Genomic DNA, 72,089 nt, shown 5'->3' with positions numbered 1-72,089 from the left:
TAAGGAGTTGAAACGTCGTCGTCTAAGTCAATGAGCGGTCGATCCATTTACCGGAACTGAATCAGAATGCGAAGAAAGAAGAAAATTGGAAGGACTTGTTTGTTTGCAGGGGATCGAAGGAACGAAAGCAAGAAAGAAAGGCGATGAAATTGAGGAGGGTGTTTCTTTTTCTTTTCTATTTTTGATTGCGAGGAGGGTGCTGGATGTTTGTTTCTGTGTTTTGGGATTAGAAAGAAAAAAAAAAACAAAACAAAACAAACGTTGTCTGAAGTTCTGAAATATATTTATTAAAAAAAATATCACTATCAATCATATTAATATAATATAAATCATACTGTACATAAAATTTTTATTAATTATTTTATAAAAATACTTTCTATTTAAAATAAAATTGTATAAATATAGTAAAAATAATTATATATATCATTTTATATCGTTAATATATTATTTTTAAACTGAATATGTGTATATATATATATATGTAATATAATTTTAGTTGAGATCATTCCTGATTTTTTTATAATCTACATATTTACCAAAATTTAACAAGGACCATATATGCTAAGAGAAAATATATTTATAATTATGAATAGTATAATGATCGTATAATCATTTTAAAAAAATAATAAAATAAAAAATTTATATTAAAATATTAATTTTTAATAATAAATTTTATATTTTTTTAAATAATTACGTGATATTTATATATTTTACAATTATATATAAAATTATTCGTATACTAAAACCACGAAACCCAAGTACTATAGGTTTAACAACACATTGTTGATATTAAAAACGACAAAAAAAAAAAAAAAAGGAGTTATCGGGTGGCAGATCGTTGTCAAAAGATCACATTAGAATCTATATATCTCCTTCCATTATAAATGGCGCTATAATAGTGTCGAGAGTAATTTTCTTGTCTTTGTGTTTGATGAGCAGAAGAGAAATTACTTTTTCATTCTTGGGGTTTGTGTTTAATGGGTAAAATTGTCTCTTGAGGTTTTATAATGTGTTTGATGGGTAAAATTATCTATTTGTTCTTGCCGTTAGTGTTTGGTGGGCCACCTTTTTGTGAGATTCTAAAATATTTTTAGTTTGGTAGGCAAAATCTTCAAGGTTTTCATTTAGATTATTAGTGCCTCTTTTTTTTCATATTTTTCAAATTGTCTATTTTACCTTAATTAAATTGTATTACTTCTTAAATAAATTTAAAATTTTACCATTGGGATTTATTTCGAAGAATTTTAGGTAAATTTGGCCATCCTTTTGTGCTATAACATGCTTAAGACTAGGTTTAGGAACAGATATTTTTAAGAATAATACCATATGGTACGAGTTATTTAGAAATAAGACCATCTAATAAATTTTTTGTCCTAACATCTACAAATACTTGGTCCAATCACAAGGGTTAGCATACTAAAGAATGTCCAACTAACGTCCTATTTTTGTGTCTTTCTATTTTAAATTTTCATTACTTTGGTTCAAAACATTCAACTTTCTAGATCATCTTCATTTATACAAACAATGTAGACCTATGTATGAGTATTGCAATAAAAGAACACGATACATGAGTTAGAAATATCAATTCTATGAACAAAACAAATTTATCTCCATAAAACAAGTTAACTATCTTCACAATAGTCTGATCATGTGTGAAACAAATGCATACCCACAGCTAACAAACACTAAACTTTACAACAGTCGTATATGTGCCTCTTGACTTAACTTGTTCATAAACTATGTTTTGATTCACATATCTATATTTGGTTTGCTACATTTGCTACTATCGATTTAATAATTATTTTTTACAGTTGACAAAACTCTAAAACATTTTCGTATTATTTAGTTCATTATTATATTAATAATCATTATTTTTCCTCGATGAGTCTCATTCTTAAAGATTAATTCAAATTTATATGTATTTTAAAGATTATATTTTTCCATATAAAAAACACAACAACACTTTTACCTGGTCATACGTATCTTGCACAGTACGACTAACACATTACACAAGAGTTTAGCCCAAGATCACTGAGCAAGACCGACCTGATTAACCTATTGCTCAAAAATTTCGAGCATCGCAAGAAAATAAATCTGGATCGGGATTACCAAGAAAGTCCAGTCCGACAGATACATTGCTTGATAATTCTGAACATCGTTGGTTAGAATAACCAAGCAAGGCCATTTCAATCGACACATGAATTTGTAATCTTGAATATCACTAGAAAATAACTCTTGATCGGGATCAACCGAGCAAGTCTAGTTCGACAGATACACTAGTTGGTAATACCAAGTAGTGCAAGAATTCAACCCTTGTTCGGGATCACTGAGCAAGGCAAGTCTAACTGACACATTGCTTGAAAATTTCAAGCATTGTAAGAAAATAATCTTTGCTCAAAATCATTGAACAAATACAATTCAACACATTGCTCGAAAATTTCAAGCATCGCAAGAAAATAACCCTTGCTCGGGATCACCAAACAAGATCAGTCCAACTGATATATTGCTCAATTACACAATTTTCAACCAGGTATACATGCCTTGCACGTGGAATCTTTACTAGTATATATATATATATATATATATATATATATACACACGTGCATATATCTATATATAAACTAAAATTGAAGTATTTTGTCTATAATTATATGATATTTTATTTACAATAGAAAAATACAACTTTCGGAGTTTAAGACCTTAATCCGAAATCTTTAGCTAAAATGCGAGGTTGAAACTGGAATTGTTAATTAGGGTGTCATGAATCATTAGACTCTATTTTGCCAAAAACAAAACCCTATTTACTAGTCAATATAGATAACACATCTAACAAAATGTTTATTAGGGATGACGGGACACATCTAACAAAATGCTTATAGATAACCCTATTTGCAGCAATATGGATTGAAAATGAAGATGCAGATCAGTTGGGAGGACGGGACATGTGTGTCTTTAGTCATTTTGGTGGAAGTCATATAGTTCAATATTATTTTGGCTGCTATGATCCACTTCAGTATCCGTTGTTATTTCATTTTGGGGACACTGGTTGGCACCAAGGCATTAAAAGGATCAATAGAGGAAGTACATTAATATGTAATAAAATAACTCAATCAATAGATCCTCACCAATCAATATCAGCAGAAGAATTACTTACAAGAAAACAGCGAGGTTAGAGTGTAATATTAATCTTCTCATTTTGTACTTAATTTGTACACATCCAATTTTGTAATATTTCATTCCCCTTCAACTTTTGTAGCATTAAACAGAAAAATGAAGGATCCAATTGTTTCGTGCCGTGAATATTATTGCTATAAATTACAAATCAGAGAAAATGTCAGGATCAATTTTGTTGCTGACTGGTCGTCTATTGCAACAATACGTTGTTGATATGTATGTTAAGATCGAGACGTCAATATTAGATTATTTCCGTAGCAAACAACAACATATTCGATCTGAGTTGAAACTAACGCTTCTAATGTTGAAAAACGGATTATTCTGCCTTCGTCGTTTATTGGGAGTCCAATAGATATGCGAAAAAAATATATGGAAGTAATGGCTTTAGTTCAGCGTTATGGTAAATCAGACATTTTTTTAACAATGACATGCAATCCAAACTAGCAAGAAATTTCAAATGAATTACACATGCATGAGGAAAGTCAAAATCGGCCTGATTTGGTTGCTCGGATCTTTTGTGCAAAATTAGAAGAGTTAAAATATCGATTATTCAAACATCAGATATTTGGAAAAATCTCAGCATATGTTTATGTTATTGAGCACCAAATAAGAGGGCTTCCACATGCTCATTTTTTAATTATATTACAAAGAGATTGGAAACTCTATACTCCTGAATCTTTTGATGAGATTGTATCGGCAGAAATACCTGATAAAAATACGAATTTTCACTTACATAACACTGTTGTTAAGCATATGATGCATGAATCATGTGGAGTGTTGAATCCAACAAATGTTTGCATGAAAAAAAATGGTTATTGCAAAAGTCATTATCCAAAAAATTTTGCATCAAATACAACTGTTGGAAATGATTGCTTCTCAATATATAGGCGTTCTGACAATGGAATAACTGTCAAAGTGAGAGGTCATAATTTGGATAACCATTGGGTCGTTCCATATAATCCGTATTTGCTTGCAACATTTGACTATCACATTAACGTCGAGATTTGTTCTACTATAAAAGCAGTCAAATATCTTTATAAGTACATTTGTAAAGGGCATGATCATGTTGCTTTCAATTTGGTTTTTGAACAAAACAATCAACAAATTGATGAAATCCAACATTTCCAATCAGCCCGATGGATTGCTCCACCTGAAGCTATGTGGAGAATATATGGCTTCATTGTTAATGAAATGTACCCAGCGGTGTATAGCTTACATTTACATCTTGAGGATCAACACCAAGTAACTTTTCGAGCAAATGAAGACTTAATTAATATTTTAAACTCTGATCGGTCTGCAAAATCGATGTTAACATAATTTTTTGCATTAAATCGGATGGATGAGAATGCCAGGACATTGTTGTACAAAGAATTTCCAAAATCCTATGTTTGGAGCCAACAATACAAAGAGTAGACTTATCGAAAAAAGAAAACTGTTATAGGTCGAATTGTTACAGTAAATCCATTTGAATGTGAGAGGTATTATCTGCAGATATTGCTAAATCATGTAAGAGTACCTTTATCATTTGAAGATCTTAGGACAGTTGATGGTGTTGTGGCTCCAACTTTTCGTGAGGCAGCAACTATGCATGGTTTGCTATAGAGAGACAGTGGTTTAGAAGATTGTTTACATGAAGCATCTCTATATCAAATGCCGTCCAGTTTGAGATGACTATTTGCAACTATATTGGTTTATTGTAATCCAACCAATCCAATAGAGCTTTGGGAACGTTTTGAGCAAGATATGTAAGTTGATTTTAGGTAAATTGAAGATTCTATGTTGACTGTAAGAATGCAAGTTTTGCGTTCAATCTCTTTTACACTTGAATTAATGGGGAAAGACATTAATTCGTTTCATCTTCTTGATGACGACGTTTGTTTTGATGAAGACCAATTCGAATCTAGGAAAATCGATGATGAATTAACTGTTGAAATTCCATAAGAATATATTGCTACAGAAGTCCTTAATAGCGAACAACGACATGTCTATAATTCAGTTTTGAGAAATATTTTTTCAAACAGAACTGCTACATTCTTTGTTGATGGCCCTGGTGGGACAGGGAAGACATTCCTGTACAAGGCACTTCTCGCTGCAGTAAGATCAAGAAAATTAGTGGCACTTGCAACTAATTCATCTGGTGTTGCTGCATCTATCCTTCCTGGAGGTCGAACAGCATACTCGCGCTTTAAGATTCCACTAGATATTGATGAACATAACATATGTTGTGTCAGTAAACAAAGTGTCATTGCAACGCTACTACGTGTAGCAATGTTAATTATATGGGATGAGGCCCCTATGTCAAGAAAACAACACATCGAAGCATTAGATAAAATGTTACGAGACATTAATGATTCAGAGTTAACATTTGGTGGAAAAGATGTAGTTTTTTGTGGAGATTTTCGCCAGGTTTTACCTGTGGTTCGTAAAGGAACAAGACAATAACAGATTGATGCTAGTTTGGTTTCTTCCTATTTGTGGCCTACATTGATCAAACTTCGTTTAACTGAAAATACGAGAGCACGATTAGATCCAGTTTTTTCAGAATATGTGTTAGAATTAGGCAACGGAATGCCACCAATCACAGTTGACAAAACTATAAAAATTCCTAACGGCATACTTGTTCCTTATGAAGATGACTGTACTTCTTTGGATCATTTAATAGATGTTGTTTTCCAAGATATTCATGAATATTCAATAAATATTTCAGTTATGATGAATCGGGTCATATTAATACCGAAAAACAGTTGTGTTGATGAGATAAATACATTACTGATTCATAGGTTTCCTGGTGAGCTTAGGCGATATTATAGCTTTGATGAAGTAATAGATGCATCTAAACAATCATTTATGGATGATTTTTTAAATACTCTAACCCCAAATGGACTTCCTCGTCATGAATTGTTACTAAAGATAAATTGTCTCATCATGTTGTTTAGAAACATTAATCCTTCAGAAGGACTATGCAATGGAACACGTCTAATTTGTCGAGCTTTTGATCGAAATGTAATTGATGCAGAAATCACAGTTGGGCACCATAGCGGAAAAATAGTATTTATTCCAATGATCTCATTCTTGCCAAATCTTGATGAAAATAGTAGTTTCTCATTCAAACGAATCTAGTTCCCTATCAGATTAAGTTTTGCAATGACTATAAATAAGTCACAAGGGCAAACATTGGATTTTGTTGGAATATATTTACCTCAACCTATTTTCTCACATGGTCAATTGTATGTGGCTTTATCAAGGGCTAAGACTGCATCTATAGTAAGGGTTTTAATACGGCCAGTGTCGACTGAACGATCAGAAAATAATTGCACAAAAAATATTATGTATACGGAATTATTAAGATTAGCATGTTCAGATTAATGTTATATAGGTAATGATTCAATTGTATAATTTGAGTTTAACTACTTAAACAAAATTACGTATTTTATAGAATTCTCTTTTCTGTATGTTTAGTATTGTGTTCTTTGATTTATTGTGTTCTTTATTTCTCATTGTAATTTTTTTTAAATTTAGTATTGGGTTACTATACTTACACATTTAATATTTTTGTATGTGAACAACTTTAAAGATGCGGACAGTTTATACGTCGATAAAAGATATCATTCCAAGTACAAAGAATTGAAAAATCAAAATGATCGTGGCAGACAAGTCACCCAAACGAACAGGCCAACGCTCACCAGTGAAGTACCAAAGCCTAACATTGATTGATACAGAGGTATACTATTTATTTCTATCTATTGTCTTTTGTTTTTTTTTTGGTGTACTAACAACTGGTAAATGATTTTGTTATTTTTGCATCATATCTATTAAGTTTTGTATTTTTATTTTTTTACTACTGATTTGTAAAAAATCTTAAATATATTATTTTTTTAAATCCCAAAAAAAAATTAAAATAAACAAAATTATTATACTCAATTATTCATTACAATATTTTTTTTTGTAAATTATTCATTTCAATTTCTTATCCTATACAGGAAAATCAAGTGCAAGCAACAATGTTTAATAAAGATATAGACTCGCGAGATGATACTTTACATATTTTCCCGTCATATTATATCAGTAATGCATATGTAAGGCCACTGGATCCAAAGTATAGAATTGAAACACATGAATATCAATGGATCTTAAATTCCAAAATGATAATTGAGAAAGTTCCAAAGGATGAAGAACAATTGGAGCTACCAAAGTACCAACTCATTCCGTTCAATAAATTAGACGCTTACAAAGACTCAATTGCAGAAATAGGTAATTCACTCTTTATTTTAGAATATTTAATTATCAATATATTAAAAATTTAAATCTTATTTGTCATATGCCATAGCTGTTGCAATCCATATCAAGCCATGTAGAGAGATAACTTCAGTGCATGGACCAACAACTATTCAGGAAATATATGTCATTGATCAAAGGTAAAAATATTTTTTGGGTAGTTCACTCTTTTAAAATTATGTTTCTGTATTTATTTATTGCATATTCTGTTAATTCTTTTTTATTTCAATTTTTGTAACTTAAACCCCATATGTTTAACTATGCGGGGTCAATTTGTGCAAGATGAATGTAAAAAAATCTCAAAAATAATTGGGACAAAGCTAGTTATACTTAGAACAAGAATAAGAGTTGGTTCTTATAATGGTATTTTTAATAATTAACAATATTATATTTTCTTTTATATTGTATATGCTTGCATTAATCATGATCGCTATTTCCAATGAAAGATTGTCTCTTTCATCACGTCCGAAAAGTAAATTTATGATCAATCCCGTTCCTCCTGAGGCAACTTCATTGCAAGAGTGATAATCGTCAGAAATAAGTCATTATTTGTTTCATGCCACTTGAATATTAAAATTTTCATATTTTTATTTCTTATATTGCATTTGTTTTTATGAATTTTAAGGACGGTAATTAATGATTCATTACTTGAAAGTATTATTGCAATATGTTTGACATACCCGTCTACATCTCTATCTTCTGTAGGTATACGAGAAATAATAAAAAATTGTGATGTTGTTGAGTTGATCAAAATTTTACAATCCATAGCGGGAAAATCCTATTCTTTATAACAAATTCAAATATGTATACAATTAATTCATCTAAAAAATTATTTCTGATGTAATGTAAAAAGCAAAATTTTGGATAAAGGCGAAGATAATTGTGGTTGACTTGCGCCGAATATTTTTTTACATGTCATGTATTGGTTGTAATAAAAGAACTGGGTATGATTACAATGATAGCTTCCTTTGTTACCATTGCAAACACCAAAGTATTTCCCAACCACGGTATGTATCATTCAAATTTTTTGTTCTGTTTGATAATTTATGTGATAGATTTAATGTATAACTTTTATTGATTCTAACTTAAAATGATATTTCCATCAATTTTATAGTTGTCGAGCATATGTTCAACTCGATGATGGTACATGACGATTATCTGTTGTTATGTTTGGTGAAGTTGTAGAGGAAGCATTCGGTTGTTCAGCAGTTGAGCTTATGAATCATACTGGCGATGTATGTTTTCTTATTTTCTATTACATTTATTGTTGTGAGTAAAAAGTCCGTCTTATAATTTTTTACATATTTACTACATTATCCATAAGTACATTGAGGCTTATATTAAAAAAAACTATTAAAAGCAAATTATAACAAAAATTAATTAAATTGATTTTTATATACTTGTCTGTTATGCCAATTTTGTTTTTATTTATAACATGCATATCAATTTAATTAAGAACATTGCATTTAAAGATTTGTGTTAATTTACAAGACATCAGTTTCCAGCATATAGATTCTTTCAATTTTTATTAATCATGCAATGCTATTAAAAATTTCTTTTGCAGGAATATTTGCCATATATAGGAAATCTTGTAGCACAAGTTTCACATAAAGAGTGAATGATTGAACTTTTAGAAGATCCCAATCGACTCAACCAACAACAGCACAAGAATTTCAATGTCATTTCTATTGATGCAGTACAAGATGACACAAAATAATGGATAATAGTAAAAAATCAAATGACTCATATTTTGAACTGATGTTTTTGTCGGGTTTGTTGCTAAAACTATCGATGTTATAAATATGTGTTGGACTATGTTATATTTTGAACTAATGTTTTTGTTGGGTTTGTATTAAACTTATCGCAGACAACTTTGCTAAAACTATCAATGTTATAAATATGTGTTGGACTATGTTATATTTTAAAGTAATATTTTTATCTTCTAATCTATGCAAGTATGTAATTATTATACTCTACTTAACTATCATTGCCCTTAAATATTTGCTAGATTTCACATTTTTTTTATATGCCTTAATTTATTGATTGAAATAAACTTTTTTATGAAATATATACTATTTTTTAAAAATAATTATTTTACCAATGCACGTTATTCTGACCTAGTTTATTCTCTATTATATAAGTGGCTATCGAGCCGCTATAGTAATGAATAGTGAATTCTTATCCGTCCGTGTAAAACTTTTGTGTGACGTCCGTGTGTAGCACTTTACTACTTTTTATATTCTTTTGTGTCCGTTTAATTAATGTTCGTTTAGTCAAGTACATAGATGTATCAATATATTATTTTAATTATAAAAAAAATGGATAAATTGTGTCAGTATAAAATGTCAGTAATTTTAATGTTCCAACTACTTTGTGGTGTAAATTTGTTTATTTATCTTCTTTCAATCCAATAAGTGTCAGTATATCATTTAATTTATGAAGAAAATTGTTGGTCAGTACATATTTTAATTAAGAGCAAGAAATTCCTTTTATCAGAAATCTCTGCATACTTGTGTCAGTAAGAAAAAGAAATTATTGTGTCAATATCTTTCCACACTTGTGTCAACCGGTTGAATCAATGCATGCATATAGATATTGTAAAAAAAGTTGCCACAGAAGAAGGAAATATTAAAAAAATATTGTAAAAAATCAATCAAAATTTAAATAACAAATAAAAAATAAAAAAACCTTAAAATAATATTATAAATAAGTGGATATAAAAAATCTCCTGCCAGTTCATGGTTTTCTCTTATTCAGTCAAGTCTTCTGACAAGACAAATAATATTTGTCTGATACTCAAATTGCAATTCCCTACAAAATAAAATAAAATAAAATGTATGTCATAAATTTTTAATTTAAAAAAATACAACTGAGTGAATAAAAAAACTGAATAAAAAAACATGTGCCGAACCAAAAAATATATATACATGCTTGATTTCAAGACTTTTTCTCCCTATCTGGTTTGGAAGATTTCTCTTTTATCTATTGATTTGATGTCAGATTTGATTGATTTTACAATTTTTACTTAACTTGCCAGCAGTTTGATAGGTGATAGTACGCCTCCATAAGGGCCTGGGAAGAGAGGGAACATACTTTAAAAGATGGTGTTGTGTTCATCTTATGAGAGATTCTATTTTCATGTTGTGTTCTTTGTTTGGTTCTAGATATTGTTCCTCCCTACAGGTAATTTTCTGAAAAAATCCCTTCTGTGTTTTTTACTTCTCTAATCTTATACTCCATTTTTTTCTTTTACTGATTTTTAACATTTGCTGCTGATATTTACTGATATTTTATTTTTCAACTTCTTTACCATCTCTTCTCTTATTCTCTATTTTTTTTTCTTTTATTAATTTTTAATATTTACTGTTAATTTTTACTAATGATTTCTTTTCAACTTCTTTCCCAGTTCTTCTAAGCTGTTCTTACCTGCAGATTTTCGAAACTGAAATTTTCTGATGTTTCATCATTGTGAGTGCATGATTGTTTAGTGTAATATTTTCTGTTAGTTATTTAGGGTACTAGTTTTTTAATTCCATTTTTTTTGTTCATTGTTATTGCAGTGCATAGTATTTTCTTTGGGTTACTGGTTTGTTTTTAAGTCTTGTTGATTGAAAACTTTCAGGAGAAATTCTATTTGCAGTCCTCAAGTGGGGACTGCATGTGCAGACACATTGTTAAATGAGATAAAATATCATTTTAAGAGGAATAATTTTGTAATTTTAAAAAAATTTAAAGTTAAAATAGCATATGCTTGCATTGCAGTCCCCATTTGGAGACTGTACCTAGCATTGCTCAACTTTCAGAGCTGGACATTTCTGATTCTCATCTTTGTAAGTGTAAAGTGTTTTTTCATTTTGTATTAATTTTCCCCCTTTTTCATTTATTGTTTTTTTGTTTCTCGCTTTGTTGATATTTTGTTAGAGAAAACTATTGTATTCTAAACATACAAAAATAGAGAAAGAAAAGCCATAAAAAAATCATAACTTGTATTTTTTGTATTTCTTTGTTATGTTTTTCATTTATTATTTTTCTGTTTGATAGGCTTCGTTGGTCTTGTGTTTAAGGACACTATACCGTGTTCAAAAAACCAAACACAATATTAAGTATACATAACCTAAAAGAAACTGTGAATGCACTTAAAAAAAAAAAAATTGGCAGACAAGTAAAAATAAGAAAAATGCATCTAAAAGCCCTATCTACAAAAGAGGATATGTAATATCCTTATTTATAACAAATAACCTTATTTACAATAGATAGTGAGAAATTAAACAAAAATTACTGTAGAAATACAAAAAAAAAATACGTTAGAGCAAACTGGTTTAGTTCAAACCCAACACTTAACAGAAAAAAAAAAGAAGAAAAAACCCCATAGCTTCCAGAGGATCAGGAAAAGAAGAAAAAAATCCACAGTAACCAATCTACAGAAACCAACACTATAAACAGCTAGGCCTGAGAGAGGAAAAAAAACATCCATTCAGCATCTTACAAACATTTTATAAGCACGTTTACATGTACTCTTATTTATTCTCACTTCCACCTGCTTACAAATTAAAGTATAAATATTATTTATAGGCACCTTACAAACATTTTATAAGCACGTTTACACGTATGCTTATTTATTTATTTATTTATTTTTAAAAAAAGAACGTTCACAAATACTTAAAATAGAAAGAGGGGCTTAAGGAAGAGATTTGGTTTGACGAAGACATTTCGTTATTTTATAAAGAGTTTAACTATTCATCATCTATATATAGTTATATATCACACACCATACTTTTTTTTTTTTAATTATTATTCTTCTTTAACTTATTAAATTTTTCTACTCATCATCTATATACTACACATTTGATAAGAAGAAAAAAAAGTGCGGTGTGTATGATGTGTGAAGATGATGAATAAAATTTTTCATGAGGATATACACATATATCATGAGGATATACACACATATATATATGCGTATATTAGAGTACTCTCATTGGATTAGTCAAAGTTAAATGACATTTTTTATGAATGTAAGATAAATTTGACTTTTGACTATTTCATTCACATAAATCTCTATATTGGAATAACTATTTTTTCATTACATAATAATAAAATAATATAAGATAAATTTGGTTTTGGTTATTCACATCAAATCTCTATATTAGATTATATATTTATTCATTATATAGTAATGAATAACTAATAATTTCAAAAATATTTAATTTTTTTTAATTATTAATTTATTTTATTAATTAATAATCATATTCTTATTAAATTAATATATCACTAACTCAAATTAATATAACAATTGTGATAAAATATGTGATAGAAAGAAAGGTAGAGAGAAATAATTAATAAAATATATATTTGATATATATACAGTAACTTTTAAATTTGAAATTTTTTTTAAAAGTCACTGTAACTAAATTCTTAATATTTAAAATTTAGCTAATCCATTGTGAGCATATTTTACTTTCTAATAATTAAATATTTAATCGATTTAATTTTTAACTGATTCAATAAGAATACTCTTAAAAACGTTAAAATTAATTATCAGATAATATAAATTAATTCTATAAATTCTTGGAAACGGCGTGTTACAACATAGTTGGCTCTTCGTCGAATGGATTGACTTTTGAGTTTTGATGACGTGATTTGAAATTTGCAAATCGATCACGAGATCTTGTGGATCAATTATATATCTTTGTCGGTTTTTCATAAGAAAGCTGATTGGTGCAATTGCATCCATTATAAATTGTTACCATTTTAAATAATTATACCCATTATAAAGTGTGGATCAATTATGAGAATTACTTGATATTGTATTAAAAAAATATTTAACGATTAAAACAATGATAATTGACACATATTTAAAAAAAAAAAAAAGATTATCAAGTGGGTCTACAGAACATAATATTTAATAAAATTTTTATATAATATAATTTGATTTAAAAAATAAATTTTAAAATTTAAAATTTATAAATTAAATCTTATCATATATGTTAGATCACAATTTTTTAAATTTGAAAAAAAAATTGAGGCCCGACGGAAAATACAAATTACAACCGATTCGACGCTGGCAGTTTGGTAACTTTTGTCGTTTAGAAAACTCCGATGGACATCGGGGATTTTGAAGCAGATAGAGACACAGCCCATGGCTTAACGACAGCCCATATAGGTCATAGAGAGGGACCCACTTTAATTCACGGTCCTGATTGAAAACTCTGCACGTGAAGTTCGTTAAATTAATGAAAACACGAAGACATGAGTAATACGGAAAAAATTAAAAAGTAGCGCGCGCACCCCAGCCTCCACCGTGTCTCGGCCTGCTTTACTCATGCGCATATATGGATCATGGATGCTTATTCCAAGACAATTTAGTAATAGACATTACCGAGTTAATGGCAACAATGGAGAATTACCAAATTCTTCTTTCTTCCTCTTCAGCCAAACATATTGCTTTATTCGTTCAACTTTAGAGATTCGTCACCCGAGGCCACTCGGTCCACATTCTCCAACTTCCTTCACCTCCTGTTAGGTAGGTAAGCTAGCTACCTACTATTTCTCTACCACTGATCATATTGGCTTCCTTTGCAGTCTTTCGGTGGGTTTTTATAGGAGCTGGAGAGATTTGCGATGGGGAAGAAAGTGTTTGTGTTTTTGGTATTGGTGTCGATTTTAGTGCTTGCAATAGATGCGGTTAGTGTGGATAGGCTCAACATATGGCCAATGCCCATGTCGGTGAGCCATGGGGAACATCGGAGTCTCTACGTCAGTAAGGATTTTGAGCTGAAGACTGAGGGAAGCAAGTATAATGATGCTTCTGGGATTTTGAAGGACGGGTTCTCGAGGTTACTCGATGTGATCCAAGTTGCTCATGTTATCGATGCTAATTTTTCTGGTATAGATACTTCGGTTCTGCTTCAGGGTCTGCACGTGGTTGTTTTGACAGCGGATGATGAGGTGGTATTTCTTTTCATGATTTGGAGTTGGCTGTATGCTTGGGATTTCTGTAGATGTGGGTTTGTTTTTTTTTTTTTTTTCGGTAACTTGTGTCCATTGTTCTTGAACTGGCATTTGGTCCCGGATAATACTTTTTTTCCCCATATGTGAGCATGGGCATGATTTTTAAATTAAATTCCAGTAAGCAGCGTGATTAAGCACTAAGATAATTCTCTTTTTGTTATGATTAAGAGACCACGGCTAATTTGTTATGATGATTTGTGTGAAGAGTTTTCTTTTAGATCCAAGTTCTTCTCTATTTGCGCAACTTCATTTAATTTTGGTTTACCTGTCTCTATTGTTTAAAATGCTCCAAGCGTATTTGATATGGGGACATTTCCATCTAAGAGATGCTTTTTGTTCGTTTGTACAAACAAACCCAGAACTTTATTACTGAAAGATCTTCCTTGCTGTGCAGTTACAATATGGTATCGATGAGTCATATAAGTTATCAGTTCCGGATTCTGGGAAGCCTGTTTATGCGCATCTGGAAGTGAGTGTAACCTCTTCTTTTTCTGCTTGTTCGCATCAATTAAAGTTTCATTTTAGATGTACTTTTTTGTCGACAATAATAATTGAGAATTAGCTTGACGTTATGTATTAGGGATAGTGACTAGGGGGGTTTAAAAAATAAGTAACTCCGTCATCCTTTGTAAGTATTCCATTTATTATCCGATAACATACTTGTGGATAGATTTCAACCTGGCAGAAAAGTCAGAAGTATTTTACCCATATAACTTGTTTCCCATTGAGCTAATACGTTGATATGTTGGCACATTTACTTTAATTTTTTTTTTATAAGTAAGAAAATTTATTGATCCTCATAATTAGGCATAGCCCAAGTATATAGGTGGTATACAAGAAAGAAATACCTAATTGCAGGCTACAAACAAAAAAAGAAGCATAGAAGTCATTAAAATTAACCCCCTCTAATACAATAGCCTTAGCACAAAGTAATAAAAATTGGAAAAATAAGTCTCTAATCCCCCCCAATGAGCGTTCTCTATTTTCAAAACATCTTCCATTCCTCTCATTCCATATACACCACATAAGACATAGGCGCCATCTTCCAAACATTCGCTACTTGATGGTTTCCCCATATTCCGCACAAACAAGTCAAAAGATTTCATACCATATAGCCATCTGAAATCCCATATAGCCTTTGCCACATCACAATGAAGAAATAGATGGTCCTTTGATTCGCCATTCCTTTTGCACATGAAGCACCAATCCATTATAAAACAGTCATCCTTCCTCAGCTTGTCTATGGTTAGAAGTTTCCCGTGATGTTGACACATTTAATGAATTACAAAAGTTTGTCTTAAACAAATTTATCAGGTGGGTGGACAATAAACCATGAAAAAAGTATGTCTTAAACAAATTTATCAGGTGGGTGGACAACAAACCATGAAAAACTAACGAGAGTAAGTTTTTTTCAAAGAACTTCAAGCATAGTGCATATATTGGCCACCAATTTGCATTTTCGACAGTTTTTACACAAATTTTTTCCATTAAAAAAATTAGCCAATACATTCTGTAGAATCTGCTAGTCATGACTATAAGTTCCACATTCTATAGACTTGATTAAGATAACCCTGGCTACTTTATGGATCCTTGTGTGGTAGTCTATGAATTGGCCACTGATAGATACAACTAAGGGGCGAATTGCAGTGGGACAGCATAATAGGTGTTGCTGTCTAACATGGCAATATGTTGTTTGTGCTTGGTAGCCTTAAGTGATATGACCAAAAAACCATGATTTCATTGTCAATGCGTGCTATTCTGAAATGTCGTTGTGTACTTGATGTCATATGAATGCCAGTTTAGTATATTATAAATAAGCAGCATACCGTATGTCTGTACCTTTTGATCAGCTGATGATTTTCTGATTAGTTCAATTGTATTACAAAATGCTGCAGGCACAGACTATTTATGGAGCTTTACATGGGCTTCAGGTTATTTGTTATCATTTAATAAAAGATGTTGTTCTAAGAGTTTATTGACCACATGTAAAAATTTGATGTGTTTGCTTTGATATAAAAATGGCAGACGTTCAGCCAATTATGTCATTTTAACTTCACATTGGAGGTAATTCAAGTTCCTAGGGTCCCATGGACTGTTATTGATAAGCCAAGATTCTCTTATCGAGGGCTTTTGATAGGTAAGATGCCTTTCTTGTACTCCTTGAATTGTCAGTTTACTGCTGATTGTTGATGTGTTCTATTTTCTTTCTTTTTTCCTTGTTTGAGAACATAATCTTCTTATTTAAAAATCTTTAATCTTTTTTTTTTATTTTCTCCTTTTAGATTATAATGTACATATTTAACACTTTTTGACTTAAATTGTATCAGGTAAATTGTAAAGATTAAATGTTTAGTTCAACTAATTTCATATCAAGTGTTGTACAATTTCCATTTTTTCCCAATTCATCTATTTAGTTTTTAGTGTACAAACTACTAATTAGCTGATGGTTTTTCTTTTTCATAACTAATCAGAGTGGAGTGACAGGAGCAAATGTATGAGCCTGGAGTCACCTGTATACATGCACTTCATGCTATTTGTGCATATAGTATTAACAGAAGTATTGATAGGGAGGCTAAAAACATGGCAAGATAAATTCATCTAAGATACCATTATGAGATTCAACCCTAGATCTAACCATCAACCCCTTTTTCATGGCAGTTAGGGGATGCCTTTTGTTCCAAAAACCACTGGCATTAATTCATAAATATTCAGTTTCAAGTTAGCCTCACTTTGTTTGCTGTTGGTCTTTTGTCAACTTACTGGGCTCCATAACTGCTGTGAGTTACCATGGCAAAAGAAGATGATTATTCAGAGCATGATATAAGTGGATCCGATTCTTCCTTTTTGTTTATTGCTGCAGATACATCGCGACACTATTTGCCATTGCCAGTAATAAAGAAAGTTATTGACTCGATGGCCTATTCAAAACTGGTATGGACTCTATAACTTGTTGCCCAATGGTTTTCAGTTTATATTTCCTAACTGTGCTTATGAGCACAATTCTAACATCGAGATTTCATGTAGTTCCATATCACAGCATATTGCTGCAATTGTTATTTGGATCTTTGATTGGGTAGATAGCATAATTTAGAATTTGTTTGATATATTTCGTTTTAGAGCAGATAATGACTACTATAAGCTTCACCCGTCCAATGTGGAACCCAATTATTTGTGGTAGAAAGCTTGAGAACTGTTGGGTTAATGAATTTTCGTGTTTCTCATTTGGGTGGATGAGACCATTGACTACTTTACTGAGTGCTAGTAGTGTTAAAACTTGTAATAACCCGTAAAATGGATATCGAATATTGTCACCAGCCTTCTGGGCTGTTATCATTAAAAAGCTAGAAGAGAATAGGTAGGTGACTCTTATATACAGAATGCCACAGTGACATGGGGTAAGAGGGGTTTTCAAGGGATAAGACTATTCTGTGTTTCTTCAATTATGTGCTGATTTTGTGGTCTGCTTCAATCAATCTAGAGATATGTAGGAAAATATATGAATAAATCAGTCCTAAAAAAATAAAAAATAAAAAGTCTTCAATTAATGTAATTTGTCGTGGAGAGTTTGGTGGACCTAGAGTTAAGTTTTACTTCCCAGTTTGGTGGACCTAGAGTTAAGTTTTACTTCCCATACACTCTGCGCTTTGATTGGTACAAATAACTAATTACTTTAATGCAAACAACAGATTTGACAAACTTACCCATATGCTACCTGTCTTGCCCACTTTCATGCAGAATGTGTTGCACTGGCACATTGTAGATACACAGTCTTTCCCTTTGGAGATACCTTCATATCCAAAACTGTGGGATGGTGCATATTCAATTTCAGAACGATATACATTTGCCGATGCTGCAGAAATTGTGAGGCAAGAAACTTTCACCTTGACTACATCATCTGAATATTGATCTATCTTCTATATTTTATTTCGTCTAATACATGAATTGTTAATAACACAGTTATGCTCAAAGACGAGGGATTAATGTATTGGCTGAAATTGATGTCCCAGGACATGCTCTCTCATGGTAACTATGATCTCTTTCCTTTCTCGTTACTTTCTTCTTCAATGTAGAAAGAGAATAAAAAAAAACTCTTTTACCTAATTAATTGATCCCTGATAATTACTCAGTGCATTGACTTAAATCCACTATTACTTGCCATGCATGCAATGGGCCATCACTCTTTTCCTTTGATCAGCATTCTTTTGCAACTATCTCTTATGTTGTTGAATTTGAATTCTGTTGCTCTCTAACCATTATTGCTCGTTGTAGTTTCTTGTTTTTTAATTGTTTTTCCTTTACATTATTCTAGGAAGATTGAACATCTTGTGAACTTATCAAAAAAGCCACTAGACCTTATTTCACTTCAAACTTTGCACATACCTAAGTTTCATAGACCGTTACCATGGCCTAATGTAACTATTGGACATAGATCTGCTACCTGCAGCTAGAAAAGTTTGATTATTGTCTCTCTATCATACTTCTTAACAAGATTGTTTAGCCCTAATACTTGTCTTTTCTGTTTAACTTAGCCTAATAACTGCTTTATTTTGTTGAAGGCAACCCTATAAGTTAAGTTTTGAAGTTGATTTTATTCCCCGGTAAGTAAATATATAAACCATGACAAGTAATCTGAGAGCATAATTGCAAGAACTGGAAAAAAAATTCTAAGCTTACACTACTTCAAAGCATTTGGATAACTGGGAAAATAAAGACCCCATTTTAAAGGTGCTGGTGTTCTGACTCATAAAAAGAGACAGCAAATCTTTCCCTACTCAGAGGGATATCAGGACACTTAGAACTTTCCTTAAAAATGCAAGGATTTGTGATTTTCAGGTCAAAAGGAGTGCTAGCGTCTATGCTGCTCTCACTTTACTATCTAATTGGGTTACTTATTTGAGATATTCACAACTTTATACTATTCTTTCCTTCTGTTTTATGTTCTTGGTTATTTATACACATTGTGGTCCCTCAAAGTCTACAGATTAATGCTTTTGTAATGACGTTGCACAAAGTTGTCTTGGTGCTTATAGTTTAAATCTTTAGGGGGATTGGCTATCCTTCTCTGTGGCCGTCAAAGAATTGTCAGCAGCCACTTGATGTCAGCAATGAATTCACCTTTAAAGTAATAGGTGGAATTCTATCAGGTAATGTCACAGTTTTTTCTTGATAACATGGTACCATCCTCCTCATTAACAAAATGTTACCTTTGATGTCTGAAAGCATGTATACTATTGTCAAAATGAAAAGGGAAATAATTAGTGTTTTTTTTTTTTAAAATTATTTTATCTTGCAGATTTCAGTAAGGTTTTTAAGTTTAGATTTGTTCACTTGGGAGGCGATGAGGTTGATACAAGTAAGTATCAATAAACTGTTGACTTTCAATTTTGTTTCTATTATCCTCTAACCAAGTAAAATTATGTTGGTGATTGTTTTCTTAGAGAATCAATCTTCTCCATCATCTTTCATGATAGGATTATATTTTAATTCAAAGCCTTTAAGTGCCAAGAGTTGCTAGAATTTTATATCCTGTCAAATTCCCTCTTAAAACTATTCTTTGTGGAGCTAAAATGGTTTGAAGGGGCTCTCTTATTATAAGCTTGATTCATATAGCTCAATATATATGCATGTAATGTTTATATGTAGAGATTAGCTTTAAAAAAAATGCATGTGGGGCAATGTTTATATTCTCTCCCAATCTTATGATCCTAAGAATTCAGTATCCATTGGTTCAGCAATATGTGTTGACTCAGACGTTGCTTGCATTTGTTCAAATTAATCTTATGATACAGATCTTCTGTACCATATCTATACATGCTGGTCACCACTCATTATCTGATTTTAGATAGTCCTAAACTTGATAATTTGATGGTGATAATTTATTGACACATAATTACATACTTCATTTCAGGTTGCTGGATATTGACTCCTCATGTAAGGAAATGGTAACATCTTAATTTCTAACATCTATTCTCTCTCTCTCTCTCTCCCTCCCCCCTTCTCCAGAAAATGTCATATACTTTCTACTTAGAGTAAATTGATCACACAGGTGCAGAGAGTTCCCTGCATAGTTCCCACATGTTCTGCATTTACTGTAGAGTGTGATCCTACTTCATGGTGTAAGCCTTAAACGCCTAAGAAAGGGCTTTCCTTTCTGCTTCAAGTTAAATTTATAAGGCTTGGGAAATCCATAAATTTTCCACATTGATAACAAGTTTTAGCTGCCCATTGTTATGGGATATAGAGGGTTCTGGGACTCAGCTCTCTTCCAGTCTTTGTCCTCTGGCCTACAGTTTAGTTAATATATTGTGTCATATCGGCATCGTAAATGGTTGAATAGGAAGCATGGATGCTTCAAAATAGCCACTGCTATGGTATATAACCTTTATCCGGTACTGACATGGTGGAATTCATATCAAATTTGCATCCATCAAAGATATATTTTTTTTTCCCACGGATACAGTTCGGGACACGGTAGAATACAGCTGGGACATGACACATGCATTTGGTGGCAAAAGTAAAAATTCCTTATGAAAAGGACTCTCAAGTATATAGTGCAAGATCTAGTGTTTTAGAAAGTTCGACACCTTTAAAATCTTCTCTATATGAATATTAGATATAAATAATTTTATTACATTTATTTGCTATTCATAGCTTCTAATTAGTTTTCATCATTCATACATTTTATGATTCTTGATGATCGATATTTATCTCTTAACCTAAACAATAGCATAATATATGCTTAAAATATTTTAATATGTTAGTTAATTAGCATATCCCCACCACATTGTATCTTTGATTTTCAAGAACTCAGATATCATTTTTTTTTTTTTTGATAAGTAAGAACTCAGATATCATCATGTTTGTATTACATAAAGATAAATGATATTTGTAGTCATAAAGTGTGCAAGCACTCAACCCATGACTATATCTAGCATTACTCCATTTCGGCTTTTGCACTAAGCAGCGGAAGCTTTTTTCTGGAATAGTCCATTCATTGGGTTTAGTCAACCCCATACAATTAATTCTTCATTCCCAAAAATTATCATCTTGCTGCTACCATTGGGAGGAACTTTTAACATGTTAAAATTTTGATTAGCATATTCTCTGATTATGGTCTATTTTACTGCATTGTCTCAAGAAGGCCATGGAAACTATACCTGCTCAACATTTATTACCCAGAAACATTTTAGAGATAGCCTATGATGCTCGTGATAACTCTTACGTGCAGGTTAACTAAGCATAGTATGAACGAATCTCAAGCTTATCAGTATTTTGTGTTGCGTGCACAGACCATAGCTTTGTCCCATGGATATGAAATTATTAACTGGTACGATTTTATGCATGAGGTTATTCAGGTAGTTTTGTGACCTTTTAATCTTATTCACCCATGAAAAATACAGGGAAGAGACTTTTAACAATTTTGGCAATAAATTGAGCAGAAAGACTGTGGTGCACAACTGGTATGTCCTTAATTGCATTATCTAAAGTTGGAGGCACCTGCATCATTTACCTCTGCTCATGGATTTTTGGTCATAATGCCCATTTTCATCTGAAGAAATTCACAAGATTGCTGATCTTGAATTACTTTTTTTTTTTTCCTGGAAGATAATAATTAAATTCATGCATTGTGATCAGGAATCGTTCCTTTTTACTATTAATTTGCAACATGTTAAAATATAGAGATGCATATTGGGCAAAAAATTTCCTGTAATAATTATGAAATAAGGATGTTTAGAAAAAAAAAATTATGAAATAAGGATAACACATCTGCTAGCATGATTTCGTATTTTGGCTTCAAATTAGAATCCATAAATGTTGCCTTTTCTTTATATATTCTGACAGAGTGAGATTTCTGATGGGGCTGATTTCTCGCCTACAAATTTCATTTTTCCTGTTAGGCTTGGAGGTGGTGTTGCTCAGAAAGTGGTTGCATCTGGTTTAAGGTGCATTGTAAGCAACCAGGACAAGTGGTACTTGGATCACCTAGATGTCACATGGCAGCAGTTCTATATGAACGAGCCACTCACTAATATCACAAACCCCAAGCAGCAGGAACTAGTTATAGGTGGTGAGGTATGCATGTGGGGTGAACACATTGATGGGTCTGATATTGAACAAACCATATGGCCACGAGCTGCAGCAGCTGCAGGTAAGTATTATTTTTTCACTGTCAAATTAAATTCCTGGTATGTTATGTTTTTCCGCGCGCCAAACATATCCGGCCAGACCTGGTTCATTCGGGTAGGGTCGAACCTTTTTGAAAAAAAGAAAAAATTTAATTTTTTACGTGTATATATATATATATATATATATATATTTAACAACTATTAACAAGATTTGCGTGACCCAGTTCTTTTTCTTTCTTTTGCTTAAAAATGAAACCTTTTCTAAGGAAACAAGATTTTATCATGCACAATAACCTCCACCTGCCGTTACATTCCAATATTACACATTCACATAATTGAATATGACTACTGACTTAACATCTATTACTTTGATCTTTTGAACATAATTAGGTAAATATGTACAAAAACTATCTATTACTTCCACTTCTAAATTACATTACAAAAAATTGCATCAGCTGTTAATTGTCTCTTATAGCTAATATAAGACTAGATTGGGAACCAATGCAGCAAAGCAGTTAGATTTTCTCACACACCACCATATTCCAACGAGTACGGGAAGAACTGAATTTGGTTCACTGGTTTTACTTCAAGTGCTTGAACACAACTGTAAAGAAATGCAATATAGCAAAAACATAATCTTCAAGGCCCAAGTTACAAGGCATTCAGTTCATAATCTTCAAGATAGAAACAAGGGGCTCAAAACTCCCAGTTATTTTTATACAATTACATGTTAGTAACATGACTTGCCTTTGTCCTAACATTCAGAGTAGCAAGACCTGCTCTCACGGCTGGTGAAGATCCTCAAACAGCCAACTGATGAGAAAAATGAAACAACCAGATTTCTTTCAATTATTTAAAACAACATCAGTGAAGTACTTAAAACACAAGAAAATAGAGAGGGGGAAGCTTATACCCTTGACCAAGTCTATTTTCCTTCCATGGTGTTCAAATTCAATTATTTTATTCAATACAACAGTAATACAGCATCCCCACTCATTTTGTAAAATGTAAAAAAGTTTGCAGCAACAAAGTCATAAATAGAATAAAAATTACAAAATTGTATCTGTTCCCATCAACATTTCACACATGGCAATCACCCCACAAACCCACTATTTTTATGCTCCCCACTTGGGATTGCACACAGTAGAGGGTGGTGAAACCTTATCTTAAAATTTTGGTGGTAGTGAAAGCAATAAATTGCAGTTGGTATTTCTATAGGAGCATTAGCCTCCTTTCCATTATATAGTGCTTTTTGGGAAATCCTAGAAGCAGACTAGCTAAAATTGTCCTGCACATCAGTTGAAGTCTCCGGACTTTGCAATGTAGAACACAAAATGAGAGTCTCAGAATGTGAACTGGGTTGACACATCCAAAACCACGAACTGCCCAAAGCCAATACTGGTCCTAGGTGTTCTATTCAATGAAAAAAGCTTTCTATCCTTCAAACAATTATTGAAACCCATAGCCTAAGAACCTCACAGGAACAAACAATTATCTTGCTCCCAGCACTCCAAAATTTAAAAAGAATAGAAACCCACATTAGGAAATAAGTATTTTCCTGAATTTTTCTGCAATTGAAGGAAAAGGACGAACTTCGAATGACAATTATTGAAAGTTACATACATAACTCAAATATATGAATACCCGATAAAGTCAATTAAATGAAGAAGCGAGCGGATGCATGCATAAGAAAATCAAATAATAAGATTGGGGCAAAGATTAATATGTATGAGCTGAAAGAATTTGCAAAAGGTTCTGAATCATACAATGGGAAGGAAGCTATAAAGTGCTTAAGAAGAGTGAAACGTGAAGGAACTAATTGAGATCTGAGCAACATACCTCTTCCTCTCTTGGTCTGTCAGTCTGTGTGGTGGTGTATGTTCAATACAGTGCCGTGATGATAGAGTTGGTGTTGATTCATGGGAGGCTGTAATGAGGGATCTAAGAAAGTGGACTTCATTTTATATGTGGGAGAAGAGCCTCTTAATGTGGGTTTCTTCATTTTACTTCGTTTTCTCATGAGCCAAACAACTAAAACCACAACAGGTTCTAATTCTGAGAAATACTGTTGTGTTGAACCCATTTCATTTTCTTTAGGTCGTATCTGCAACGTGTATCTGTCCTCCACAACAGTAGCCCATTTCATTTTATTTACTCAATGCCAGACCTCATTTTTTCCTTTGTTTTCTCATGAGCCAAACAACTAAAACCACAATAGATTCTATTAAAATAGGGAGAAAAAAACCCAGAAATTTCAGAAACTTAAAGACTAATTGAACCAACAAATTAAAAATACCCATAGAACTCCAAATCTGTAGAAAAAAACCCACGAAAGCCATATCACTTGTCAGATCCATGTAGAAATTTCTTGGGAAAATCAAAACTCAGAGGAAAAAAAGAAGGGAAAGAAAAAGACCTGTGAGATTGCATAATAGAATTTCCAGGTCAAGTGTGTCGACATCGAAGCTAGCTTCCAAGTAGTAATTGAAGTGACCAAGAGAATCGACGTTCTGGAGAGTTGGCGAGCAAGCTATTCTTCATGCTCTGTCGGAGTAAGAGGAATGGGCCGAGAGCTAGGGTTGGAGATGGGAGGCGAGGGTTTCTCATCCGTTCATGAGACTTGGGCGGCTAGGGTTGAGAACTGAAGAGAGAAGTGAATTTTTATACTCGGACGGGATGACACCTAAAATACAAATCCGTTACTAATCGGATTGGAGACCTGAGCAAATAACAATCCGATAAAAGCCGGTTCAGATCGGGCCATTTGAATCTGGCCTAGCGGGTTGTCGGGTCATATGCACAGCCCTAACTCAAGATACTAGTAATCTTCTTAGCATTATGACTGTCTCTCAAGCGTATAAGCTTTCATAGATGCCAAGGACATTGAGAGTTTTTTTTTAATGTTAGCTTCTTCATTCACCGAGAAAATATTAGTCATTCTTTTGTTCTTAAGCATCATTGGAGGTGAAGTTGTCCCTTTCACATTACTAAGTAAAACCATCAGGAATCCATCTGAAGCCGGTATAGCCATATGCTATCATCATGATTTGTGTTGTAAGAATTTGAGCTGCTGCTAAAGTGGCATCTATATGGGTATTTGTTAGATTAACTAGTTTTACTTTTTTTTTCCACTGATATATATCTTCTTTCTTGTTTTGTCCCCTTTGAATGAAGAGCGACTTTGGACGCCTTATGACAAGCTAGCTAAGGATCCGAGAAAAGTTACTGGAAGGTTGGCACATTTCAGGTGTTTACTGAATCAAAGAGGAGTGGCAGCTGCTCCTGTGGCTGGACCAGGCAGAGTTGCTCCTGAAGAGCCAGGCTCCTGCTATCGTCAATAGTAATACAGGGCATATCTCTTATTCTTAGAATAACGAAAAGCTCCTGATCAGAAAATCTGGTAGCAATTTCATAATTTAAGCTAAAAAAATCCAAGATTCATTGTAAGTTGGTGGCAAAGCCCAAGAATGCACCTTGATTGATGAAAACAATAACTTGTTTTACCTTTGTAATTCATACCCATCCACATGTTTTCTTGAAATATTTATCAGTTAAAAAAAAAAACCTCTCGGAAAGAGAGCATAGCATGGCCATGGTCAAGTATGAAATACGATATGCAAATGAAAATGTCTAATAATATAAATAAAAATTGAAAATGTCTAAGGATGTTTGTATCTATAAATCTGCTGGAATCACATAAGAGATGTTTTTGTACACAGAGAGAGCTGAAAAACAAAAATTAAAGGGACAAAGAAACAAAAATCCACACCACAGTGGGATTATTGCATCTGCAGATCATGGCTTCCAAGGTGGTGGGGGTGGAGACTGAGAGGGTTCTAAACAAATATTAAAATGTATTTTTGCTCGGCTGCATAAGAGGGTCAAACTTGCCCAAATTTTACCCAATTCCTGCATATATATACCAAAGCCAAACGCTCATTCAGGACGAGAAGATCATGACATATGCTCGTTAATACCAAGATTGGAGCTTCATTAAAGAAATTCAAATTAGAACTCCTACATGCAAGGGATAGGATTTATGGATCATGAAGCCAATGGATCACACAAATTAAGCTGATGAATCAGGCCCCTGCTTTTCATAGATATGTAAAATGTACATGCACTCTTATAACAAAATAACCTTGAAGCCATGCATATAGAGAAAAAGAACTAATAACTTACATTGTTGGGCATTCAAGAAGAGGAGGGCTTTGGGGAGAGCAGCAGAGTAGCTGTCAGGAGGGGGAGGGTTGGACTCATGCTTGGGCAAGGACTTGGCGACTATTAACCGTAGAAATTGTAATTAGTGTAATTAGTTAACGATAGAGAAGTTGCCGCTGCCATTGTTATAGAAGACATTTCTAGCCCTTATTATCTCCACCATGGTGACAATCCTGGATTTATCCTTATTACACAGCCCCTAACAGATGATAATTATCACGCTTGGAGTCGCTAAATGATGATGGTGTTAACAACCAAGAATAAAGTTGGATTCGTTAATCGCACCATTTCACAACCTTCTGGTTCAGATGATGCTTTGTTCACTACTTGGAATCGCTGCAACAGTACGATTCTTTCCTGGATCTTGAACTCTATTTCCAAAAAAATTGCTTCTAACGTGATTTATGCTAGTTTTGCATATGAAACGAGGCATGATTTGAAAGAGCGTTTCAGTAAATGTAATGGACCACGAATTTTTCATCTGCAACAAGCCATTTCTTCTTTATCCCAAGACCAACCGTCTGTGAGTGTGTATTATACTCGTATGAAAGACCTTTTGGGATGAACTCCAAAACTACTATCCATTCCTGAACTGTACTTGTGGAGCTTTAAGCACCTTGATTTCCTACCAACAACAACAATGCGTTCTTTAATTTATGATGAAATTAAATGATAGTTTCTCTCATGTCCAAGTGGTCAAATCTTGTTGATGGATTCAATACCAATTATCAACAAGGTTTTCTCGCTTGTGATGCAAGAAAAGAGTTAAAGAGAAATAGGATCTTCTAATTTCTCTTCTACTGGACCTATTGCTCTCTTAGCAAAGGCCGATACATCTCGTTCTACCAAGTCTTACACAAAGAAGGACAAGCCTATTTGCTCTCATTGTGGAGTTCTTGGACACATTATTGACAAATGCTACCAATAGGGGTGACAAATCGTGTTTTTAGATCGTGTCAAGTCATGGACATTGGACTATATAGGTCAATCCAAACCCAACATGTTAAGTTAAACGTGTCAAACTTTCAAATCCTAACTCAACCCATTTAGATAACGGGTCGTGTCATGTCACCAGTTTTGACCTGTTTAATAATTAGAAATATGTTAACACGACGCGACTCATTTAAACTCGTTTGTTTCATGTAAATGGGTTGAACTAAAACGCATAACTCATTTGACCTGATTAACATAATTTTACATAAAAGTTAAAATCTATATTTAGTAATAACCACAATATCTTAAAAAATATATATAAATATTTTTCAAATTTTAACATATAATAAAACTAATATTGCAAATCATGCAATAACAAATATGAGCATAGGTCTAAAATTACAATCCCAACAATAAAAACAATAAAAACATAAGCATACTAAGAAATATCAATATTACAATTTTAACAATAATAAAATTATAATTTTGAAATAAATTCTACACGGGTCAAAACGGATTGATTTCGTGTTAAGCGGGTTAACCCGTTTATAAATCATGTCTTAACAGGTCAACCTATTTTGATCCGAATCTGTTAACATCAAACTCAAACCCGCTAATTTCATGTTGTGTTCATGTTGGGTTCACAGGTTATGTCACATATTGCCACCCCTAGCTACCAACTCCATATATAGATTTCCTCCTGGTTTTCGTACCAAGCAGAAAGTTGCAGTTGCCAATCAAGTGTTATCTTCAATTGCAAATCCATCACCATATGAAAAGTAGAAAATCATCTTGACCTCGAAAAATTCTTGGTTACTTGCATGACTATCATACCCTTTTGCTCATACCTTTTGCTTTCTAAAGGGTCAAGATGATTTTCTGATTGTAGGTATGAGGTTGAGATGACTATTCTACCCTTTTGCTCTCTGAAGGGTTGGGAGGTTAACCCCTACTTTCTCTTGCCTTTTTACTTTAGTTTTGTTTTTGTTTCCAGTTTTCACATCTATTCTCCACAATTTCAATCCCTCTGTTTCTTGTAATCCATTTTTCTTCTTAAATGGAGAACCCACCTATTAACCTTAAATTACCCGAGAACCAAATGTTCCTAAGAACCATGAAACATTGTCCAAGTCTTACGCGGTCATTGTGGGTGGATCTAATCTATTAGAGCTCACCTCAATCCCAATATCCGACATCGCTTTACTGTTGAAGCAAGCCCAAACGAAAAATGGCAACCCGCAATATTCTTCACACCGCTTGAGGTTCAACGATTAGAAGCTACACTTCAATACACATTGATAGAGAAATTATCTAAGGGTAGGCCTCTAAAGACCTAGCCAAAGCTTGGACTCGAGATACACACATCATGGAAGGAGCACTGTTCAGATTATTCAAACAGTCTCTGGATTTTTCAACAAATGAGGAATCACCTATTGCTTCAGTATGGGTAAGACTTCCCTATTGCCTTTGGATTTCTGTGTCAAATCCTATCTTAAGGCTATTGCTCATTCCCTTGGAAAATTTCTTGCTACTGATTTACCCACACTTACACACACTCGTCCTTCATTTGTTTGTATTTGCATAGAAATGGACTTATTAGCTCCTAAGGAAAATGTTATATGGATTGGTGTCAAAGATGAGAGATTTTGGCAATGTATTGAGTACGAGAGATGTCCTCATTATTGCAAGCAATGTAAAATCCAAGTACATGACGCTAGTGAATGTAGAAAACTATCGGTCAAGGTCAACAAGCCTCAATAGCTTGTGAATGACAATCCAGTTACTCACAAGAGGAAAAAAACTTATATTACCTCCCGTACTCTCCCCAATGGTTCTTCCCCCTCTAAGCATAAGATAATTCACTCAACTGCTATGGATTTCTTCAACAATCACTTAGCTGTTTCTCTGACTCACTCTTCCACCTTTTTGTTTGATTTAATTTAAACCTAACTTGATTTCTGATGATGATAATACTTTGATGCTCAAACTTCCTTCATTATAAGAAGTAAAGCAAGTTCTCTATAACATCTCTTTAGACTCAGCTCCTGGTCCGGATGGTTTCTCTTATTCTTTTTACATCTCTTGTTGGTCTATTATCCATTCAGATCTCTTTGAGACAATTACTGATATTTTCAGAGGTGAGCCTTTGCCTTATTCCTTGAAACACACTTTCATTTGTTTAATCCCTAAGAAAGACGATCCCTCAACTTTCTCTAATTTTAGACCATCAATCTTTGCCAAGTGTCTTGTAACATTTTTTTCTAAAATTCTGGCTTCTCATCTTACCACCTTCTTACTCAAGCGTATTTCGGCCCACCAATGTGCTTTTGTCGAAGGGAGAGTCATTATTGATAGTATTTCTTTAGCTCAAGAACTTACTCATATTCTTGCTAGAAACATCAAAGGCAATAATGTTATGCTCAAAGTTGACATTGCTAAATCCTTTGACAGGGTAACTGGATTTACCTCTCCCGTGTACTCCATTCCTTTGATTTTAATGAATGCGTTGTCTCTTTATTTCAGAAATATTTTTCTTACCCTACCTTCTCTATTTGCTTAAAAGGTACTCATTAGGATTATTTCACTTCTAGTAGAGGCCTTCGACAAGGGGACCCATTATCCCCCCTTTTTTTTTTATTCTAAGTGAAGAACCCCTAAGTAGAGGTCTTCACCATCTTATGATTGAAGGTCATGTCGCTCCTTATGCAGTCCCTAGGGGTTGCGCTCCCATTTATCATATCCTTTTTGCAGATGACATTTTAATTTTCACCATGGTTATAAAAACAGTCTTTCCACCCTCATGAAATTCCTTACTATTTACGAAGACTCATTTGGACAAAAGATCAACTATTCCAAAAGTGTCTTCCTAGTTTATAACAAAGTCACCACATCTAGAAGATACATTATTGTTTCTGCTACCAGTTTTAATGAAGGAAATTTCCCTACCATTGACCTTGGCGCTCCCATTTCCTATGGAAAAATTCCTTCATTCGCTTATGATTTTATCCTTCTTAAAATTCGTAAAAAGATAGCTGACTGAAATGGTCGCCTCCTTTCTAAATGCGGAAAACTTACCTTAATCAAATCCGTGCTCTCCTATATTCCTATTCATATCCTTTATGTCCTCGATCCTCCCAAAAAATTCATTGATTTCATTCACAAAGTCTTTGCTAATTTCTTCTGAGGTGACATTGATGGTAATAATAAGAACATTGGATTTCTTGGAATCACATTTGTCGTTCTTCATCGGAAGGTGGTCTTGGTATTAGAAATTCATATGACATTGTTGATGTTCTTCACTGTAAATTGGTTTGGAGATTCGTTAACTTGAACTCTCATTGGACTACCTTTCTTTACCAAAAATACATGAATGTTGGTCCCTCCTTGGATCTTATTTCAGCCAAAGCCTACCACTCTCGCTCCTGGAAAGCCATTTGCAAATCTCTTCCCATCATTCACAACGAGAGCCAATGGAATATTCATGATGACTCTTATTAATTTCTAGCATGAAAATTGGGAAAGCAATAGTTCTCTTATCCAAAAAGGTTTCATTATTTCTAGCCCCTCTTTACAAATCAAAGATGTTTGTTCTCAAAATAGTTGGAACCTTAATTTGATCCACAACCTCGGTGGCCACCCCCTTGTAAATGAGGTTAATCTCTTCCTGATCAAAATAGAAAAAGGCCCTGATATCCGTATTTAGAAGCACAACAAAGATGACATCTTTTCCTCCAAATTTGTCTGGAATTTTCTTAGACAACACTATCATACGTTTTCTTTAGCCCCTTCAATTGGAATAAAGCCATCCTTGTTAAGATTTCTATTTTTTTTTTTTTTTGAAGTTATGGTTCAATGGCATTCCTTTTGATGATAGGATCCAACATTGTGGGATATATATAGCTTCTAAATGCAATAATTGCACAGATGGGTATGGTGATACCTCTAGCCTTCTCCGATTTGTAAGCTTTCCAAAGAGGTTTGCCAACATTTCTCTACTATCTTTGGCTACACAAACACAATTTATCACAGTTGGAAACATAATGCCACTCAGTGGTGGTTCTCCTTTAGAGGTTCAGATCATCTCCATTTACTCGCTCACCTTCTTCCTTCCCTTTTGGAAACTTTGGCTTGTTAGAAATAAATCTCGTTTTGAGGACTCTTTTACCCCTGCTGCCACTAATATTCATAAAATCAATAAGTGGTTAAGAGACCTTAATTCTCTCATTAAGCCTCGTTCTCTTCTACCCTCTACTAATATTTTTGTCCTTCATCACCTACACATTCCCCCAACCACCATCCGGATAAAAAAACCTATCCTTGTTCGTTGGTTAGCCCCTCTTCGAGGATCTCTCAAGCTTAACATAGATGGTGCCTCTAAGGTAATCTAGGTTTGCTGGTTGTGGGGGGTTCTTTGGTTCCATGATTGCTCTTTTATTGCTAGTTTTTCTTACTATTTTGGTATGACACTTTTGTAGAGTTGTTTGCTTAAAAAACTGGGCTTACTTTGTGCTATCAATTGAGTGTTCATGACCTTCTTGTGGTGAATTGGTTTAATAAGACTTTGCATCCTCCTTGGAAATATGCTAATCTTTGGGATGATATCTTACATTTCAATTATTTTTTTCTTTTAGCATTGTTCATGTTTACAGAGAAGGGAATACTTTAGTAGATAGTCTGACTAATCATGGAGCTTTGGGCAACACTGTAAGTTTCTCTTCTATTTTTGAACTTTCCAAATATATGGTTGGACTTTTTGCTTTCAACCGTGCAGGTATTGCCAACTTCCGGCATTAATTTTGACATTCTTAGCTTCTTCTTATATTTTCATTTTTGTTTCGTTTATAGTAATGTTTTTCTTTTTTTCTTAAGAGCTTGGTTTTGAAATTTTAAATGTTGTAACCGACTTGCTCTTTTTGTATAAGGTATTCATCCACCATAAGTGAGGTTTTATCAATAAAATTAGGGTCCCGCCTTTTTCTTAAAAAAAAACTACTGTTACTACTACACATAATAAAATTCAACTATGTACTGTGTGTCCTATAGCCAAGCAAAAACGTTTACCATTTCCACATAAGTTCTCATACTTTTGAATCTCCTTTTCAAATGGTTCATTTAGACATTTGGGGATCATTTTCATGCCCCACTACTAAAGGATATCGATACTTTCTAATATTTGTTGATGATTACTCACGAGTTTGTTGGAAAATTCGAATGAAATCTAAACTCAACACTCGCTTCTTAGTTCATTCTTTCTTTAGCATGGTAGAAACTTAGTTTACTACAAAAAATAAAATTTTTCATATTGATAATGGTGTTGAGTTTACCATGATTGAATTCTAATTTCTATGCATCTAAGGGAGTTATTCACCAAACCAGTTGTGTAGAAACCCCTTAATAGAATTTTATTGTAAAACGCAAGCAAACACCAACACTTGCTTAACATTGTTCGTGCTCTTAGATTTCAGTCTAACTTACCTCTATCCTACTGGGGAGACTATGTATTAACAACTGCCTATCTTATTAACAAATTACCTATCCTCTATTAAATCATAAAACTCCTTATGAACTCCTCTTGAACCAAACACATTCTTTTAATCATTTACGTGTGTTTAGTTGCCTTTGTTTTGCATCAACATTGAATTCTTATTGTTCCAAGTTTGATCCTCAAGCAAGACGTTGTGCTTTTATTGGTTATCCTTTCGGTGTCAAAGGTTGCAACTTCTTGATTTAGATACTTTTGATACCTTTTATATCTTGTGATGTTCATTTCCATGAACACAGCTTCCCATTTCAATCTTTCTCAGATCATCAATCATCTTACTCTAATAAATCTCCCGGTGTTGTTTTACCTCATATTATTTCTAATCATGGTCTCCATGAATTATCTTTATCAAACACTGAACCCACTAATATTCAAACACAAATCCATTCTACTAATATTCCATCCTCCAAACCTTTGTAACTTCCACTGACCTCATACCTACAATCAGAAAATTGTCTCGACCTCGAAAAATTCCTGGTTATAACTTGCATGACTATCATTGTCACTTGGTCTCTTCTTCAATGCCCTATGCCTACTCAGTCTTCTCACAGAAATGGTCCAGGTAAGCCCTATGATATCTCTCATCACCTCTCTTAGTCTAAACTGTCTTCCACTCATAAAAATTTTGCTTCCGCTATTTCAACTCATTTTGAACCTAAATTATTCCACCAACCCATAAAACTCCCTCATTGGCGCGAGGTTATGGCTGCTGAAATATCAACATTTGAGAAAAATAACATTTGAGTATTAATTCATCTACCTACTGGTAAGACTGCCATATGATGTAAATGGATATACCGTATTAAGTATAAATCTGATGGGGTCATTGAAAGATACAAAGTCTGATTAGTTGCAAAAGGGTACACACAATAAGAGGGTTTAGATTATTAGAAAACATTTTCACTAGTTGCTAAAATGGTAACATTTAGATGCCAGTTCTTCTAGGGGCAACTGGGGTTGCGCCCTGGTAGCGGCCCCGCTCTGACGTCAGCTTTTTTAATTATTAAAAAAAAACACGCGAAGAAAGCGGGAAATGGAAATGAAATGGGTCTCCTCTCCATTTTCGTCTTCTCTCCCCATCCCGAGCTTCTCTTTTCCAGGTGGTCTGTGGTCGGGTCGTTCGTGTGAGAGCTTCCATTTCCGTCGGTTGTTGCGGTTGCCGTCGTGGGACAGTCCATTGGCTTTGAGTTGCTGTCGTCATCGTGGGTGAGAGAGCGAGTGGTCGCGTTCATCATTGTGGGGGAGAGAGTGACTGATCGATAGGTATATTATGCTCTGAAGTAGCTAGATTCAGTAGCTAGATTTGCTAAAATCTCAAAAATGACTCTACATTGAACTGAAATTTTCATTTGTCCCAGTGAGAGGAGAGTTTCTCTTCCAGTTCTCACGTTTGTTTGCTATCAGTTTGCATAGAGATTGTACATTGTTCACAAATTCAAGAAGCTTAGAAAAATTGTTGGCTTTGAAGGTAGCAATTTTATTTCAGATTTTCATTTATTTTTCTTTATTGTGGTTTGTTTGTGCACTTACGTTTGCAAATCTGGAACAAAAATTACTAAAGCCCCTAAAAGAAGAAATTATATTAAAAGAAATATATATATGTATCTATGCTGTAAGTAATTCACCTAATTATTGGAGCAAATATGTTAGTAATTGGGGAAATATTAGTAGCCACTTCAGCATCATATTCTAACAAATGATGTTACAGAGTTTGGACCACAAAAACAAGAAGCAACTGTTTTTGTAGGGAACCAACAATTTTGGATTGTAGGGAAGAAGTTTTACAAAGATTTTCTTCATCTTTATCATGAATGAGGTAATGGTACAATTAGGAATATTCTTTGTTAGACTTATCTTCCCACTCAAGGCATAATATATTCTGTTGGGGTTTGATGTTTGTCTTGGATAATAAACAAAAAAAAAAAAAAAACCAAAATAAAAGGTTTTTGTTTTAAATCTTACATCAAAGTCTTTAATATCTAATCAAATATGTATATGCTTATACGCTTCCAAACAAAAGTAACTACAAAATTTAATTTTTGAGAAATATATGTCCATTTTTCATAGAATAAGAGGTGATGGCTTCTATTGTCTTCATAGATAGTGGTAAATCTTACTCCATAACTCATTTTGTGCACATCAATTTTATTCCATGCACTTAAGTATTGTTCTTTCCTAATTTTCAGGATTTGCGTTTGGTTGCCTCTCAGCATGGGAAACGAGAAAGAACATCCATCTACGCTAACACCATGTAACTCAAATAGATAAGTGCCTGGGTGGTCACCAGGATTTCTATCAAATGCTGGTTACCCATTTCCACATAACATAGAACCTCCAATGTCGCCAATCAATACAAGCTCCACTACATGTATACTAGTTGGGTCAGATTCTAATAGACCTGGTGGTGGGGAAACTCAAGCGCCATGTACATCCTTTACAGTTGAAGAAATTAGTAAGGATTTTCCAAATCTGCAGCAATCCAATGACCCACGTGCCGCGACATCTCAGAATGTTGAAATTGATGGTGATGATATTATTGAGGAGCCAAAAAAGGGAATGGAGTTTAATTCTCTTGAATATTTAGTGAGTTATTATAAGGAGTATGGTAAGAAGTGCGGATTTGAGGTAATGACAAAAAGGACTGAGAGGGAAGAAGATGATACTGTTAGGTATGTCACCCTTGCTTGTGCTTGTGGTGGGAAGGTCAATAATAGAACTTTCAATGTTGTCAACCCACGTCCGACAGAAAATACGAAATGTAAGGCAGAGATTAATGCCTTAAAATCTGATGGAAAACTTCGATTGACTACGGTTCATGACATCTATAACCACGGCCTTAGTTCAAAGAAATCTATATTCTTTCAGTGTAATAGAGAAGTGAGTGATGCCGTAAAAAGAGTTCTAGATACAAATGATATGGCTGGTGTCCGAATGAACAAGAGCTTTGGATCTCCTGTTGTTAGTGTGGGTGGGTTTGAGAACCTTCCCTTTTTGAAAAAAGATTGTCGTAATTACATCGACAATGCAATGCATCTACGATTTGGTGCAGGTGGTGCTGGTGCACTACGATAGTATTTTTGTAGGATGCAGTACAAAAATTTTAGATTTTTTTTATTGATGAATTTAGATGATGACGGGAGGTTAAAGAATGTCTTCTGGGCGGACCCCCGTAGTAGAGCAACCTACTAATATTTCGGTGATGTGGTCACATTTGACACCACATATCTGATGAATAGATATGGAATGCCGTTTCCACCATTTGTTGGTGTAAACCATCATGGGCAGTCAATTCTCTTGGGAGCAAGCTTGATTTCTAATGAGGATACAAAGACCTTTGTGTGGTTATTCCAGACTTGGTTGTAGTGTATGGATGATATAGCTCCTAAAACTATTATCACTGACTAAGATAGAGCGATGAAAAATGCAATTGGTATTGTTTTTCCAAATACCCGACATAGGTTCTGTCTGTGGCATATACTGAAGAAAGTGCCGGAAAAACTTAGTTCCTATGGTTCTTACAAAACTGGGATGAAAAATGCATTGATGAAATGTATGTACGACAGCCAAAGTGTTGATGAGTTTCAGACAAGTTGGGTTGAGTTAATTACCACGTACAATTTACATGAAAATGCTTGGTTACAAAGTTTATATGCTGATCGTGAGTATTGGGTTCTAGCATTCTTGAAAGACTACTTTTGGGCTGGAATGAGTACAACGCAGCGGAGTGAGAACATGAATGCATTTTTTTATGGGTATGTTAATGCTAAGATGAACCTGAAAGAGTTTGTCGACCAGTTTGATAATGCATTGAAAAAAAAAATGAGAATGAAAATACCGCGGACTTCCATTCATTTAGTGTCACAAACTCCTGTATATCTAGATCTTCAATTGAGAAGAGGTTTCAAGATTTGCACACAAATCCAAAATTCAAGGAAGTACAATAACAAATTACCAGCATGATCGATATGAATCCAAAGTTACATCAGAGTGATGATGCAATGAAGACTTATCTTCTAAAGGATGAAGTTCATTTGGTAGAGTTCACTAAGCTGGTTACATATTTTATGGACTTTAGTGAAGAAGATTCAGTTGCAAAGTGTTCTTGTGGATTATTATAGATGAGGAAGATATTGTGGAGGCACATTTTGGCCATATTCAGATGTAACGAGATTAAATTTTTGCCAGATAGTTACGTTTTAGATCGATGGAGGAAGGATATCAAACAACGATATACGTTGATCCACAGTAGCTATGATGCGGGGAAGCAACGGGCAGATACTAATAAATATTCAGAGATGTTGAATATCTGCTGTCAGATGATTACTTTTGCGAACAAGCATACTCAAGATGCAAAAGTTAAGTTATATGCAATGATTGAGTTGTATCGTACCAACCAAGAACCCCCATCCTTCACCAAAACGGGTTCCAATGTTCCAATATCGACAGGGGCACAACTATTGTTGGTGGTTCTGGACAAGTACGTAGTCCAAATGTTGTACGTGGAAAAGGCAGACCCCCATCTCTGAGGAGAGAATCCAAGATGGAGAAAGATATGCAAAAAGTTAAAGCGAAAGCGAAAAAAGCATCCAGAAAGGGGAAACGCAAAGATGTGCATCTATTTAATATGACATTTTCTTTTATATTTTACAAAAGCAAATATGACAAATTTTCAATTTGTTATTTGTTATTTGTTATTTCATTATTAGGGAGACGGAGGTGATACACCTATATTGAGCACACAGAGATCTTTATTTGGTAATTCAGAGATTGAACTGGCCAATGCTGGATACGTGCAGGTATATTTATAAGTACATACGCATTATTAAAATATTGTACTTTAGTTGGGTTTTGACAAGTATTTTTGACCAGGCCATTCTAGAAAGCATAACTTTTGACATTAGTGGAACCCAGATCCAAGAAATAGTGATTCAAAGTCAAGAAAGTATTAGTGTATCCCAAACTTTCTACAAGAATTATCTTATACAAAAGTAAGATGTGTATAAAAATGCAAAAGTCCCAAGTGCTGTATGCATGCATGTATATCTATGTACACGTTTTATTGTTTAAAGCAAGTGATGCATGCATGTATATCTATGTGTATAAAAAATGCAAAAGTCCCAAGTGATGCATGCATGCATGGATGGGCGAGTGTATATCTATGTACATGTTTTTACAAGAATTAGCTTTCTGCATGCATGCATGTACATGTTTTTTGGTGTTAAACATCCAAATGAGAGTGTGTTAAACATGCAGTTTTCTGGTGCCATGCATCCTACATGCATGCAGTTTTTTATTTATTTTAATGTTCCTGGTTATAATGACTCTACATTAATATATACGTTTTATTGTTTACAAATGCATTTTGGGTTGGATGGATCACATCTAATGGATTTTGGGTTGGATGGATTACAACGGATGCAATGATATGATTAAATATATCTGTCTTAAAGAGCATTATGACACCATTTGTTGATATTAGGACATTTTTACATTCATTTGGTTATTGGGACATTCTGATAATGGATGAATTTTAAGGTTGTGTGGACAGTTTGTTTACATGTTGAGCTTATGGATGAATGGATGAATTTTATGGTTGCGTGGACAGTTTGTATTATATGGCAACATGTTATTGCCTATTTGACAAGTTCTATACGTGATTGTTTAGAGTATTATTGTTAAGCTGTAGCTGCAGCTTAAGAATCACTAATTGCCTAGAAGTGTGTAGTCTAAAAACTGCCTAATAGTTTCCTGAACTTAATATAGCATGAACGCATTTAGACTATGAAGTTTGTAGTGCACTTCAAATAATTAGATGTAAGCAACAATAATTTCTTGGGTGCTTGGCATACGATCTTCTGTTCACACAATAAGCTGACAACTTGATTACTGTGTTATTTCTTATCTTCATTGCTATTTACCCATGTAACAAGTTCCATTAAAGCTTTAGGCCATTTACAATATCACCCAAAACTCCCAAAATAATATTTTCAATACGCAAGCGTGCACTCCTTTAAAACAATTCACTAGTCAAGCATACAAATGCAAGCTGCAACGTTGCTCTTCATTAAATTGCTAAAAATGCAAGCTGTGAAATGCATTAGTCAAGAATTACAAATAAGCATTGATATCTATTGATTGTTCCCTATGGCTAAACATAAATATTTGTAAGAAGGAAACATATACAAATGCATTAGTCAAGCATTACATCCTCTATCTGAGAAATGTTGAACTTAATATATTTACATCAAGTACAAAGTCCAATGCTTAGATACTAACATTAGAGCAATTAATTAGAGCAATTACTTAGATACTATCAAGTAACATGCAACTACAAATAAAAAAGCTCAGGATACTTTCAGTAGTATGCGTCGATGCCTCATTTCAGTTTCTTGTTCCAGAAGCACCTTCTCTCTATTGGATACCACCAGCTCTCTATTCTCGATTTCATCCACTCTTTTATGGAACTCAGTTTTCGTCTTTTCCACCTCGTCCAGCATCTTCTCGAGCTCATTTTCCTTCCTTAACAATTCATTATTTCTTTCTTGAAGATGGAACTCAATCTCTTCATTACTATCTGCCTACTTGAAAAATTTACAGTATGATAATCCCTAATCATTTTATACATATAACAAAAATATTAGATGTACAACATATTCATCACTATAATTTATAAATGATAGATATACAAATAATGTAGTTACCTCTTTATTGTAATTTGGACACCCTAAGAAGGATCGTCCTGGATTTCTTGTAGTACTTGAATATCTCAATGTGGCATCGACCTTACAGAAGCAGTGTACTTGTCACAAAGTACGTTTTGCAAACGATGAAGAAGACATTGATGATGATGATGACGACATTCTAATATGATATTTTATAAATTGTTATATGCGAAATCAAAAAAACTACATGGATTAAATTGGGTTCATGACTAATTCTGATGAACTACATCAGGTTGAAACTTGTGGGTAGACACTCTGGCCATAGGTATGCAATATCTTGAAAAATATATAATAACTCAGAAGAGTCACATGCAATCTGCAAAGTACACACATTCTCATCTAAATATAATATACAATTTCTATATTTAAGTCTTATCACTCTTAATGGTTTGATCATGGTGCATATACAAAAAATAATAGAAACGCAGACATTTGTGCACGGACATAGATTGGTTGTGACATAGAAATGTATCAATGTTGTTTTTAATTTGCATGATAGTGACAATAACACCATCAATCTCTACTTATAAAATTAATTTAAAAACAACACCACCAATCTCCAACAGCCATTTACAGAATATCCATACTCACAAAACTCATAAACCAACACCATCAACCTAATTTCTGAGTTGAGCTAATATAGAAACTTGATATAATATATATCACAAATGATGAAACTATAAACAAACACAACAATAACACCATCAACCTTTAATTATAAAATTAAATTAAAAATAACACCACCAATCCCCAACAACCACTTCCAGAATATCCATACCCACAAAATTCAGAAACCATATAAGTTGTACTGCCGCTAAACAAAAACCTCAAATAAATTAGGAAATCACGAGTCACAAAATCTGAAAAAGTCACAATACAATACCAAATCCAAGAAACTCCCAAATAAAAAAAAGTAGAACTACAATATAATATTGCAAATATCAAAATTGGAAAAAGGAACCTTACCTGTGAGCCAAACACTGTGTTAGCTCCTCTGTTCACTCCCATGACTGTATCGCTGGTGGCAATTCGGGTATGGAGTGTGTTTAAAGTTTTGAACTTTGAAAGGGTTAGGGTTAGGATTTCGGGACTTTGTGGACAGGAGATTTCAGACCAATGGCTTCGTGGGTGTGGCTCTGTGGCTTCATGGAGAAAGATCGATGGATGTGATGGAGAGGAAAACCCCGAAACACTAACCCCATGGTTTGTTTCGGAGAAGAGAAGAGAAGTTTGTTTGCGGCTTGGAGAAGAAGAAATCTACTTTCTGGAGAAGAAGAAGAAGACAGAGCGATTCGGAGAAGATGAAAGGTAATCGTGGGGTGCGTTTCGGAGAAGAAAAGAGAGATCAGTTTGCGGCTTGGAAAAGAAGAAATATAGGGATTGAGAAGAAGAAGATAGCGATTCGGAGAAGATGAAAGGTAATCGTGGGGTGTGTTTTCGGGGTGAGAAGAGAAGAGAGGTCTATTTGCGGCTTGGAGAAGAAGACAGCGATTCAGAGAAGAAGAAGATAGCGATTTTGAGAAGATGGAAGCGTGGGGGAGAAGTGAAGTGTGTTTTGCGGGAAATGAAATGGGGATGGAGGCGATGACCCATTCGAAGACCCAAAACGAAGACAACGTCGTTTTGGTTTTCTACCACGTCGGATGCGAGGCTGCGGCCAGGACTCGAACGCGGTTGTCCACATCATTTTTGTTTATATGCTTACCTTCATTAGCTGCTATGCATGGTTGGTTTTTAATTTAGTTGGATGTTAATAATTCCTTTTTACATGGGGAGTTCACTAAGAAAGTGTACATGGCTTTGCCACTTGGATTTAGTCCTAAGAGGGAGTCTCGAGTATGCAAATTGTAAAAGTCACTATATGGCTTATAACAAGCATCTAGACAGTAGTTTTCTAAGTTTTCCTCTTGCCTCATCAAACATTGTTTTATTCAATCAAAATCCGATTATTCTCTCTTTACAAGATCACAATAAGACTCTTTCATTGCATTGTTAGTGTATGTTGATGATATATTGATCACTAGCAACAATGAAAATTCTGTTTTTGCATTCAAAACCTTACTGCATAGTGAGTTACAGCTTAAAGATCTTGGTCATTAGAAATTTTTCCTTGGGTTAGAAGTAGCTCGCTCAGCAAAGGGTATTTCCTTATGTTAAAGGAAATATGCATTGGACATTTTGGAGGACTCTGGATTTTTGGGTGTTAAACTTGTTTTTTTTTCCTATTGAACAACAGTTAAAACTTACTAAATTTGAAGGCTCTCTACTTCTTGACCCATGCATATGCAGAAGATTAATAGGTCGATTGCTATACTTGACACTCACACGTCCAGACATGTCTAGACATGTCTAGACATTCTTTGTACATGCACTTAATCAGTATTTGGAAGCTCCTCGTGAACTTCATCTGCATGCAACCCATCATGTTCTTCAGTATATCAAACCCACTCCTGGATGGGGCTTGTTCTTTCCTGCAAAATCTAGCCTTCATCTTCATCGAAGCAAAGTATCGTTGTGGTTGCTGCTGTCTATGAATTAACATAGATTCGACATTTGCTTCAAGATATTTGTACTCTACACTCAAAAGCTACATTGCTCTTATGTGACAAAAAAGATGCACTCCATATTGCAGCAAATCCCGTCTCTTCAATGAACGTACGAAGCATATTGAACTCGACTGTCATCTCGTTAGTCGTTTGTGACCAATTTCAAGCTGGGCTCATTCGCACTTTACATGTTCTATTTGCTCATCAACTTACAGGCTTACTTACTAAACCCTTAACATATAATTCTTTCTTTGTCTTATTGATAAATGGGTATCATCAACATTTACTCTCCATCTTGAGGGGGAATATTAACTATAATTAGTTAACAGTAAAGAAGTTAGTTAAATATTTGTAATTCCTTTTTCCCACCTCTGTTCTTTGTGTATATAAAACAGAGCCTTATGTAACATTCTTTGCAATGCAATACAAAGAAACTTTTTCACCTTCCTGAACCTTCCTCTTTTCAACGACGATGATGCACAAGCACTGCAATGATGCAGAAAGCCACCACAAAGGACCCCCAGTAGAATATGACAAATGTTGCAACTAGGTATTTAAAAGTTATTACTAACGAATAATTAAAGTCCACATAATATAATATGTTTTGCTAAGTAATCGGAGCCCATAATTGTCATATGCAAAGAGCTTTTGGCTCAACTTGTAGTTTTTATTGATGAGATGAAATAATTTGTGAATAATAATAAAATTATTAATTGAAATTAAATGAGATGTACAAGTCCTAATCTTTTTGAGATGAAATTGGGCTCGTATCTTATATTATGGACCTGGGCTTGGCTGCTTTCGTCGGCTCTGTTAAAAAGGCTCTATTAGGCCCAATTCTTCTGGGCAGCAGCGATTACGTTTTACATGTCCAACACCAGAGACTCCACCATCATTAGTCATTACCCTTCACTAACCCCCCTCCCCCCAGCTCCGGACTTCTAATTTCTCCAGAAATTATAATAACATTATTCAAATTTCCAAATATCCGATCAAATCACTCCCTCTAGATCTGAACTGAAATCGACCGATACAGAGCGAAAACTTGTATGAATGAATTGTTGGAATTGAAGATAGTCTCTCCAATTCCGTTACCATGCCCTCAGCCGAATCCGAAGCCGTATCGCTCTTCCGTTCCAAGCCCGTGTCAGAGATCCGAAATGTGGAGGCTTCGACCCGGGCACAGATCCAGCTCAAGCAGGAGGAGCTCCGGCAGCTCGTCGGCACCCGTTACCGGGACCTCATCGACTCCGCCGATTCCATCGTTCTCATGAAGAATTACTCTCAGTCTATCGCTTCCAATCTCTCCTCCATCAACAGTGCGATCCGTTCCCTCTCTTCCGAGACCCCCAAGTTCAACTCCAATCCTAATTTGACCCGAGCGCGGACCTACGGGATCGCCTGCCGGGTCAAGTACCTCGTCGACACGCCCGAGAACATCTGGGGCTGCCTCGATGAGTCCATGTTTCTGGAAGCCGCCGCACGGTACTCACGTGCCAAGCACGTGCATGACAGACTAATGAACAACGAGGATCGTGGAGAGCTATCGATCCTGTCGAGTTTCCCTCTGCTTCAGCACCAATGGCAGATCGTGGAGAGCTTCAAGGCTCAGATCTCGCAGCGGGGTCGAGACCGGTTGCTCGAACAACGCGGCCTTCCGATCTCGGCCTACGCCGATGCGTTGGCCGGCGTGGCAGTGATCGACGAGCTGGACCCTAAGCAGGTTTTGTCGCTCTTTCTGGACACCAGGAAGTCGTGGATTTCGCAGACACTAGGTACGTGTGCTCACAATCACAATGCTACTTGCGACGACGTAGTTTCCGTGTTTTGCGAGGTTTTGAGTATAATTCAGATCACTGTGGGCCAAGTGGGTGAGTTGTTCTTGCGAGTGTTGAATGATATGCCGTCGTTTTATAAAGTCATATCGGGTTCGCCTCCCGCATCTCAGTTATTCGGAGGGATTCCGAATCCGGATGAGGAGGTCCGGCTTTGGCAGTTGTTTAGGGATAAGTTGGAGTCGGTCATGGTCATGCTTGATAAGGAGTATATTGCGAGGGCCTGTTCTCTGTGGTTAAAGGAATGTGGGCGAGAACTTGTCAATAAGATCAATGGGAGGTATTTGATTGATTCCATTGGTTCTGGACAAGAGCTTGCTTTGGCCGAAAAGTCCATAAGGGTGACCGTGGAGAGTAAGACAGTGTTGGCAGGGAGTTTGGAGTGGTTGAAGAGCGTTTTTGGTTCGGAGATTGAGTTGCCTTGGACTAGGATAAGAGAGCTTGTTTTGGAGGATGAATCTGATCTGTGGGATCAGATCTTCGAGGATGCTTTTGTGAGGAGGATGAAAATGATTATGGACGTTGGGTTTGAGGATCTGACGAGGGTTGTGAATGTGGTGGAATCGACTCGTGCCATTGGGGAGAATTATTCTGGTGGACAAATTGATTTCCAGGGGTACTTGAACAGACCTTCTACGGGTGGTGGGGTTTGGTTTATTGAATCTAATGCTAAGAAGGTTGGTGTGCTTTCTGGTTTTAAAGCACCGTCAGAAGAGAACGATTTCCAGACTTGTCTGAATGCCTATTTTGGTCCCCAAGTTAGTCAAATCAGAGATGCAGTGGACAGCCGTTGTCAGAGCATTCTGGAGGACCTGCTCAGCTTCTTAGAATCTCCAAAGGCAGCTCTAAGGTTAAGGGATCTGGCACCATATCTACAAAACAAGTGTTATGAGAGCATGTCCACCATATTGGTTCAATTAAGGAGTGAGCTTGACAATTTATATGGGGCCATGGAAAATGCCAACAAGGAAGGTCAGCCTCTTCCGCCAGCTATAATAGTTGAGAGATCGCTTTTCATTGGGCGACTGCTGTTTGCATTCCAGAACCACTCGAAACACATCCCAGTGATACTTGGTTCTCTGAGGTTTTGGGTAAATGAAACTGTTGTGTCCGTGGTTTTCGACAAGTTACCTTCCTTGTTGAGACAACAATCTAGAGTGACTGCTGATTCTCCCGTATCTGATAGCCTGGGAAGACAAACACCCATTGGCACTAAAAGAAGAACTTCATTAGCCACTGCAGCATTGCTTGGAGCCGGTGAAACTGCAAGCCCAAAACTTGAAGAATTCAATAGGCTTACACGAGATCTTTGCATTCGAGCACACAATTTATGGATATTATGGCTATCAGATGAGCTTTCAACTATTGTTTCTCGGTATCTTGGACAAGACGATGCATTATCATCAACAACTCCTTTGAGGGTATGCAATATTTGTGGACAACTTTGTCTTCTTTGTCAATCTTTTTTTTTTTCCCTTCTTTCATCATATTTTATGCCCTTTTCTTCCCCATACTTTTGGCTTTTTCAGCATGCATTTGTGGTCTTAAATACACAAAAAAGAATGTATATAATTGTCATCATAGGTTTTTTTGTAAGTAAATGATTGTATTAATAAGAATAGGGATAACCTAAGTACACAATGGGGTATACAAGAAGTAACACGTATTTAGGAAGAAGAAATGGAAGCAAGAAAATAATGAAAATCGAGGCCATAGCTTTGGCCCATAGAAATAAAGTTCTAACAAAAAGTAATCTAATTCCTCCAAAGAACGCTCATTGTCTTCAAATGTCCAATCATTTCGTTCCTGTCATAGGGACCAAAGAATACAAATAGGAACCATCTTCCACACAACTGTGATTTGTGGAATACCGCCCAGGTTTGTCCAATTGGCCTAAAGCTTGACCACCATAGCAAGCATAACCCAGGCTAGCTCAACCTTCCCATAACGCTCTAGCAACCTCATAATGTAGCAGAAGATGATCCACAGTCTCACCATTTTTTTTGCACATACAACATCATAGAAATCTTGATTTTTATAAATGAGAGATTTGAGTGCTTAAAAAAAAAAAGGAAGGTTTAGTAGTTCATGTTATCATTACATTTGGGGTTGGGGTAGGTAAGGATAAAATGACTCATTCTAGTAAGCTTGTTCTTAGGATCTGATTATAATTGTTGAGCCTATTAAACTACTGTGAATTGTGCAATAAGATTTGAGGGAGTAAACTCCAATTTATTTTTTTGGGATCGATACAGGTAAAACATAAAATAGGAGTCAAATCAGCACTTGTAATGCCCCAACGGAAGGTCCAAGCCACATGGCTTATATTCCAAAAGGACTAGTCAATGATACAATTGGAGTCCCATTGGAACTTTATAAAGAGTAAGAACTTCTCCTTCCCAAGCAATGTGGGATCCTATACACCTCCTACCATTTTCCTTATCATATGGGATATCACAATCTCCCCACTTAAATTCCCAACGTCCTCGTCGGGCTAGTTCATCATAGGTGGCAGGGCTCAAGTCTCACATTTTTTGTTGAGATAGACTCTGATACCATTTGTAACGCCTCAATGGAAGGCTCAAGCACATGACCTATACTTCAAAAGGACTAGTCAATGATACAATTGGAGCCCTATTGGAACATTATAAAGAGTAAGAACTTCTCATTCCCAAGCAATGTAGGATCCCATACACCACCTACCATTTTCCTTATCACATGGGGTATCACAATACTCCATTTTGTCTTTGTTGAAAAAAATGAATAATGGAACATTGTTTTTGATAAGTAATAATGAAACATCTTTAGCTAGACCTGAAGCTTAAGATTATGCTATAAACTGGTTTGAGTCCAAACTGACTAGAATTTAATAATTATTCAAGAAAGGGAAACTTTTTAGACATTGAGAAAGAGTTGCTTCAGAATATAAAGCCAATTAAACCTAGTTTCAACCTCTAGTAAATATTGAAGGAGTGTGCTTGGAGTAATGAAGAGTAAAATATGGTGGCTTGCTTACCCTTTTTTTAATTACTCCTTTTCTTTTTTTACAAGTAAACGATTGTATTAATAGAATAGGCATAGCTCAAGTCCACAAGATGGTATACAAGAGGAAACATGGAGAAAAAGAAACAAGAAAATCATGAAGGTCTAAACCATTAAAATCTATAGCTATGGCCCATGGGAATAACGTTCTAACAAAAAAAGATCTAAGATCCTTAAATGATCGCTCCTTGTCTTCGAATATCCTGTCATTTCACTCCTACCACAAGCACCATAGAATACAAATAGGAACCATCTTCCATACGGCTTTGATTTGTGGAATACCTCCTAAATTTGTCCAACAAGCCAAGAGCGCCTCCACGCTAACTCTAATTACTCCCTTTGTCCTAATCGATTTATCTTGGTTTGGAATGACAGTATTATTAATAAAAAAAGGTACAGATTGGTGATATTCATAAAATGTCATTTACTTTACATTATAGGTGGCATGACTTTTAATAAGAATCTCGTTTGCCTTTTTATTCAGAGTAGAATATAACATTTAGGAAAATGTTGAAGTATTTCTACTTTTAGGCAGTGGGTATTTATTTTGAGACATCCCAAAAATGTTGAAGTATTTCAACTTCTAGGAAGTGGATGTGTATTTTGAGACATCCCAATAAGGAAAGCAATATATGTAAATTAGAAGGAGAAAGTAATAGACATGAGATGGGAATCAATGTGAATCAGATGTCGGATCAACTTGTCCATAAGTTATGGAGCAATTGGAATCAACACCAGTTAAATGCAATTGTTTTTGATTAAATGATATTGAAATGGCTTTGGATCAACTTGAAGCTCAGCTAATCATCATATGCTAGTTTTAGCCAAAAAAAGGAATACCTTTGATGATACTGCTTTTTTTAAAAAGGTGATGAAAAAAATTTATCTATAAACTTGTGCAAAAAAATACAATAAAAAGTGATTGTACACACATTCCCCACAGAAACAAAAAAGGGCTACCATGGGTCTATCAGTGCTTGTAATCTATATGCAAAACAAGTTAAGCGTTTCTATGCAATGTTGTTTGCGATGTACAATGTATATTTGGTAATTTGTAAACCAAGCTGAATCATCTTTTGATTTTTTTTGTCAGGGCTGGGAAGAAACGGTAGTCAAGCAAGAACAGGCTGATGAGGGCCAATCAGAGATGAAAATATCTCTTCCATCCATGCCTTCTCTTTATATTATGTCGTTTTTATTCCGAGCATGTGAAGAAGTTCATCGTATTGGAGGTCATGTACTTGACAAAATGATTCTGCAAAAATTTGCATTAAGATTATTGGAAAAGGTATGCAAATTGCTGGAGATTTTGCTTGATTTTTCTTTGCTGTTATTTTGGAATATCTTATATTTCGTTGTCACCATCTGTAAATGTTTGAGCTTTATCATTGTTGAAGAGAATTTTGGTTCATTTCACTTTTATTTACTGTTATTTTATTTTTATTAATGATGTAGCTAATGCACTAACGTGTACATAATAGCTATTGGTAAATATGTTCTTTTATTTATTGGTATATCTTCAGTCTGGTATAAGCGTTGGTAAATATGTTCCTTGATGTATGTGATGGGTACTAAAGGGATTTTCTTCCTCTAAACACGGTGTGATTGAAGCTCTGAAGTGTTATCTTCAAGAGATTATGTGTTGTTTTTAGAATTGGGCCCTTGACTATAGTGATTCAGTGGCTGAACTCTGCATTTGATTAACATACTTATTCAATTTTAATGAATTTACCTATTAAAAATGATGCATTTGAATGCATGCATGGTAACTCTCCACATATCTAAAAAATTAATTTTACTTTTTAGCTGTCTGTTAAAAAGATGCTAATTCCAATACCTTAAGTTTTCCATTGAGCACCATATGAGAAGCCACTGTGATTAGATGCACTATGTAACCACCTATTTCATCTGATTGGGACAATACAGGTGCACTAAGTTTTCCATTGAGCACCATCCGATTGCCAATTAAAAAGGATACAGGTTAAAGAAAATTGACAAAGGAACCGCTGTTATAGAAGGGTGATGACACTGAAGTTTTTAAGAGTTTCAGTTTCCTTTACAACACAATGTGAAGTTGAACATTGATGGGTGTAGTTTGGGGAATCCTGGTGAATGTGGAGGTGGAGGGGTAGTTCGGGATTATAGAGGGGGAATCTTGGCTGGTTTTATGGCTTATTATGGAAATGGTACCAACACAATGGCCTAGACTTGGGGTAGGCTTGGGGAATGAGATGAGATGAGAATTTTGTGAATAATAGTAAGATGGTTTGTGAATAGTAGTGAGATAGTTTGAGTAAAGTATTTTTTGGATTTTGAGAAAGGAGAGAGAAAGTTGAATAAAAAATATTATAAAGTTAAAATATTGTTAGAATATAATTTTTTAATATAATTTTTGTTTTGAGATTTGAAAAAGTTGAATTGTTTTTTGTTTGAAAGTTTCGGAAAGTTGTAATGATTAGTGAAAGTATTCGTGTTTGAGTGATGTTTGGGAAGGAAATGAGATGGGATGAGATTTGTTACCAAACATCCCCTAAGGCTTTGCTTGATGGTCTGCAAATATGTAATATGCTGATGCAGTCTAATGTCGAGGTTGAAACTGATTCCCAAGTGTTGGTTAACTGGTGGAATGGACAGGGTGATGTTCATTGGGCTGTGCAAGAAGACTGGGAGGGAATTGCTTACTCTGCAAAGGAGTTGAACATAGTAGTTAGACACATGTATAGAGAAATAAATCAAGTAGCTGATTTTCTTGCTAAAGAAGGTGCCAAAGGAAATTCGACGGATTTTGAGCGGGCCCCAAAGGAGATAACAGGCCTGTTGAGATTGGATAGGATAGGATTGTCGGTAATACGTTGTAAGTAATAGATTTGGAGCTTTTCTTATAAGTTTTGTTTTGGGTGCAATGAAGGTTGTTTTCACGGCTTTCCTCTGCCATAACTAAAGAGTTTTAAATCAAAATAATTATTTTAAAAAAAAAAAGTTTCCTTTACAACAAACATCCACTTCTTGAAAGAACAGTTAGAGAAGAACTGATTTGAGGTCCTTTAATTGAGGAATTATTTGGATCTACAGATTTTCTACAGGAGCCCAGGACTGTTAGGTGTCTTTTGAATTTGATCTTATAAGGGAATGCATAAGCATTTGTGGACCACAACCATGATTTCATAGCATGCATGTTCCTGTTTGTTTTCTTGTCAATGATTTAGTTGTAGGAAATTGATCTTAGAATGTAAGTTTTTTTATAAGATAATAATATTAATGAGCAAAAAGGTGTTACTCAAGCTCACAAGGAGGATACGGTAGATACACTTGTTAGAACAGGTAGGTGGGTGTAAAAGATCCTGAAAACTTCCAACACTTGAAAAGATTCACCTCTCGTTCTTTTTATACATGCAACATTAATTTATCGATATAACTTACTGCTTCCTCAAATTATCCTATGTAACGATTTTCCCTAATGCTGCCACTCAAGCAAAGAAAGCCTCTCTCAAGGGAAGTTACTCCTCAAATCATTCTTCCTTGGGAAGGAGGAACTCTCGTGGGGGTGAGAATGCATGGGTAAACGATTTTACTTCAAATACCCTTTTCTTAGATGGGGCCCAGCACATCTTGTTTTTTCTTCCCTATCTCAATTGAATAGTGCACAACCTTGCATAGCACAATTAGAAATGATCCATCTCCCAATTTTGTGCAACTCTAACAAAGTCCACTTCCCATTGATTGGAGCCATTTGAAATCGGCAAATTCTCTACCACCGAATAATCCTTAACCTGTGCAAGTAATGAACAACACTGGAAAGGTCCCCTTAAGAGGTTGATTTCCGCACCCTACCTCGTGTCAGGACTTTATCTTGGAGCCATTTCCCGTTTCATCCACTTTGTAGATAATCATTGGAAAAAGTTTCAAAACTCTTTGGCTGGGCTCTTGCACGTTTTGTTTCTAGCTGGAAAAACCCGTGGCCTGGCCATGAGATTGATGTGGGAACCCTGCTGGTCATTTTTGTATATATACTCTGGATAAAGCAGGCTTCCCCAGTCTCAGAAACTAGTCTTTTTCCCTTTCGTTTCATTCCTGTAAATGACATAGTTTTTTCTTGAAGTTTTACTTGTTGTATATGGTGGTTTCCCTCCACAAAAAGTGGGATACTACATCAATTAAAGGGGGCCGTTTCTTCAAAAAAAAAAAACTGTTTCATTAAATTAACTTGTTCGATAATCTGAAATCAAAGTACGCTTATGTTCTCATAAAATAATTATTGATCTTTTCATACTGTAAAGTCTTTTAGTCAAGTGCCTAACCAAACTGAATAAGATCTCTCATTAGACTGAATACCTTGCAAGCTGTTTCCTTCTGTAAAATGTCAATTATTTTTCTTGCTAGCTGTTTCCTTCTATAAAATGTCAATTATTTTTCTTCCTATTTTTAACGTTTTTGGCAGCGGTTGCTCATTATGTTGTAAGATCTTTTAATATTCTGGGAGTCCAACTGCATCCTTGAGTTCCTTTTGTTCGTATATTAATAGCATTGTTTCCATGTAGGTCATGGATATTTACGGGGAATTTCTTTCTGCTAGAGAGGCTGGTGGATCTCAACTGTCAGAAAAAGGTGTTTTGCAGATTTTAGTGGACTTGAAGTTTGCTGCTGATGTTCTTTCTGGGGGCGATTCCAGCTTGAGTGAAGAATTGTCTACTAGTATGAAGCCAAAGTTGCCTTTTGGGCGGAAGCAAGATCAAGGCCAGAAGAAGTCAGTCATCAGAGAGCGTATCGATGGATTAATAAATCGTCTTTCAAAAAGATTGGATCCTATAGACTGGCTTACGTAAGTTACGTTCTGGTTAAGAGAAAATGTTTGAGTTTTTATTCTTCTGCGCTCATTTTAGATGTTGGGATTTTTAAAAATGCCATCTTCAAAGTTAGGATTAGAGATGGGGGCTGTATTGCTTGTGTCTTTGTCCCACATGGTATCCTCAAAGGAATATACATATTCACCTGGGAGCAGTCAGATCTGTCAGTTGAAAAGTCATGGTTAAAGTTTGTTTTCAATTTGAAGGTCCAACTGTCGAGCACCGTGGAAAAAGATTGGATTGACATTAATGGCTTATGATTGTGAAAAAAAGTGAAGCGCTTGGAATGTTAGAAGAAACCTATTTGATGCAAAGTAAAAATGAAACAATTATCCAGACTGTCGGTCAATGTACCCAACAAGATATTTAACTCTTGCGTTTCTTGATACTCAAACTTTAATGGTTTGTTGAATTTCTTGATTTGAGGTTTGACTAAAGTATGATCTGTTAAGATTATTTCACTGTGGATTTCAGAAGAGGGAAAACATCATCGTTCTCTATGGGTTGCATTGTGAAAATTTTGAAGTTTTACAAATAATTACAACTTGATAAGTAGTTCTCTTTGTCTTTCACTCACAATTAGTAGATTGTGACTAGTCTTGCCAAGGATAGATAGAATAGTATGCTTATGTAGTACACAGCAAAACAATTCCTTGGCAGAACCATCTAGAGGTAGATCTTTGTCTGAAAACACCTGGAGGCTTTTTTCATGGTATTCTTATTAGTTAATTCATTATATGGTATATCTTTTAGTCATTTTTTACTTTAGATGTTCACCTCTTTTGACTTGGTTGTGCTTTCTGATTTGTTTAAACTCATTTAAGGTATGAACCATATCTCTGGGAGAATGAGAGGCAATCATACCTGCGGCATGCTGTCCTCTTTGGATTCTTTGTGCAACTTAATCGAATGTACACGGATACTGTTCAGAAGCTGCCTAATAATTCGGAGTCCAATATTATGAGATGTTCTACAGTTCCTCGCTTCAAATATCTCCCAATCAGGTTGGTGTTCTGCTTTCTTTTCGTAAGTTATATTATATGCGAGTGTGCATAAGTTCATGTCTGTCTTCATGAATCAGTATATATATTATTTTATTTTAACAAACTTATCAAAAAATATTATTTATTTTAACAAACCCTAGGGGTTGGCTCAAGTGGTAAAGGCCTTGGGCTTGGGGGTATCTTCCCCCATGTCTAAGGTTCAAGTCCCATTGGGTGCAAACAATCTCTAGGGGCCATTGGACTGGGGGGTTAGGGGCAACTAGACCCTAACTTCTACTCCTTGCCGAGGGCCTGTGCATCCCCGGGATTTGTCGGGACGTTGTTCCCGAACACCCGGTGCTAATAAAAATAAAATAAAAATTTAATGACATCTGCCAAACCTGTGCTGAGCATCTGAAACCAATCGTGTGTCCTTGCTTGATTCATACGACTTATTTGTTTATATATTTATTTTCAACCCCGTTCAAAATAAATTATGCACAGCTTTAAATACTCTAACATTTTCTTACTCCTGAGTCATTGGCTATGCAGTGCTCCAGCATTGTCTTCAAGAGGCACAACTAAGACATCTATTTCAACAACTTCAGATGATATCTCTTCAAGAACGTCCTGGAAAGCTTATGCAAATGGTGAGCTTTCACGAAAGATGGATTTGGATGATAACTCCAGTTTTGGGGTAGCAGCACCATTACTGAAGTCTTTCATGCAGGTAAGACTGCCGTATATCATTGAAAAACTATAAAATAAAAGGTATTCCGGTGAGAATGGGGATTGGTTAACTATTTATGTAGAATATGACTGGATTTCTGCTATTTGCAAATCCTACCTGATGGTCCTCTCTTACGTATAAAACATTGCAGTTTAGGATGTTGCGTGCTATTCAATGAGATGCAATATGCTGATGAAATATATAGGTGGCAGCCAAAACTATTTGCTCATTTTGTAATCAAACAATTAAGAAATAATGAATTCAGGTCCATCATCCCCTTTGCACAATCTCTAAAGCTACTCTTATTTCTCCCTCTCTCCAAATACACAACATCAGACACGCGGGATCATATCAACATTAGTGCACACTGGTTTTATCTCCAAGTTGGGCCTCTTCACCTAATAACCTGCCATCCGATTTGGGTATTGGATTATTTAATGTTATAGCAGTACATTGGGATTGATTTGGGTGTCTACTTTAATAAGTCAAATCGAGATGGAAATCATGCAAGGGATTCTGTAGATTGTTTTTCTAGAGTGAAGACATATATAGCATGATTAATGGCCTTATCTTTTATGAAAATATGGCTTAAACATTTTGTCATACATTTGTGTTTGCATTTTAGGGAATTGAGGCTTAAAATATTTTCCTCGTAATGGTCAGGTTGGAAGCAGATTCGGAGAGAGCACATTGAAATTGGGATCCATACTTACAGATGGGCAAGTGGGCATATTCAAGGATAGATCAGCTGCTGCCATGTCGACTTTTGGAGACATTTTACCTGTCCAAGCTGCAGGTCTTCTTTCGTCCTTCACAGCTTCTAGATCAGACTCTTGATTGTCCAATGGATGTGAACGTTATTTAGTTGAAGGAGATGTGAAACTTGATGAGTATTTGGGGACTTTGATACAGCAAAATCACGTTCCGATCCTCAGTTGAAAGAATATGTATATAGTATAGATAGGAATCAAGAATTTTTGAGACATTTTCCTCGAAGTAAACAAGAAAGTGGAAAGAAAATTATGTGAATGGAATGCAGAGGAATCAAGAACTTTTCAGAGAATTTCAACAAGTGAAAGAGAAGATGGGAGACTGAAGATGAGGGGGTGGAGATTATGTCCAAATAAAATAGATGATACGGTTCGAATTGAGGCGGTTTGGACTAAAAAAAATTGTTAGCAGCCCAAGAGTTTGCAGCTCAGTGTTTTCCCTAGTTATTGTGAAGTTGAAATCTATCAAATAAAGTACATAGTGAGACATCTTTACTGAAAATATTACAAGAAAATGGCAAATGTGAGGGCTTTTAGGGGAAGCTTTATTTGGTTAGAGTTGTCAGAGCCAGAGGATGTTCTGGTGTGGAAGGGAAGCTCTAACATCATGCTCTAATTGGAAGGGAAGTTTATGTCATATGGACAACAATCGGATAATGCATGGCATTAAGTTGTTTGCGGTAAATATACGTGCAAGATGGTTGGCTTCTACGTTTTGTTGGCATATGTTGGATCTAGTAGAGGACATTGCTAAACTCAATTTTCATTGTTAGTGGCTAGCTAAGATCTAAAGCTGTGAAGTTTGTGTGGCAAAACGGCACGAGGCCTCTATTCTGTTCTGTCAGACTACAGGGATGAGCTGTGTTGAAGGTTGTCTCGAAGAAACTGGACTTGGATATTATTAAACTGGGCTCTCTCTCTTTTTGGTTGATTCTTTCATATTCATTTAATCTTGTTTTAAATGACCATTCGCATACCCCGTGTATTATCTCCTTCTTTTTTGTGCATTGTGAAACATATTTTTAGATATGTTTTTACTCAACTAAAGCAAATGTATGAAGAAAAGCTGAGAGACGATTATTGTACCCAACCCAACAGAACAGGTCTCCTCATGACATGAGTTTGTTTTGCATGTTTGAACGGATGTTTTACTTCTCCTGAGTTTTTTGGGGTTTAAAATGTAAGGATACTTCTGAGCTCAGCTGACATCTTCTTGGTTCAGAGGATGTTCTATTTTTAGATAAGATGAACAATTTGAACTTTGATACCGGCCCGCTTCTTGATTGGATAATTTCCTACAAATGCGATGATGTGATGGCACAAATCTGGATCGTGTGCCAGTCCCAAAGTGGCTAATTATCCGGAAAGAACAGCTAAGAATCATTGGCTGGCTCGAGTACTCAATCCCAATGGTGGCTTGTTCAGTCCAACACTACCTAATTCTAGGTGGAAAAATCTAATTGTAAACGATTTTATGCACTAATATGTTCATTCATTTAATATGATTGGTCAAAAAGTAAATTTTATTAAAAACAGTATTAATTTAAATTTATAATATGAAGGCAATAACATTAGTACGCAAATTGATACGCAAACTTACTTATACATAACAAAATTTTTAATTGTCATCTTTTCATCCTTTCTTAACTATGAAAGCATACATAATGGTCTAATGAGCCCATATCATTTGGTGATTAAGATGTTTCCCTATATACATTGCAAAGTTCTTAGCTAGAATCCCGACCCAGTTCGCCAATACAAGATATATAAAGAAACATTAGCCAGTACTGGGCTAAATTTAACAATAATATTGATCATTTTCATGGTAAGATATCAGTCCTCGAAACAAGCGTGCGTAACCCCATCTCTTACATAATATAATCACATAATTCAAGGCCTAGGCTCTGGCTGCAGTGGTGCACGCAAAATCTCTTATATATGACACGCACAGTTCATGTGAAATTTGGTGGACATTTCAAGCATTGCAGCCAATCAAATGGCCCGAAACTACTTCGTTAACCATTTGCAGAAATGAATTGATGAAAGCTATAGCAAGAAACTCCACAAATTTTTTTTTTTTTTTTTGAAGTGCTAAAAAAACAATATAGTAAGGATAGTGATAGGCTTACTACCTATCTACTACTTGTAGTGTTTTTATTTTTTTATCATTTTATTTTAAATATTTTTTTAACATCCTTAATCATTAAGAAAAAATTTAAAAAATATAAATTTACTAATTATCACTTCCTTAACTATTAAGTAAAATAAAAAATTATAAAAAAAATCAAATATTAAAAAAGTAGTAAATGAATAGTAAGAGGGTAGTAACTCTATCATTTTCCGTGGAACAATACCATAATTACAAAGCTTGACTTTGACCTTTGAGAAGGCAAAAACATGAACATGAAAAACCCGAAACGTCACTGTGGGTGCTGATCAGAAGTTTTTCATCCCAAAGGTCATAAAGTTTCCATTAAGCCTCATTTTAGATTGAGTGTCACGCCCTAGCTAGTTAGTTTATTATCACTGTTCTTGTTATATATATTCCTCTATTTTTTTTATTTTTTATAATCTATATCCGGTCGCCTTACTTAATTTGGAAATCGGTTAAACCAGTCAACATAGTAATTTACACTTACACCACAGTGAATAGAACATAATGGCGGGCGGCATCGTTAATTAAATAGCCAAGTTTTTTATGGTGTGCGGTTTTAGTTTTAACTTTTTACATGACCAAGCTTGGGTAAGTTCGAGGAAAAAGGGGGTGTTTTGACTTGGATTTCTTTGAAGAAAAAGGTGGGAATTTTTTTTTTTTTTGGGGTGGGGGAACAAAAAGCACGTAAATAAGGCAGGCAGAAAGGGGAGAGAGAGAGAGAGAGAGAGAGAGATGCAATAGAAAAGGTGGGAAAATGTTCTTGCGCTCTCTCTCTCTCTCTCTCACTGTGTATTTGTTTTTGTCTACTTTAAACAACCATAGGAAAGCGTGTAATGCCAACTTCCTAGAATGGGGAATAGAAAGAAAGAAAAGAAATAGTTGAGGGACCTGCCCCCTGATTGTGGTGACTGAGGATTAGTCAAGTCATGCTCATGTTCATAAATTCATACCAATTGGCAGAGAGAGAAACAGAGAGAGAGAGAGAGAGAGAGAGAGTAGTCTCTTGGTGTTGGCACTGTCCATTAAATGCCGAATGCTGCTCCAATATTGAGTAGTAAATATTACGCATGTATTGGGATTGTGAGGGGAGTAGTGAGGATGGGGGAGTGCTGCTACTAAGCAGAGGGACATCCCGAAATAAATGCCTTAAGCCTTTCGCTTTTACTAATCCTTTGGCTCCGTAAGGCGTGCTTTTGTCGGGATATCTCCGTAAGGCGTACCTAATTTAATGGAAAATGCATTATTTTTTATAACACTTTACATAACTCTATTTAAAACCCTCCCATCTTTCACCTCATCCCACCGGCCTTCAAACAAACCAGTCTCCCTCCAAACCAAAAAATAAAAAATAACACTTATTTATTTAGTTTTTACTTGAGATCTTAAAATTATTAATAAAAAATTTAAAATAATTTTATCCACATGATTCTTATATGAATAATATTACATGTAGTCGTGAAATGTATAAGCGCTGTATAGTCATTTTAAAAAAGAGTGTAGTCTAGTACTATTAAAAAATTAATTTTTTTAATGTGGATTTTGACCGTACTTATTCATTTTTTTTAAAGTGATTGCACGACGCTTATGCACTCATGACTGTAATTATCATTTTTCTTCTTTTATATATCATTATTCTCAAGCTTCCACACTAGCTAGCTAGTACCCTTGCTACTTTCTCCCTCTCTCTTGCACACACCAAAAAGATCATTTTGGGACGTCTACTGATCACAGATTCATTTCAAAGTCCAAATTATATAAAAGTATGCAAAATTAGATATGGGGATATCGTGATCATGGGTTTCCCATTTCAATCCTTGTAAGCTGGTCCAACTTGTTTGATCTTTTTGGAGATTCATTGAATTATTTTCTCAAAAGAGATAAGAAGTACTACTCTTCAAGGCCGATCGATTCAAGTACCTAGGGTACTAGGTGGTCATTACGTACCAATTTGAGCCGAATTTGTGTAATATATATGTACTTATAGATGTCTCTGAATAAAATGATGGCAATGGAGATAAATGCATGCATGCCTTAAAATGGAAATCTAATGCTTGCTAAGGATGGTATTATTTAAGTACTATATATTTCCTTTTGGGTACTGCAAATTATATAATGATCTTTTTCCTTATCCATGAATTAGTAACTATTTGGTATTCTATGCAGTATACCAAACAAAAGAAACTGGAACGTCCTACACGTTTTGTTTTCAAAATAAGACATTAATCTTAGATCTTCTTTCATATAAAAGTAATGAGAAAATATATTTACAACTGTGAATTGTGCAACGTCCGCCACGTAATCTCTTTAAAAAAATAGAATAAAACATGAGATTCACGTAAAAAAAAACTAATTTTGTAATCGTGGATCCCACTATTTTTTAAAGCGATTACTCGGCATTTATATACTTCACGATTGTAAGTAGAATTACCCAAAAGTAATATATGTGGTTAGTTCTAGTTTTAAGCTGGCTAAACAATATGCCATTCAAGTACGCATATATAATATTATATAGTGCGTGACTGTATTAATTGGCCGAGGTTGACAGATTTATTGTAGTTTTTTTTTTTTTTTAATTCGGCTAAAATATGCTCGCACGTACGTGTACCTAGAATATCCCAATCGTGTACCTACAATTTAAGGTTAGTTTGATGATCAGGAAAGAGATCATACAAAAGAAATTAATCTAGATATAAAGACTAGCTAGGAAAATGAAGACACATATATAAGGAAAAAAACTAGCAGATCTTTAAATTAAGCATTGATCGAGGAAATCCCCCAGAGGATTTAATTACTAGCTTGCTAGCTTTTGCTTGGGTTGTTGCAGCTTTGGCTAATGCCAATACCAATACAAACATATATATATATATATATATATATATCCATGGCAAAGAGCATGCATATATATCTGTGTGTACGCGCGAGCTCATATATATATATAAATCAGTATAAAAAAATTGTTATCTCATGTATGAATTTAATCTCTCTGATCTCTCTCTCTCTCTCTCTCTCTATATATATATATATATATATAGATACATACACACGCAGTACGCACGCACTAAGAATCATTTGCATATCATTTGTAGGGGACTACTCCTATATCCTCTGAGGGAAATGGTTTCATTACCATACTCTGGTAATAATATGTGTTCTCGATGGTACTACTTGCATGTGCAATTTGCTCTATTATTCGATGTATGTACATTTAAAAGAAGACATGCATTTTTTCTTAAGTGGGTAGGGGGGGTACTCATGTTGAGTACTTGATCATGAATTGTATAAGAAAATGAACTGCTATATATGTCTATATAGACATGAGAGAATATATATAGAATGAATTAATAAGGTAGCATGCATGGGTTTAAGCTGAATCAATTGCAAGTGATCACAGCTAGCTAGCAAGTTAAACTGTATTATTTTGAGAGAGAGAGAGAGAGAGAGAGAGGAGACATAGTCCAAGCTGCTGTCCTAATATTAAACATGGAAATGAAATTCCGGAACTGCATTAATATTTTGAATAGTTTTTTTCTTCCTTTTTTTTTTTGGCATAAGTTAAACTGTATTATTTTGAAAAAAAAATATAAAGATATAGAACAAATTTAAAACGAGAATATATAACATGATGGTCCGACTTAATTTATTTGAGAGACACACTAATTAATTTCGTAATTCCCTTAAAACGGAGCATGCATGCATATTAATGAAATTAGTAATCAATTAAGTTACATTAATAATCTTTGAGTATTAAATTACTAATTACCTAATTCCCTTAATTATATTCAAATAATTTGTAACGCTCCAATGGAAAGTCCAAATCACATGGCCTATGCTCTAAAAGGAATAGTCAATGATATAATTAGAGCTCCATTAGAACTTTATAAAGAGCAAGAACTTCTCATTCCCAAATAATGTGGGATCTCATACATCACCTACTCATATCCATATCATATGTGAGTATCACATAATTAACTCTCGTCTTTGAAGAGATCACAAATTAAAGCATGTAGGTACGTTAATTTGATCATCAATGAATATAATTCTTATTGTAATTTGCAATAAATTATATTAATTGAGTATTAATTAATTGTATCAATTTCTTTAATTTCTTATTTCCTTTTGATCTTTCAATGCATCTTTTATTCTTTCCCTCAGCTTTTCCAAACAGAGCTGAATTTTGATCATGGCAATTAGAATATATTTGACATGTAGGCTAAAAGTGTCAACCAGACATATATACCAATCTAATCTCGTACGTACGTTAATTTGATGAAGTGGAAGCCGTGCCGGCCTTTAGCCTCACAAGATCATAGGCATCATATATAATCGATCATACCCTCTCAATAGCATAGCATCCTCATTCTTAATTAGGATATAGTACTACTACTGATCATATATATATATATATATATATATGCAGACATGCGAACAGAGGATCATGTTAATTTGCATATGGGCATGCATATATATATGCGGGCATGCATGAGTCACACATGCATGCATGCGTCAGCTGTAGCTAGCTAGCAGTACTACTAGCCTGACGGTTGATGAATATGAGAGAGAGAGAGAGAGAGAGAGAGAGAGAGACACTCCTGTCAAGTGCATTTAAAGGCAAAGTCATCATTGCACAAGTACGTCATCATTGTGGAGCAATTGCAAATATATAATTATATTCTGATCGATCGAGTACGTTCTTTAATTATAATTTATTTTGAATGAGCTAGCTAGTCGATTGAGGTTCAAATTTATGATTTGAGATGATCATGTATGGATGTTGATCATTAATTACCACCAACTCAAAGGCAATTGCCTTCTGATTTCATTTCCCATCTTTTCTGTGCTATTTCTTCGCATTGGATTTTGAGTTTTTTGGGCATTACAGTCATGAGAGCATTCAATGTTCTTGACATTTCCTCTGCAACGGCCTTTTCATACTTCTGGCACAGAGAGAGAGAGTGTGTGTGTTTTGATGAGGGTGGTGGAACCGTGACCGAAGGCTTGCCAAGTTAAATTTCCCCACCCACCTCTCACCCATGCAGTATCTCTTTTGTCTTTATTCCATCGTCTTCTGTTTTGTTTGGGAAATGCTTTTTTTTTTCCCTAAACGGATGATAGGGGTGGGAATTGGAAATGCCTTTTGCTTAACATGAGTGGTCTTCGTGATATTCAAACTAATTCAACTCAAGCATTTAATATATCATGAGAAATGAATCCCAAGGCATTTTATATATTAATTGCAAATATATATTTAGTTTCATTCCTTTTGCTGCATCTGTCCAATCACTCATGATCGATGATAGGCACGCGTTGATAATTACAAAACAGATACTCAACTGATCTTGCAAGGCATATATATATATATATATATATATATATATATATATATATATGCATGCATGCAGGACTCGAAATAATGCATCAAAATCGTAAAGGAATTGATCAAGTAGGTCTACCATATATATATGGACCATAATGCCATTATAATCCACTCTTTCCTAAGTCACTTACTCAAGATTTAGGTTGTGTTTAGATGTTGAAGTGAGTTGAGTTGAGATAATAAAATATTATTAGAATATTATTTTTTAATATTATTATTATTTTGAGATTTAAAAAAGTTGTAATGATGAGTTGAGATGAGTTAATCAACCAAACGAAGTTGGATTTGTTTAGATAATGAGATGAAATAAAAAGATTTTAGATGAGTTGAATAAAATATTATTATAATATTATTTTTTAATATTATTATTATTTTAAAATTTAAAAAAGTTAAATTATTTATTATATTTTGTATAAAAATTTTAAAAAATTATAATAATGAGACGAGACGAGACGAGACAGTTTTACTGTCCAAATCTAATTAACAATGTTCACATGCTAAAGTTCATCTCAATTGGTAATTAAACACACTCGGCTATATATATAGGTACGTAAAAGTGTGCATGACTGATATATCTTCTTCATATAGTAATAATCTATTCAATATTATTTTGAATCGTTGATCTCTATTAAAAAGCGTGAAAACTGCCATGCATATAATTTGATCCAAACAAGCGTGACCTAGTTTCTACACCCTAAAACTACTTTCACATGCACGAAAACTTCACAAATTATATGATGCTTTAGTATTGAAAAATGGGTATTTTCTAATTTATCTAACCGATTGGTCGAGGAAGTAGTATTAATTCTGATGGCATATATGTCTCTCTCTATGATCTGTTGGTTGCTAAAAGAAGGAATTAAACTTCAACATGATCGAGTACGTACTTCGATTTCATGGACGTTGTAGTACGTATGTACTAAGAAAATTATTTATTTCTGATCAGTTATTTTCAGTAAAAATAATTATTTTCTGTTAAAATGAGTTTATTTTTTTCACAAATAGTCTTTATCGTCTTAAATAATCCGTCGTAAATGTTTGTTTTTCTTATAGCTTGTGTTTCATAATTAATAATCACCCATGGATGCTATATGTGTATAAATTGGCTTTTTTGAAGAAAAAAAAAATGAAGAAGAAGAACTCCGATCCCCTTTGGCGCCGCATGAAATTAAGTTCAAAGATATGCAACGGATCAAGTTCTAAATTATTTCCCAATTAGTCACGTGTAATTATAACAGGCCGTAGAAATCATTGATCTAGTACTACTTTATATATTTATTATTATTATATATATATAAGCGAATATACTTAATTATGCGCTACACATGAGAATGTTGTATACATAAAATAAAATTAAAAAAAAAAAAAAAGGTATTTATCATCATCCTCTTGTTTCGAATCACAAATGTCAACAAACTCATTCAGAATTAATTTTATTAATCTAAATGATTTTTCTTTTCATCTCCATATCTACAATTATTTCAGTAAAATTAACATGCAAATTTAAAATTAATTACGTCGACATATAAAAAATCAAATTAATAAAATTAAAGAAAGAGGTATATATATATAAACACACACATTATATATAAAAGAGTCATGAGTGGCACATCGATCGTCCATTGAAAGGAGAATTATATATATAATTGAGATAGCAAAACTCATGTCGTCACACAAGCTGGATCATATCTGTGTGTGTATTGATTAATCCCCAAACACGTGGAATTCTAACCTATTACCTGACCATATTATATGTTATTGGGTACTGCTACGTACACTATCAATCGGCCGGGTAGTAGTACTGGTACTGCATGCCGATCGAGATGTTGTCGAGCAATATTGAGTGATATCTTAATTGGAAATATTAGGGTTAGATCATGATCATACATGCATGAGCTAGCTAGCTTAGCTGAGGAAAATTTCATAAGGAAATTCAAATTTATCATCATTTTGATCTTAATCATGAGGCCGATAGAAGCTGGGCACAGAATATAATAAAATAATGTGGCTATATATATATATATATGTTTAATCATGGTACTGGCACAAGCTAGCGCCAGATGCATGCAAAGCTGGTCATGTGTATATAATAATATATGATATAGCTAGCTGTCTATGTATAATTGGACTGTTCAGGATTAGAAAAGTTCAAAGGAGTAGGAACAAATTAAACAGACTATACCGTGCCTGCCTGCAATGCATGACACTTTTTAAGAGCAAAACCCCACGATCTACTATTTGGAATTACAGTGAAACTGGAAGAAGATCAAGTACATTTTTGGCAAGCTACCTGCTACTAATTAATCTAATTTCTGATGTCTTCTAAATTAATTTCTGAATCCTTCAGATCAGTTCAGTTAATAAGTAGTAGTACTAGATAGTACATGAGCATGTTGATCATGATCACGAGTTAATTAATTAAAGTATTCCTAATGCATAATTAATTAATGTGACAAATTATATGCATGCAGGTGGAGTTTCAATTGTGGGAGACATATATCATGTATGACTCAAATGGTAGTACTAGTAGTACTGAGTATAATATATATCATGTGACGCAACCGTGCGCATTGTTGGCTGTATCATAAGAAAAAAAAGTCTGTAGACTCTGGCGTCAGGACACTGAACCACACAGTGTCAACTCTGTGGGCTATAAACTTATAGTCATGCGATAATCATATATATATATATATAATATATATATTATTTATTTCAGAGCCAATATTTCCTTAATTATTCATTTCTACATATAATATATATATATATATATATTTTACTTTGGTTGCTAGCTAGGGCTTTTTGGTCAACACCGCAACAGTACTGGGATTTGTGTCTGCATTCTTTTTCTTTTCCTTTTATGTTTTTATAACTATTTATTTTGAGATGAATTGATATTTAGAATTGTGAGTATATAAGTATTATGCACTTATTTAAAAATAAATAAATACAAAATTTATATGAAAAAATAATAATTTTTTAATAATAAAATTTTTTTTTTAAATAACTGTACAGTATTTATATACTGTACAACTGTAGAATTATTAATCTTTATTGGAAGCGGTGGATCCCATGTTGTATCATAATATCATCAGAATTAAGAAGAATTGATCTGATCTAATACATGATCATTGCAAATATTACATGTTATTGTTTTTCAAGCTTTGCTAGCTTCAACAGAAATATTTTAAATAATAAATGATTTAATTACCAAGCAATATCCATTTGGAGTATTTTGGGGCAACTAATTTTGATAATTAAAATATTACAAGTAAAACCCAGTCCCTAATAATTTTCTGGCTTACAATCTGCATAAAAATGATCATCAGGAGGTCACCCAATAATTTAATCATGACATTCCCACAGCATTAAAATAGTTAATAATAATAATAATAATAATCAAAGCATCGATTGTCATGTACCATTTATGGGTTTGGGCAAGTTTTTGATCCATGGAAGGGAAGAAACCCTAAGAAGGATCAATTGTGCGGCGGTCGTCCCCAGCAGCAGCCCTAGTTTGCTGAAACTGACTCAGTTGTCCTATGCTCGCCGAGACATTCATGGCCAAAAGGCTTGCATCATAGTTGTTTCCTGAATCGAAGCTCCTGATCATCTGCTGCGGATGAATATGATCCCTTGGGAAGAACTGGTGATGGTAATGATGGTGGTCGCGGCCGGCACCGATCAGATTGATTCCCAAGTTCTGCTGGTGGTTGTGGTTGGTGGCAGTGGCTGCTGCGGCGGCGGCTGCGATGAGACCGTGGCTTGTGATTCCCAAGTTTTGGTATTTGGAGAGTTCAGATTTGGCGCAGCTGAGGTCCATCTGGAGCTGGCGGAGTTGGTGTTGGAGGAGAGAGATGACTCCGACGCAGCCATAGACGGGGTCTCGGAGACGCATGTCGGCCTCATAGGCGAGGGAATTCACGGCGTCCTCGCGCTGGTGCGGGTGCAACTCGTTCAGAAGCTTAGTCACGTTGCTTGCACCAAACACCTTGTGCACGTTTGCAAATTTCTGGGGTTGGTCCGGTGGGAAATATGGTGCGAAAACGCACTCCGGCTGGCATTTGCGCCGCAGAAACTTGCACGCTGCACATGGGGAATTCGATGATGATGCCATCTTTTACTTTCTCCCCTGAAAATCGAACAAGATCCAGTATTATTGACATCGTCAGTATTATGAGAAAGAGATGTTGCTAGCTAGCTAGCTAAAATTTATGTAAAATAGGAAAAATAAACAAGAAAGAAGTGATTTTTATTTATGAAAATATTAATTTCCATGGTAAACAGAAAAGGTCAACAAACACACGTGCTTTGAGTTTATCACGAAGCGAAAACATGTTGATCAGCTGCATTTTAATCTTGGCCGGGGAAGAAGAAACAAACAGGAAGAACTAGTAAATGAATTGATATACTAAGTAGAAGAAATTATCCAAACTATTTTAGTTTAACAATAAAAGATTGAAAACAATCCTACAAGAGTGCAGAAAATTATTCATAGTCTATGACACGATGGCGTTGCCACTGTAATTGCTAAGTCTAAAAGGGTCAAGCATCCCCAACCAAAGTTCAAATCTGTAAGATCTTAAACCATGTAAAAGTTAAAAATAAATAAATAATGAAGATTAATTCTATCTAAAAATATAGTACAAAATGATTAAGCGTAAGGTGACGACCCAGCTATATATGAAATAGAAATTACTTCCGATTAAAATAGAGTTAGTTAATAGAAAATAGAGGATCGAATGATTTTCTTCCTAATTTTTGTTTTTCAAAAGGAATCAAAATGAAATGTTTTTGATTTTTTTGGGGGCAGTTCAAGAGATCTGGCTGTAAATGAAGGCTAGTATGTGGTCAAACTGCATAAATCAAGCAATAAACACAGCTGATCCCTTGAATAAGATATTCTACACATATATCAGGCTATATTTCCATTTCTCTCACCAATTAGAAAGAAACCCTAAACCAGCGGAATATAAGGTTTTACCTTGAGAGAGAAAGTAGGTTTACAGAGAGGGAGAGAGGTGATCGGGGGAAGGGAGAGAGAGAGAGAGGGGGGCCGGTTGAGTACTACTTTCGTGGATGGTGAGGTTTGGAGAGAGATCAGGAACCAGTCATGGGAAAAGGAAGAAATGTGGGTTTTGAGTAGTACTCGTATGGTGGGATTGAGGGATTGGATCTCGTGAATAAGAAAGGTTATATATATATATATATATATATTTCACCCTTTCCAATGAAAAGTTTGGAAGTAGATCTTGCTTGAATTTCATAGAACTATGCATATTTTACTCCATTTTTGCTTTAAAGATATGAGACCTTTAAAAAGGGTTTGATGGAAGACCTTGGAATGAACAAACTCATGATACCATACACGATTTTTTATCGTATATGGGAGGGGTAAAAGAAGCAAATAGTTGAAACAAATGGTCATACAAATATGGGAAGAGAAGAAAAAAAAAGGGTTGTAAGAAAATGGTAAAAAATAAAAAATAAAAAAAAGAATTTGATGAAAAGGAGATCAGATGGGAATGAGAATAAGAGTAGTCTGACTCTGACTGAAGGGAGATCTTGGGATGATGGACCTTCTCCTCCTCCTCTAATTCTTATTCTCTTCTGTCTTGGGAGTTCAACATGTAACATAAAAAAAAAAAATTGAAATTAAAGGGAAAGAAAGTAGAGGAAGAGTGCTAGCTAGTCCTTGTTCAAGTGGTGTGTGGCCTCGATATCTCTTCAGTCAAACCTTTTCTTTCTTCAAACTACTGCTATTCTAGTATTGATATTGATGATGATAGATGTGGCCGCTGATGAAACCGGATGGATAATTTGCCAAGAGCCCTTGAAGCTTTTCACAGTCGGCCCCTCTTTTTCCTCCCTATCTTGGTCTTTCTTGCTTGTACGACGTCCTTTGAACAGGCAATGCTTTGATCTCTTTCTTTCTCCTTGAGACCCCTCCGTTTTCTTCTCTCTTTTGTCGCTATTCCTTGCTAATTTGAGACCCCTCCTTTTGAGCCGATGGAAATAATAATATCAGATACTTACGCTAGCTTAATTTGTTGTTCATGCAAAATCTGTCTTCTTTCAGGCGTTCTTCTCGCTTCTACTTTTCCGCCGGAAAAACAAATGGCACTGAAAACATATAAAGATGATAATCTCAAGGCAGCTATAGCCCTAAGCTTGAGCTAGCTAGAGAGAGAGAGAGAGAGAATGAGAGAATGTCTTGATCTTTTAGTGGGAAATGGTGGGTGGGAGAGATAATATCGGCGAGGCGGGGGAAAGTCCCCCAGAAGCAGAGGCTAAGGAGACGCTGAGAAAGCAAGCACAGCGTGAGTACTGAGAGTAGAGAGATAAGAATATCAGATCAGTCATGAGTGAGGGAGATAGAGAGAGTGAAGGTGAGGTGGGAGAAGTACTGGGTTTTTTCTTATTATTATTACAACTTATATTAAAGACAGTAGCAGCTAGCAGGGATTTATGTTCGTGGCATGTTATGTTGAGTAGTGACATGACCCATCCTCGGTCTTCCTATCTTCTGTCCAGTACTACAAACTGGTATAGGGGTAGCATCTTTCTTTCTTGAGTGTTTTTAGGCTTTCAGGTTGTGCTTTCTGTCGCCTACCGCCTGGCCTACCCCTCTGTATTACCTTCAATATTCTGCACTCAAAAAAACAAAACTCAACTCATTCTGGCTTGATCATCAATTCCCTGAAGCAAATTAATTATTTGTACGTGATCTTCCTCCTTAATTGAACCTTTCAAGGGCTTCAGATAGTACTTCATCAACGAGCTAGCTACCAGCTCCAAGCAAATCAATTTTATGGTCAACAACTGTAGCTAGCATAAGGAAATAGAGACGGATTTCTTTGTTTCCACCTGGTTCTTTTGGAATGTCTTCATTGACAAACAAGTTCGTTCTTAATTTGAAACATAGCTAGCTAGCTAGTCCATGGAGAAACGCCGTACGAATGGATAATATATATAGAAAAATAATACTTACAATTGTGAGTGTGTATGTGCCGTGCAGTCATTTTAAAAAAAATAAAATAAATATGAGACTCATATGAAAATAAATTAATTTTTTAATAATAGATTTTATTTTTTTTTAAAATGACTGTACAGTATTTACATATTTTACGACTGTATATAATATTACTTATATATATGCATTGAATATTATGATCAGAACCATCTAGTTTTGATATATACTAGTCGTATGATTTTCAGTTGTAGAGAATATAAAGGTAATTAAGAAAGAAAGTAACAAAATTCAGATGAAAATTAGTATGGAGAAGAAATGTGACTTTTTTTTTTTTTTTTTTTTTGTCCTCTTCGCCGAAGAAAAGTAAATAATTGTTGTCACATGCATGCATGCTCATTAATTTGCTTCGTTTCAACTTGTTTCGCACGAGGGTGCATGTTAGCATATTAACACATTATTCACAACTTACTTTATATGGATTTGTGCACTGGTACTTAGAAAATATAAGGGAAGAAATGATATTCCACTCAAAATTACTATTTTTTTTTCTAGCTGTCAAATCAAAGTTGTCGATATCAAGGCTAGGATTCGACTTCAATTGAAAACGCTTCTAGGTCGGTCAGTCGTTTATACATATGGAATAAGAGAACAAATACATGGGAAATTCTCGTGTACTCATTTCTAATTCAGCAGCAGGTTGAAATATTAGGGTACTACTTGAGAAATCTGTCTGATCAATTGCAGTATTTTCGTGTCAATAGATTGATGGCACGATTGCATATGATTCATTTTTTAAATTAAAAATTTAGGTTCGAAACTTTTCATCTCTTTGTATAAAAAAAAGTATAATATTTTTATATATATTTATATATAGAGAAATGTTATGAGGATGTCAACCATTTTATAATATTGCACATGTTAAATGAGAGGAGAGGTTGGCAACTCACGTGGAAGTCTCGAGTACAACTAATTTTGCTGATGTGGAACAGAGGAGGCACATGCAAGCTCAGCTATATTCTCATTAGAATTGTGTAGGCTATAAAATGGGAGGACTATTGTATGCATTCAAATTATAATTGATGAGAAAACACAAGGAAAGAAAAGAGAGTGCAAGAAAGCGTGAAAACTTCAAGAAAGTTAGAGAGACTTTGAGTGAAGTATACTTGTAATCTCAAAGCTGGTTTTTGGATTATCAATAAAGAAGACTCTTGACTGTTCCAACCGTGAATGTAGATCATTTTGATCGAACCATGTAATTCTTGTTATTTTTTATTTTAGTCTTGTTTCGTTGCATTAAGCCTACAAGTTTCTTGACAATCTTGGCTGCAAATTCTGCACTAACTTGTTGAAGCAGTGTGGAAGAATCCTAACAAGTGGTATCAAGAGCAAGGTTGATGGAGACTACCAAGTTTGATGTCGAGAAGTTTATAGGAAAGAATGACCTTGGGTTGTGGAGAATAAAGATTAGGGCTCTTCTGGTTCAACAGGGTCCTCACGATGCACTTCTTGGTGAAAAGAACTTAAATTCTTTATCAAACAATGAGAAATCTGAGGTGTTACACAAAGCTCACAGCACAATTATTCTTTCTCTTGGTGATAAATTAGTATTAAGGGAAGTTGCAAAGGAAGAAACAACAGCTGCAATTTGGCTTAAACTGGAAAATCTATACATGACAAAATCCTTGGCAAATTGACTTCACAAGAAGACAAGACTCTAGACCTTCAAAATGACTCCGGGTATGTCTATGGAAGAACATATTGATGAGTTAACAAGATAGTATTGGATCTTGCAAACATAGACATAAATATAGAGGATGAGGATCAAGTCATTCTGTTTTTGGATGCCTCATATGCTAATCTTAAAGAAACCATGATGTATGGTCGAGAAAGTTTGACATTAGATGAAGTGCAATCTATTTTGCACTCTAGAGAATTGCAAAATAAGGCATAAACAAGAACTGAAACTGGAGAGAAGATTTGGTAGCAAGGGGTAGACTAGAAAAATACAATCACAAAAGGAAGAATAATAAGGGATGATCCAAGTCAAGAGGAAAGCAATTGAAATGCTTCATCTACCATAAGGAGGGACACTTCAAGAGGGACTGTCCTGAGAAGAAACAAAACTTAGGAAATAAAAGAAAGAAGGAGGGTAATGCAGCAGTGGTTCTGGATGGCTATGACAGTGCTGAAGTCTTGAATGTCTCATATGTGGATTCAAGAAATGAATGGATCCTAGATTCAGGATGCTCATTCCATATGTGCCTCTCTAGATCATGGTACGAGACCTTCACAGAGATGGATGGAGGACATGTAATTCTTGGACACAACAGTCTTATAAGATTCTAGGGATTGGGATAATACGGTTAAAAATGTTTGATGGTATGGAAAGATTACCAAGGGAAGTAAGATACATACCTGAGCTGAAAAGAAATCTTATTTCTCTGGGAATGCTCGACCAATCTAGTTGCACTTTCAAGTCAAAATCTGGAACTCTAAAGGTTGCCAAGGATTCTCTGACAGTGATGAAGAGGGTAATTAAAAATGGGTTGTATACCTTAGTGGGGAAGACAGTTATTGGTGAGGCATCACATGTTCAAAGCACAATGGAAGACAGGGTTAATCTATGGCACATGAGGCTTGGACACATCAGTCAGAAGGGGCTACAAGAACTGGAAAAACAAGGTTTGTTAGGAAAAGATAAACTTGGAGAACTATCATTCTGTGAACATTGCATCTTTGGAAAGGCTACAAGAGTTAGTTTCAAAACTACAACATACCAAACTAAGCAAATCTTGGACTACATCCACTCAGATTTATGGGGACCTGCAAGGGTCCCTTC

At 34.7% G+C, this 72,089-nt stretch overlaps 3 protein-coding genes and 1 pseudogene across 4 annotated transcripts; 2 read left to right on the top strand and 2 right to left on the bottom strand.

Annotated features, from left to right (window-relative positions):
• The window catches only part of LOC109004079, a 16,549-nt pseudogene extending 16,318 nt beyond the window's left edge, over positions 1 to 231 (bottom strand).
• Positions 232 to 13,730: 13,499 nt separating this feature from the next.
• LOC109004078 (beta-hexosaminidase 3) lies at positions 13,731 to 26,124 on the top strand. Its single transcript, XM_018982488.2, has 14 exons — positions 13,731 to 14,394; positions 14,852 to 14,926; positions 16,353 to 16,388; positions 16,483 to 16,594; positions 17,318 to 17,388; positions 18,193 to 18,323; positions 18,415 to 18,480; positions 19,501 to 19,601; positions 19,751 to 19,810; positions 20,366 to 20,399; positions 21,686 to 21,784; positions 21,858 to 21,917; positions 22,356 to 22,606; positions 25,758 to 26,124. Exons 1-14 carry the CDS (start codon positions 14,068 to 14,070, stop codon positions 25,922 to 25,924), a joined length of 1,590 nt encoding a protein of 529 aa, XP_018838033.1. The 5' UTR covers positions 13,731 to 14,067; the 3' UTR covers positions 25,925 to 26,124.
• Positions 26,125 to 43,451: 17,327 nt separating this feature from the next.
• LOC109004071 (conserved oligomeric Golgi complex subunit 1-like) lies at positions 43,452 to 55,530 on the top strand. Its single transcript, XM_035694529.1, has 6 exons — positions 43,452 to 45,803; positions 48,518 to 48,712; positions 51,963 to 52,243; positions 53,093 to 53,272; positions 53,804 to 53,981; positions 54,645 to 55,530. Exons 1-6 carry the CDS (start codon positions 43,644 to 43,646, stop codon positions 54,816 to 54,818), a joined length of 3,168 nt encoding a protein of 1,055 aa, XP_035550422.1. The 5' UTR covers positions 43,452 to 43,643; the 3' UTR covers positions 54,819 to 55,530.
• A 9,985-nt stretch (positions 55,531 to 65,515) lies between these two features.
• LOC109004073 (protein ASYMMETRIC LEAVES 2-like) lies at positions 65,516 to 68,669 on the bottom strand. Of its 2 annotated transcripts, none has more exons than XM_018982482.2 (2): positions 68,015 to 68,669; positions 65,516 to 66,409 (listed from the first exon to the last, which is right to left on the bottom strand). In XM_018982482.2, exon 2 carries the CDS (start codon positions 66,392 to 66,394, stop codon positions 65,747 to 65,749), a length of 648 nt encoding a protein of 215 aa, XP_018838027.2. In that variant the 5' UTR covers positions 66,395 to 66,409; positions 68,015 to 68,669; the 3' UTR covers positions 65,516 to 65,746. The 2 variants fall into 2 exon arrangements, with proteins under 2 accessions (XP_018838027.2, XP_018838028.2); XM_018982483.2 differs by lacking the exon at positions 68,015 to 68,669 and adding an exon at positions 67,262 to 67,427.
• Positions 68,670 to 72,089: the final 3,420 nt, after the last annotated feature.

This window comes from Juglans regia, chromosome 10 (assembly GCF_001411555.2).
Source record: "Juglans regia cultivar Chandler chromosome 10, Walnut 2.0, whole genome shotgun sequence".
NCBI classification, from domain to species: domain Eukaryota; kingdom Viridiplantae; phylum Streptophyta; class Magnoliopsida; order Fagales; family Juglandaceae; genus Juglans; species Juglans regia.
Note: the sequence above shows the minus strand (reverse complement) of the source record. Positions and strands in the feature narration are given on the sequence as shown.

Excerpts from the sequence above, each read along its gene's own strand:
- LOC109004078 (XM_018982488.2), top strand. The coding sequence starts at position 14,068 with ATGGGGAAGAAAGTGTTTGTGTTTTTGGTATTGGTGTCGATTTTAGTG. Across the intron at positions 18,324-18,414 it reads GATGCTGCAGAAATTGTGAG|TTATGCTCAAAGACGAGGGA; the intron begins GCAAGAAACTTT and ends TTAATAACACAG. Across the intron at positions 21,785-21,857 it reads GGATATGAAATTATTAACTG|GGAAGAGACTTTTAACAATT; the intron begins GTACGATTTTAT and ends TGAAAAATACAG.
- LOC109004071 (XM_035694529.1), top strand. The coding sequence starts at position 43,644 with ATGCCCTCAGCCGAATCCGAAGCCGTATCGCTCTTCCGTTCCAAGCCC. Across the intron at positions 52,244-53,092 it reads GATCCTATAGACTGGCTTAC|GTATGAACCATATCTCTGGG; the intron begins GTAAGTTACGTT and ends AACTCATTTAAG. Across the intron at positions 53,982-54,644 it reads TACTGAAGTCTTTCATGCAG|GTTGGAAGCAGATTCGGAGA; the intron begins GTAAGACTGCCG and ends CGTAATGGTCAG.
- LOC109004073 (XM_018982482.2), bottom strand. The coding sequence starts at position 66,394 with ATGGCATCATCATCGAATTCCCCATGTGCAGCGTGCAAGTTTCTGCGG.